This window comes from Phyllostomus discolor, chromosome 14 (assembly GCF_004126475.2).
Source record: "Phyllostomus discolor isolate MPI-MPIP mPhyDis1 chromosome 14, mPhyDis1.pri.v3, whole genome shotgun sequence".
Taxonomy (NCBI): Eukaryota; Metazoa; Chordata; class Mammalia; order Chiroptera; family Phyllostomidae; genus Phyllostomus; species Phyllostomus discolor.
The window spans coordinates 24,621,707-24,682,654 of NC_040916.2; the positions used below are offsets into that span (position 1 = coordinate 24,621,707).

The 60,948-nt window shown below is 60.8% G+C and overlaps 2 protein-coding genes across 2 annotated transcripts; both read right to left on the reverse strand.

The window, feature by feature from the left end:
* Positions 1-20,906: 20,906 nt before the first annotated feature.
* On the reverse strand, positions 20,907-36,148 carry TBX19 (T-box transcription factor 19). The gene is made up of 8 exons (XM_028530851.2): positions 35,937-36,148; positions 28,551-28,815; positions 27,159-27,293; positions 26,159-26,220; positions 24,734-24,795; positions 23,724-23,912; positions 23,153-23,288; positions 20,907-21,464 (listed from the first exon to the last, which is right to left on the reverse strand). Exons 1-8 carry the CDS (start codon positions 36,131-36,133, stop codon positions 21,179-21,181), a joined length of 1,332 nt encoding a protein of 443 aa, XP_028386652.1. The 5' UTR covers positions 36,134-36,148; the 3' UTR covers positions 20,907-21,178.
* Positions 36,149-48,131: 11,983 nt separating this feature from the next.
* Positions 48,132-60,506, reverse strand: SFT2D2 (SFT2 domain containing 2). The gene is made up of 8 exons (XM_028530991.2): positions 60,351-60,506; positions 55,888-55,974; positions 55,586-55,671; positions 53,529-53,610; positions 52,128-52,163; positions 51,983-52,041; positions 50,112-50,141; positions 48,132-48,466 (listed from the first exon to the last, which is right to left on the reverse strand). Exons 1-8 carry the CDS (start codon positions 60,411-60,413, stop codon positions 48,427-48,429), a joined length of 483 nt encoding a protein of 160 aa, XP_028386792.1. The 5' UTR covers positions 60,414-60,506; the 3' UTR covers positions 48,132-48,426.
* Between the last annotated feature and the right edge of the window lie 442 nt (positions 60,507-60,948).

Sequence of the window (60,948 nt, forward strand, 5' to 3'; positions counted from 1 at the left end):
ATGGCAGCTACATCTGCGCATGTTCACTCAAAAAGGACTATTTATTTTTACATAACTTCACACTAGGCTTTGAGACTGCAATTTTTGCTCCTCAGCAGATGGCGTTCCTGAGAAAGATTAAATTAAATAATGATTCCCCTCACCAAAAAAAAAAATGAGGAGGAAGTGGAGGGTAGGCGACGTGTGGAGGGGAGGGGGAGGAGAGGGGCAGGGAGGGCAGTCGCTGTGCCCGCCTGGGCTGCACTGAGTCCCCTGGTGCCCCCACTACACCCTGGTGTCCTGGAAGCCACACTCTCTCGGCCTCAGCCCCGAGGGCCACTGTGCTGCCCGAGTCCCCCCACGCTGGACACTCAAGCCACACTGGCCTCCTCCCACGCCACGCCCTTCCCACCACGGGGTGCTGCGGTCCCAGGCATCCTCTTCCTTCTGTCCCCAGTGTGGTTCCCTCCCGCCCCGCCATGCCCTGGGCTCTTGGCCTCTGCGTCCCTGCACTTCCGTGGCCTCGCCCCAGCCCGGGCCAGAGTCCCCTGCCTATGGCCGCCTGGCTGTCCCCCCTGTCACTGAGCACGGTGGTGTCTGTCTGTCTGGTGACGCCGCCTCCCCAGGCAATAAGCTCCCTGCCGGGAGGACGACTCCAATGTCAAACATGCGTCCGGCACAGCAGCCACCGTGACCAAGTAAAGGGACTGCTCGAGAAAGGGATACACTGATGAACAACGCCATCTGCTCAGAAATGAAAAGGGTGCCCTGTGAGACACGTGGCCCCCGGTCGGGGACAGTCACCAGAGGGACCCCGGCAGCCGTGCCTGCACCGCCGGGCAGCCGGCACGTGCGCCGAGTTGGCCTCTCCCGTCCGGGGAGACTGTGTTCCTCCGAGGACCAGTCCGAGAGCAGGGAGGGCGGCCGGCCGGGTGTTCTCTGACCGACCAGGAGCCCGAGGCCAGAGCAGGAGCAGGGCTGAGCAGGTCTGCACCCTGGGGGACTCTGCAGGCCGGTGGCCCGAGGAGGAGGGACAGGAAGATCTCAGGGGCCCCGAGCCCGGTGAGCCAAGGACAAAGGCGAGTCCCTGCAGGCCCAAGGGCAGCCACAGCCGCACCCCCTCCCCCAGAAGCTGCGTTCACCCGGCTGCTCCCCTCGTGACCACGGGCTGTTTCCAGAACACGTGGACCCCCACCCACTGCCCCTACCACGCCTGCACAGAGTAGGCGCCTAATGTGAACCCAGGGAATGAGAGTGAGTAGAGCGGCCTTCATCACTGGGGGTGAGGCAGTGGGGCGGGGAGGGGGGGTGTTTCCCATCAGCTGCTGCTGCTCAAGGTGGAGTGCATGGGTGTGTATCCGTGTGCATGTGTGTGCACGGGCACCATGCGAGTGCAGTGCGTGTGCAGGAATGGGGGTGGGGTACGGCACTGAGAAACCGCCCTGCACCCAACCTTAAAAACACTGTAAGTCTGCAGTCCGCAGGAACGTGGGTGCAGAGAAGACCCTCCCACTGACGCAGCCCACCCCCCAAAGCCCCTGCCCCGCCCACACCTGAATGGCCTGGGGCTGTTCTCCTTGGGGCCCGAAAAATGTCGTCTCTGACAGCCCCTTGTGAAGATGGGGTGCCTCTGGAGGGGAACTGGGCCAAGCTTCCATTACTTGGCACTTTAGGGAGGACTGTGTTAGATGATTGAGACAGTTCTGGAACACGTGACCCCAGACTGTGAGCAGGGAAAGGACGGGCAAGGGCCAGCAGGCCCAGAGGCCACCAGAGGTGAGCTGGGCCACCTCTAGACCCGCCAGGGCACCCTTTGGCTCGGGAGGTCCGGGACAGAACCACTCTCCTCAGCACCAGCCCTGCAGATAGATCTCCGGGCGAGTGGGGAGCTCGGGCCGGCCTGGGGTGAGGCAGGTGTGCAAGGCTCACTGAGGTTTCTCCTGGGGGCCGGGGGGGCGTCAGGGCTGGCACAGCCCGGCCACTTCCTGGTTGCAGGGACAGGAAGCAGCAGCAGACTCAGCCACAAAGTACCAGTGGGATGGAGCCCTTGACCCTGCTCCGGAGAGCTTGGCCCCCGGCCGGCCCCGCAGGGAGCCTGCAGGGTGCAGGGCCAAGGGCTGGGAGGAGCCAGGCAGGTGGGTGTAGAGACAGAAATGCAGGGTGGAGAGCAGGGAACAAAGGAAGGGGGGGTGGGGGGACAGGCTAAGCATCTGGAAAATTACCGCAGTCTCATGGCTTCTACTGCTCCAAAGCCGGGCGTGAGTCATCCACTGGTTGCCTAGGCAACAGCTATTTTCCTCCCACGGCTGATCAATTTCATCTGCACAAATGTCCCGAGAAACTGTGAGCTGTGAAGATAACGCACCCAGCCACCAAACACCCTGCCCAACGGGGTCCGCATTTCCAGAGCTCCGAGCCAGACCTCGGGTGCGCCAGCCTACCGCCTGCACGGACCCCCAGACCTGCCCCAACAATCTCACGCACGGACACCAGACAGACACGCAGACACACGGCGATGGGCTGAGACAGACGGGCACGGGCAGGAGGACAGCGTGGCCTCTGCCTCCTGCTCCTCATCACCGAGGGGTGGTAAACCGCCACCCCAGTGTCTCCCCTTACACACGGGTGTGCCCCGAATCCTCCCTTGGGCATCACTGTCCCCTCCCCCAGCACTGGTCACACTACACGCCACCACGTGCCAACTGCGCGACTTTTTCCACCCCCCCACCCCCAGCACCGGCTCCCCGAGGGCCGGGATTCCGTCCGCCCGGCCCGCCCTCATCGCCCCGCACGCGGCATGAGTGCCCGGGGCGTCTGCTGAATGAACAAACAAACGGACCAACCAACAACAGCAGTCAGGTTCTTGGACCGCCTCACAGACAAGGCCGCTCTAAAAAAATACCCCACCGGCGTGACCAGAGGCCCTCTGCCAAAGAGATGAATCCCTCGAGACCTCCGGGCCAGACGCCACCGACCGGAGGACCGGTGAGGACACTGGCGCGGTGGAACCCCGACTGGGTGGACACGAAGTCCAACCTTAATCAGAGGTTAGCCTTGCATGAGAGCGTGTGTCTGCAGGCAGGCGGCCCTACCATGAGGGAAAGGCGGGGGGGGGGGGGGGCTCCGGCTACAACTCGGCTTCCCCGCTGCCCTTTCCTGCCTTCGGGACACCCGCCACCCCACGCCAACACCACCTCTGCCTCGCCGCGCCCGCCCCTCTCTCCCGGGCACAGCGCTCTCAGGTGGATGCTGGGTGCTTTCAGCCCAGTTCCTTAACCTCTCTGAGCCCCCATGTGCCAGGCACCCGCCGGGACTGTCGGAGCAGCTCAATGAGGCCACGGACGGAAGGTGCCCGTCACAGGGCCCGGCGCTGCACCATCCTCCTCCAGAGACAGTGGCTGTCACCATGGCTGTCACTGAGCTCTGTGTGGCTGTCACCCCTCCCTGTGACGATGCCACTTTTCACTGGGGCGTCTGCAACCTGAGAGGAGACCGAGAGCCTGTAAGTCCAAACGACGCGGTTCCCAGCGGTGGGACCTCGGGCGAAGAGAAAAGGAGAGGGCGGGGCCCTCCACAGCACCCTCAGTCTCCTCCGGGAGGGGCACCCGCCTGGGGCTCACAGAGCCGCCTGCCCGATGCCACAGCATGCCTCCTGCTCTGTGCTGAGGCCGAGGCACTGGGGCTCAGGAGCCCAGGCTGCCCTCAGGCGCCTCAGAGCGCAGCCCACCGGGGACAAGGGTGCCTGCCCTCCACCTGGAGGGCCCCTCCGGCTGGCTCTGCCTGGCCCCCAGAGGCCCAAGGTCAAGCACCCAGGGCCCCATCTGAGTGTTCGAATGAGGCCAGCAGAGCAGACAGCTGCGATGAGTCAGCACAAAACTGCTTTCCCCTCTGGCTCCCGGCAGGCCGCCGTGACTCAGCGTCCCGCCCGCCTCCCGGCCAACCCCTCTGCCCCTGCTCGCCTGCACTCCAGCCGCTGCCTCAGCCAGGGCTGGGCTCCTCTCCCCCACCAGGGCGAACTACCGACAACGACCACCTACTAAGTGCTTGTTCCGTGCCAGGCAACATGCACGCAAGTCTCTGCATGTCATTTCTCGTCGACCCTCAGGATAACCCCATGAGACAGAAACCATTTCCCCACGGCACAGACACGGAAAAGGGAGGCTGCTGGGAGAAATGACCTTGGCCGCACGCTGGCCCTCCTCCCCACCTGCGGCCTCCTTGCCGCTGCCCTCTCCCCAGGCCTGTGGCTCTCCACAGCTCGCCGGGGTCCCTGCCCGGAGCGCGGCTCCTGAAACACGCACCTGCCCGTGTCACCCATGGGCTGGAATTCCAACCCGAGACTCCCCTTTACCCCAGATCAAGTCGAGGCCCCTGCACTGGCATGTGCACCGTCCCGACCTTTTCCGACCTCACCCCGCCCCTCCCACACATCTGGCTCCTTGAAGTCGCCCCCCCAGTCCTCAAGCTCTGCGTTCACCCCTCCATCGCCCCCATCCACAGGGGTCCTCAATCCTCAGGGGGAGCGGCTCGCCCTGCTTAAAGACCCAGCTCGAAGGTCACGTCCCTGTGCAACTCTGTCCGCCTCTCTGGGGCCCCCAGCCCCACCCTCTCGTTTCAGCAACCTGTCCCCCCGCCCCGGGAGTTGTAACCACGTGCTGGGGGGCAGCTGCCCTGAACAGACCGGAGCTGTGCCCGGCAGTGACCCGCGTTTTCACGTTTAGTTCTGGTCCCTTCCACGGGGAGCGTTATTGAACTTCATTGCACAGATGGAGATATCATTTATTTATGCAAGCAGACAGTTACCTAATTGTCAGCCGTGGGCCAGGCGCCTCGCTGGGGCTCCTGGGAGACAGAGATGGAGAAAAGAACCCCCAGGGGGGCGCGCCCAGCTTTGGTGCGGTGCTTCTGTCACTGAGGGCCTTTACGGCTCTCTCCTTGACTCCCTCCCCAGAACACAAACTGAACTGCAGGCCCCGCAGCGTGCCCCCTGAGCCCACCCTGTTTAACCCAACTCAGGAGAGACTACGTTCAGATAACCGCTGCCAGGCAGCCGTACGCTGCCTGAGAAGCCAGCGGGGGAAGGCCAGTGTCATGAAGACACACACAGGTGACCATGAACACACCGTCCACTGCCTTCAGTTTCCCTCTTGGAAACTTTTTACACAATACTCCAAAGCGATCCAGTTGAAAGGGGTGCTTGTCGCGATACCCACCCGGCTGGAATCTGGCCTTGACATTGTTGTGTACCCTCACGAAGTGTGAAAAGGTGTTTTCTGACTTTGAAAAAAACTAAGGGGGGGCGGGGACTAGCTCAGGGATGAACCAGCTGAACAGCTGAGCCCTCGCCCCCCAGGCTCACCGCACGGCCTTCCTGCCTCGCGGGGCCTCGGCCTCCCCCCCCCCCCGCAGGGACGGGCCGGGCCACCACGCTCTCCGAGGACTCTGCCGACTGAAACTGCCTGGGTCTTCCCCACTGCTGACCACGGCCCGGCTCCAGCCACGGCACCGCTCCGCGGCAAACGTCGTCAGTGGCTCCCCTGCGCCCTTGGAATCCAGCACCCACGTGACGCCGGCCCGTGGGAGGGGTGCTCTCGCTTCTGCCTGCTCCCACCTCTTCTCCGTCAGAGGGAACCCTCCCCTTTCCCAGTGGCACGCTCCCCGCTCCTCCTCTCGGGCTCAGCTCCTGCCCGAGGAGCTCCTGCTCTTCCCAAGAACCAACCCAAACCCCGGCTCTTGCTCCCAACTTTCCCAGCCCAGCCCCCCCCACACACACACACACGGGGGCCGGGCGCCCCCCAGGCCCCCAGTGACAGTCTGCACACACGGCAGAGCTCCGCCTGCAGGGCCCCGGGCTTCAGGGTGCTCGGGCCACTTTTCAGGAACTCGCAGGCTCGCCCCCGCAGAGCCATCTTCGTGTAAGGCGGCGAGGCTCCAAAACCACCTGCGAAAATGCACTTCCACCCAGACGCAGCGGAAGCAGTGCACATTGCAGACAGAAACGTGTTTGGTGCAGGGCCCGGGAGGGTGACACGTGAGTCAGGACCAGAAAACGACTCCCACTAGTGAGTAAAACTGGACCGTGCGTTCCACGAGGGCACGGCCGTGTCTTCTCTCCTCACTGTCTGCCCTCTGGGTCTCAGCTCACGGCCCGCCGCCGAACGCCAGAGCCAGAGAAGGCAGCGTGGAAGGAGAGGCTGCTGGCGAGGGCTGTGCCCAGCCACGGGGCGCAGGACCCCAGCCACCGGGGGAGGGCGGTCCCCCCACACCTGGAGCTCGTCGGGAACACCTGCATGTAGCAGCGGGGACGGGGGACATTTGCCACACTGTGCGGGAACCAGCCCACTTCCTCCTTGGGAGAATGTCCTTTTCTGTGAGTCTCCACAGGGGACGGTCCATCCCATTCACTCAGCAGAAGCCAGCTGTCCAGGTCCCCCAGGATGTGACTGCCACCTGCACTCCTGTCCCATGTCCCACCAGCCAGCTGGGTCCCCACCTGCACGTCAGGCCTGCCTCTCCAGCTGCCCAGGGAGCTGCGAGCCCGAGTCTGTTCCTGTCACGCACACGGAAATGGTCCTCGCCGGTCAGTGCATCCCGGAGATCCCACTTTGCTCACGGAGGCCGAGTTCCGGGCGGTGACACCAGTGACAGCAGAGAACAGTCACCGAGTGCACAGGCAGGCAGGCAGTTACGCAGGCTTCTCGCTCATTTACGGCCACACCCGTGTCCCCAACCCTGTCCGACGTGGGTACGATTATCACCCCCCATTTTACAGACCAGCGGGCAGCGCTCAGAGGGCCCAACGAGCATGCCCCAACTTACACGCCAGGAAGGAAGCAGGGCCAGGACTTGAACCTGGGGGTGTCGGGCACCCCAAGCCACGCTGCCTCTCAAAGACTCCCTGGACACAAGCACACGCGGCTGTTCGTTGCTGACTGTGCTGTGCGGGAAACACCATCGGGAACAGGGCACAGAGGGCGGGGGCAGCGGGCTGACACTTCCGTAGGACGCTCGGGGAGGCTGGGAGGGGCAGGTGCCGGGATGACTCCGGCCTTCGATCCCCGGACCGGGTCGTTTCCACTTCTAGAAAAATCTCTGACCTGAACGTGACCCCCACGCCCCCCTTACTCTCCCTGCTCTCCCAAGAAACTCCCCCATTCCGTGAGTCCTGCTGGCGGAGCCCGGCTCCCACCGCACTGGTGACCCCTGTCGTCCTGAGACAGCAGGTCCGCAGGGGAACGTCCCCCTCATCACCCAGACCCTGCACATGCGCCCTGGACCGCGCTGTCCCCCCCCATCCCCCGCTGTCTCTGATGGCCCCCAGGCCTTTCCCAGGCACGGCGCCCGAGCTATATTGGGACAACCGATTTTTTTTTAAATCTGTGACGTTTTAACTTCATTGTGTTCGTTTCAGCCTGTTATCCCAACTCTAAATTACTAAAATACTAAATTTACTTTCAAATCTCTGCCTGCCATCGTGGCTACTCGGTTCCTCTGAGCTTTGTCTCACCTGCTGGATGATAAAATGCTTCCTTCAGTCGAGCTGGGAGGAACGTTCTTCACCAGGACAAAGCCAAGGTCAAGGAGAGAGAGACCATCCCACAGACGGAGAAAGGGTCCTGTTTGCTCCAGCGGGACTGGGTACGTGTGACCACAGCGTCCAGACGAAGGCTCTACACTCTCCACCGGACGGCACGGAACGCACTTCCTGGCCATGGGGCCGAGACAGCAACACCCTGTGCCCACGGCGCCCCCTGGCCGTGCCCGGTAACCGCCCTTCCCGAAACAGCAGAACGATGCCCATTTCTCACACTCTCTTCCCGTAGGAAGTGACTGCGGCAGCCATTTCAAAACACTCGGAAGCCCTAAGAAGCGGGGTCCCTGCCCCCAGCTGCCTGTGTCTCTGGCCTTTTCTGCAAAGGCTCTGAAGTCACCGCTGCGCATTTCCCCAGCAGAGCTCCACGCGGTCTGGCCCTCCACGCGTCTCCACGCTCCCCCTGGGGAAAAGGAAACCGGCACCAGACCCTTTCGAACCACACTGGGGAAGAAATAACTGTGAATAAATACAATAAGAGACCCGCACAGGAAGATTAATCTTTTAACCTGGAATCAACTTCTCTCCGGAGTAAGGATTTCTGGGTCCAAACGAGATGTCAAAACCTTTTCTAGTACGGTCGGCAGTTTTTGGAAGCCTGCCCGCCCCTCCCCAGACCTTCCCCGGACCACGCTTTCCCTAGGTCTCAGGTGTAGCCTTCTTCCTCTCTGGAGCAGCGCCCCCTGCAGGCAGCGCCCCCTGCAGACAGCTCGGTGAGTGGGTGGGCCGTGAAGAGCGCGCACACCGGGTGCCAGGCCCCGCCTCTCCCTGAGCTGGCCCAGGGGTCTCGAGTCACTCTCCAGCTGCACGCCCTGCACCAGCGCACCCCGCCCTCCCTTCGCGTGGTCTGTCTTCCAGGAACTCGTCGGAGGTGGTAAAGCAAAGAAATGATATGAATCTTAACCGATGACTGAAAAATTTCCCCCCAGACTAGGGGGGGCGGGGAAGATACCTCCAGCATGGAAGGAATAAAAGTGCAGTTCCCTGATTAAGACCCCACCCCGGTCCCCCACTCTGATAATAATCATGTAAGCACAGCCTGAGAGCTGGTGACCAACCCTGGTTTCTCCCAAGCCACTTGAGAGTTTTGTGGGAAATGAAATGATGCCTTTGGGGAGGGGAAAAAAACAGTAAAAAATGATAACACAACGCTAGTGGGCGTGTGGCAGAATGAACACACTCATTTATGTTTCCTAACACCACAGACCAGTACGCTCATTCTGGATGGTTAATGCACAGCCAGGGTCGATAAGAAACGCAATTTTGGGTCCGATCATGCACTCCTTGGAAGTGACCCTGAAGAAACATTAGGAGCAGAAAAAAGACGGGGGGGGGGGCGGGTAGCCGGTCACCGCAGCAGGAAGGTCAGGGCCGTGCGCCCCTGTCCCAGGCACTTGTCGCGCGTTCAGAACAGCTACCCAAAGCTCAATAAGCCCACCAGCCTGGTAACGGCTTAACACATTCTGGTACATGCACAAGATGAAATTTCACACAGAAATTAAAATTAGAACACTCCCTAAAAAGATGGGGAACATTGCCCGGTATAAAATTCAATAAATATACTCCATTTCACGATCTTCAAATTGCCTGCAGCAGCCCCGTGCACAGAGGTAAGGAAACTAAAAGACGGAAATGCAACGTGACGCTCAGGGAGAGGCCTGAACGCGGTGTTTCTAACTCGAGCCCGTTCCCTGGGACCCTGCTGCACTTTGCCTCTTCAGAAGGACAACTTCCTTCCGAGGCGAGGAAGTGTCAAGACCTGTGGGGCGGGGTGTAAACGAGCAGGTTAAAAGCCACTTCGGTGGCTCTGCGAGGGCTAACTGGCCCGCGGAGGGCAGGGGCTGCCCACCAGGGGGACGCGTAAGCATCACGGAGAACTGCCGGGACTACATTCCTCCTTCTCAAAGCTTAGAGCTGCAGGAGCTGGCCTGCGCGTAAGAATGGGTGCTGAGCAGCTGCTTTGCTCCTGGCTTATCGTTCTGTCTTGGAAAATGCATTCGCACTCTTTTCCTAACACTGTCACCTGCCTTCCTGGGTTCGTTTTGCAAGTGCTTAGCAGGACACCTCTCCCCTCCAGGTCGCAGGAAGGTGAGTCCCTGTCCCACACCTCGCCGAGGCAGAGCAAGGGGCTGGGCGGGAAGCCTGCCATCACGTGTCTCTTGGGAGTATGGAGCTGCACCAACTAATCTATGGAGGCCGCGATGCCTTCTTCTTCTTTTCCCCAAAATACAAGCAAAAAAAAATATTTTTAAACAGGCAACAACCAGGCTTAAGTTAAACGTGGAGGGTGGCAGCTCCAGGGGCGCAGGGGTGGGCAGGAGATAAATACAGACCTCGGAGCTCAGGAAGAGTGTGGAAGGGGGAAGGGACTTCTTCCCAGCTCGGCCCAGCGCTGCTGCGGGGACCAGTAAGGCGGTGACTGCGCGTCCGTGAGCCGCGGGTAGAAGAGGAAGCCCCTTCTCCTGCCCAAGCACTGAGGCACTCCGGCTGAAGGCAGCAGCGAGTCACCCCGCAGGGCCAGTCAACTGTATCAAATCCTAGCAACTCCTCTGACATCAGCGGGAGACTGGGCCCACCCGTTCCGGTTTGAACCCCGCTGCCTGCAAAGTGCCGAGCATGTGACAGCGCCATCTCCCTGTGACCCGCAGCAGCCCTGCACATTAAGTATCATTATCCACCCGCCTCTGCAGACAGGGAGGGAAGGCTGGCAGCCAACTTTAAAAATCCCGCACGTTGCTCGTCACAGCCACAGAGGGCCAAAGGCTCAAACTCGGTGTTCCCAGCTCCTGCTATGGGGGGGTGCCTTTTGCAACAGGAACCCCCCCGCCCTTCACAACAAGATCCAGCAGCAGGAACAACGGGTGGAGGAAGACTTGGGTCCTCCGCAGCACCCAGCCATTTGTTCAGAGTCCCAGAAATAAAAACCACGCCCCCCGCTTGTGCTCAAATCGAATTTCCCCGACTTCCCGGTCACTTTCACTGTGTCCTCTGATGGTAGACACCATTTGTACGGCTTTCCATAAATCAGCTTCCCCTTCCTCTACAACGAGCATGCTACGTTTGGTATTCAGAGGGGGGGAAATTACTAAAACTACGTTTCAAAGTCAGGGAGCAGAGGAGACAGGGAAAATATGAGGGCAGTTAACCAACACGCACCCAATCCCGAACTTGGTTTCCATCTGTCTTAACAGAGCTCACCGCCTCCCGATCGACAAGCGCCATGCATGTGTCACCTCCAGGACCTCAGCGTGTTCACCTCGAACGGTTTACACCAGCCAGCCCTGGCTCGGACTCCGGCGCCCAAGCACCCGAGATCCGCCCCCCTGCCAGGGCTTGCTGCGGCCCTCACCGGGTTCCAGAGCGCAGGCTCCCATCCACTGGGCGGTATGCGTGGGCAGTGTGCCCCCGTCCCACCACCTGGCTTTGGGGTGGGCCCACCAAAAACCACCTGCAAGGCCTGCAGAGAGGGGGACGCCCATCGCCCACCCCCCATGGCTCTGAGGCAGCAGCTGCAAACTGGCCACAGCCAGACCCCGTCCGAAGCTGATGCTTCTCCAGAACCAAGGTGTCTATTAAGTGAGGGTTCACCTGCAGGCCCCCCAGACCCCTGTAGGCCAACCCTCCGGGAAGTAAGCGCCCCTGAGGAGGTGAGGTTGCAATTTGGAGATGCCGGAGTTCACCCAAGAGCCCGCCCCAAAGGCCGGGCCTCTGCAGACCGTGACCAGCTCCACCCGGACCCGCAGCGACCCCAACTGGGCAGCATGAGCAAGTGCAGTACTCACCCGGCCCGCGGGCCTGTGGAGCAGGCAGGAGCCTCGTCCCCAAACCGCCTCAGTCCCCGCGACGGAGGCAGCCCACGCCTGCGTGTGGCTCCGAGGCGGCAGCTGCAGACCGGAACAGTGGGCTCCAACAACAACTTGAGGCCTGAGAGGGGCTCCCAGCTGCCCAGGACACCCCACCGGGGTCCCTGTCCGGGCTGGCAAGGCGATGCGTTCTCCCCCCGACGCCTCTGTGAGCACATGGGGTGGGTCCAGGCTGGGCATTGGTTGCTGCCTGGTCCCCTGAGAGCCACTCCTGTGACCCCCGCTGCTGTGACCGCATTTCTCTCACGCGGCGGACCCCAGCCTCCTGGCTGCCGCCTGCCAACGCGCCTGCGCACTGCGCCGCATGCGCACGCGCCCTGTGCGTGCCACGGGCCTCCAGGTCCTACGGCCCGGGCGCACGCGGAGCCCTGCCAGGCCACGCGGAGGAGGAAGCCCCACCCCCTAAGGCCTCGCCCTCAGAGGCTGTGAGTGGGCCACCACGGGCCGCCACGTGGCCTTGATAGGCGATGGGCCCGGGGTTTCTCTAGCAACCAGGCCCCCAGGTGCCTCCTATCGAAGCTGCTCAGACCAGCCCACGTGGTGTCCCCCGCGGCAGCCCTGCCTTCAGTGGCCGCATGTACCTTTGGGTAGGTTAGGGCTCGGACTTCAGCGGAGCCCTTGTTCCCCCCAAGAGCCCGAAACCGTGACCTACACTCCCACGACCCTTAGCACGTCCAGTCCCGGCCACCCTAAACTGCACGGAACCCACCGGTGGGCCTTGGGCAGCTGGAGGCCCCGGGCCTGGGGAGCTGGGTCCGGGTGACCACCCGCACAGCGTCCAGCGTGCAGGGGCTCAGCTCCACGCCCTCCTCTGGCCGACAGAACCTGGGACACCGCTCGGCAATTCTCGAAACATGGGGGAAGTGCCAACAATGAGCGAAGCTACACAAATTTACCAGGAAGTCCTTCCCGTAGAAGCCGAGAAGTTAATTTTGCTGAGGAAATGTGTGCAAATAGAGCTGCAGGATTCGAGCAGGGGCGTCATTGCCAGCCCACTCTCGTTTGTTCATCAAGGAGGGCGTCCTGGAAAAGGGGGGATCTCGGGCAACATATATACAAATATCAGAAAGATGAGCCTAAAATGCACTCGTGTGGGTTAAGGGGTCCACTGACCCAGGACGGCGAGTAGATGAATCTCACACCAACGCCCCGGCTCCTAAGAGAAGACACGGGGCACGTGTGCCTCGTCCCCATTTCACGGAAGTCACAGCCACACAGACGGCAGAGTCGGGATTTCTTACTCCTTGTAAACTTAAGGCTCTCAACTGCCCTTGAAATTCAGGGCTGTGGAGATGCCCGTGACGGAGAAAGAAAAACAAGAGGTGTCTGACAGGGCCCCCCCCAACCCCCAACCCAGATTCTGGCCTCCTCTCGGTGGCCTTCATCAACTCCTGGTCCTCCTCGCCATCTCCAGAGCCACATACGCAGCTTTCAAGCAAGCTGAAAACCGGCCTCCAGCAAGGTGATTGCTTTTGCAAGTGTAACAGCTTCAGCTGAAACAGGCTGGCTTCTTAAAGGGCTCGGACAGCGCTCTCACGTGTTGACGAGCGGAGTACGCCAGCAGGAGTAGGGAGCGGGGCGGTGGGATGGGCTTGCTGAGACCCGGGTGGTCCTGGGGAGGCCCTACTGGGGTGTGCTGGACCCCAGCCGAGCGCTGTTGCTTTCACGGCCTCCCCTGTGTCCCACGGGCCCTTTCCCTGCCCCTGCGATGCAGCGTGCACACCTCCGACATCGAACCGTCGGCTCGGAAGCATCAGGACCAAATGGCACTGCGTCCTCAGAGGTGTTTCATAAGCCGTGGCTCGCCTGGGGTGGGGGTTGTGTGTGTGTTTTGTTTGCCTGTTCTATCCAGCAGGCAGCTTCCGTCCTGGTGACGTCTCAGTTATAGCCATGGCTGTCATGAGAGCTGCCAGGCTTGCATGGCTGTAGCTCTTTCTGCAAAAGAAAAATCTGCAGAATCACTTACTTCTTTTTTTAAGTTCTGCGTCAGAAGATGTCCTGCCAGGATGCAGTGGGCAGGTGGGTGAACCGGCGCTTTGCTGCCATCTAGCGTCCGCCTGGGGGATTGACGCGGCCGAGAGGCCCACTTTCCCAGTGGGTGGCCCATAGAGGCAGACTAGCAGGCTCTGAGCTGGGGACAGACCCGGGGTCACACGGTGGGCTCTGAACCTTCAGCCCCTAGGCCCGGCACACACATCCACAGGCCGGCGCCTGCCCTCACTCCCTCCCACCTCCAGGCCTTTCCAGTGTGATTTTCTCCAGGCTCTTCAATCCCCCTTGTCCCCCCGGAGTGCTGAGCGCTGATGCCACGACTTCTGAGAGAGGAACAGGGATTCCAAATCCATGCACTGAACTCCCCAGGGGATGCAAACCATCCAGGTGTGGCCTGCACGACTTTCCACAAGGCAGGGCTGGGCCACCCTGCGAAGCACATGCTCTGGAAGAATGCTGAAGCGCATTGATCTAAAACCAGGGCTCACAGTGGTGGTTTTGCGGCCCCGGGGCCCGTTCAAAGCCCCGGCAGCAGCTGGTGTGCATGCTGTGCCTGCGCCCCAGGCTGGGAACACGCCCAGGAGACTCCTTCAAACCTTCGGCAATGAGGCCGTGAACTTGTTCGTCGGAAGGGGTCAGGGGCTGGAATGTTGAGTTGGATTTTCTAGTTCACAGAGACGGCGTGGAGGAACTTGTCTGTCTTACCCAGGGACGTGGTTTCTGGTCACTACAGGGGGACAGGGGGCAGGCAGGCTAGAGAGCACGCTGGGCTCCGTTCCGGAATGTTTTAAACTGCAGGCTGAGGAACTCGGCCCTTATATTCTCGTGGGCAACAGTGAGCCACTGGAGGTGTCCGAGCAGAGGGGTGACGCACTGCAGACGGGACTCCTGGGAGGTGGTGCTGACAAGTGGGGGTGGCCCGGGGCGCAGGGAGGTAGTCACAGGTGCCCGACCCAGAGCCGTGGATGGGGTGAGACTGCTCCGTGGGGCCCTCACATGTTGGTGTTTGAGACAACACGAGAACGTGCTGTCAAGTCCCCAGCACAAAACAGGCACCAGTCCTGAGTCTTAGCACTGTTAGCAGGAGTCAGGAAGAAGGCGGGGGAAGGAATGTCGGCTACCCAGTGTTTGCTGTTTAATCAAGCGGCGCACCAAGAAGCTGGATGGATAGGGGCTGGGGTGGGTGTTTCAACTAATGGCTGAAGTGAGGTTTGGGAATTGATGTCTAAAATTCTCCCATTCCCCCCTTTCTCGTGGGAAATCCACTCATCCTCAGGAGAACCCACGGGAAACATGTTGAGGGGTGGAGAGACCCACAGACAGGGACACGATGCCAAGCAGGAGACTCTCCCATAAACAATGGTGAGTCTATCCTTAGGGGCCATCAAGTTCTACATTAACTGCACTTTCTGTGTTGCCCGTTCCTCCTGACTTCGTTTGGCCCCCGCTCTTGACCTTGGAGAGCCTCGGGCTGCATCCCACAGTGACCCGCAGCTCGGTTGAAGTAGTAAGAGACAGCGCTCCGCCAGCATTGAGGGGAAGGGTGCTGAACCCCTAAACCCAGCACATGATGGAGGCCACACCTTTCAAAAGGACTTTCAGGGTCCATACGGGGTAAACTGGAGGCAGCGGGGAGGGAATTTTATTTGCTCTCGTGTTTGGGTAGAAACAAGCACGGAAGCGTCCCCCAAAGCGGGCTCAGGACCAAGGAGCATTTTCCCATCCTGCACCATCCCGAGTGCATTGTGCTGAAATATTTATGCTCGGTGCCTTCGGAAAACCCAGAATCAGATACATGCTAACCCCTAGCATTATTAATTTATCTAGTTCGATGGCCACCTACCTCCAGGGATCCCCAGGGGGCTTTAAACAATGCATAACTTTTTAAAAATATGTATCAAGATAAACTAAGTCAGCAGGAATGAAAGGACACAGGAATGAAAGGAGGTCAAACTAGAGGGAAAAGAATTCAGACACGATCGAGCAGCCTCCCCTACGTCACAGGCATTTGTGCCAGTTGCTGGGGAGACAGAAATGGAGGCAAGGCAGCCACATTTCTGAGGAGCTCGGGGAGGGAGGAGAAGGCCCGAGGAAACAAAACAGAGGTGGTTACAGAAACCACAGGCTTCAAAAGGCTGCACTGTCAATCAAAAAGGAACTTGGGAAAGCTCCCCACCCCCCCCCCACGCCCCCACCCTGCACAGGAGGAGTTACCCGGGGAGGTTCTCCATCTTTGTCTGGGGGGAGAAGACTTATCTTTTAGTAGAAGTTTTAGTTTGAATTGGGATGCATGATCATTTAGGGTTGGTTGAAATGTGGGGAACAAGAGGACCCCACATTGAGCAGTTAGCATTGAAATTGGACCTGGACTGACATGGCAGATGGGGTTTTTTCTCACCTCCAAAAAAATGGCTACAAGAGCATTGCCCCTCTTCCGACGTGACTTCGGCACGCTGTTCTCCAAGACAAAGCCTGCGTGCTGCACACCTGCGGGCGCCAGCCAGCAGCGCTGGCCCTCCCTGCCCGGCCAAGCCTCTGAAGGGGCCCCACATCTCCAACAACCTGCTAGAGTAACAGGGTGCAGCCAAGAGGGGGGACCCCAGATAGGGATTTGGAATGAGGTTCAGGACTCAGGGTGTCCAGGAAATATTAAGATGTCCTCACCTTCCCCAACAGGTGTGGATTGGGGGAAGGGACACATGGATCAGGGCCATTGAGAACTGTTTTGAACAGCAACAGCTTTGCAGCTAACCTCTGGGGCGGTCATTTAACACATCTATAGCCTTTAACTGGTTGCATAGATATGTTAAATAGCTGTGGCCATGCTCTGAACCAGGGGAATGGAAGTAACTTCCCTCCCAAGACGTAACTGGGGGGCAGGTCCCCCAAGTTACAGTGCCTGCGTTGGAGCTTGGAGATGACTGGCTCCATGACATGGGGCCACACCTGCCCAGACTCACAATGGCAGCCCAGTGAAGCTGGAAGGATATGGGAGTGCTGGCAGGTGTAGCCAATTGTGGGAGGAGTCGGAAATGGGGCTGCAGAGGAAGATTGGTGCGGGGATTTAAACCCAGATACAGCAGCCACTGGGGGGAGAACCACGTGGCTTTGGCTGAGTGGGGACTCCCGTGGCCCTTGTGCAGAGAGGACCACGTGGTTGGGGCAGTGGAGAGAGACCCCCATATCTTCAGAAGGGGGAACCACCACCCGGCTCTAGCAGAGATCCCGGCGACACAGCCGATGGTGCCGGGAAGCGAGGGAGGCCTACCAGCTGAGATAGATTACTGGGAGGAACCAGGGGCTGCCTGAGCCACAGAATTCTATTTCTTCTTCTGAGATACAGTACCCCAGACTGGGCAAAGGGGGGAAGGAAGGACTGTTGTGTTTGTGGGTGTTTTAGGGACTTTGGGATTTTGATGAAGACATTAGGTCACTACTTTAAGTTTGTATAGCATTAATAAACATTTCCTTTTCTTTTCACGAATCTCTGGCATTGAGAGATGTCTTTCCTATAAGGCGGTGGACACAACGAACCTGGGGGATTCCTTTCATTAATAGTATATCACCCTGGCTGGCGTAGCTCAGTGGACTGAGCACGGGCTGCGAACCAAAGTGCCACAGGTTCGATTCCCAGCCAGGGTACATGCCCGGGTTGCAGGCCATGACCCCCAGCAACCGCACATTGATGTTTCTCACTCTCTATCTCCCTCCCTTTCCTCCCAATAAATAAAATAAAATCTAAAAAAAAAAGATCTTTATTAAAAAAATAGTATATCGCCCTTGGCCACCCCAGGCCCCCCTGTGTTCTGTAACACTAGTACCTAATGGGTCCTGGGCGACTTCCTTGCCACCAGGCTCGGCCTGGAGTGTGAGCTGGGGCTGAAGCCTACGTCTGCCCGTGGGAGTGCTCTGAGCCCACGGGACTCCCGGCTCCGGCCCTGGGTCCCTGCTGGAGAAGAAAACCTGAAGCTCACAGGCAGTGTCTCCAGGTCTCAGACCGCATCAAGCCCTTGGCTGGGAGACGTTCGACAGAGCTGGACAGATGGACAAGGTTGTCTGTCAGGACACAAGCAGCTGCTTTAAACTGCACCCAACGCTACTGGCAGCTCCAAGCTGCCGTTGCCTTCTGCACGGCATTTTGCTAAGCCACAGAGCCCCCTACAGGATGCTGGGAGGAGTGCAGCCGTGGGAAGTCAAGCCACCCAGGACCGTGGGTGGGGCTGAGCCTTCCCTCCTCTGCGCCCCCCCGGCCAGCAAACCAGCAGGACCCCGAGCTCCTGCACCCCCTCAGCCCACAGCAGGGGTTCCTCCCTGGGTGCCGGCTGACCAGCTCATCCCGGGCAAACCCTTGCAGGCTGACTCCAGGTTGGGACTCCCACGGCCCAGGAAGCCCCTCCATCCCAGGCGAGCCGCTGAGGTCACCGTGGGCACTTGCCACTTCTGGATCCCAGGGACCCACCGAACCCTCTGGGGCAAGAGGTGTGGGCACAGGGGCAAACACCCACCAGGCTTCGAATATGTTTTACTGAGATTACTGTCTCAATAACTGCAGTGTTCCCTCTCTCTTCGGATTACCGCCTCCCACCCTTCCCCCCCCACCCCCCCCCACCCCCCCGGTTCCAGAGGTGCCGTCAGCAGCATCCTGGGAGCACCTGGCTTCGGCCTGGGGGGCAAAGGTGTTTGAGCCCCACGGAGGGGAGGGCTGGGGAGGCTTCCCGCTGGGCCAGGCCTCGGGGAGAGGGGAAGCCTGCTCCGCCTGCCTGAAGGGAGCGAGTCCGCTCCCTCTGTGCAGGCCGGATTGATTTAAGTTTCTCTCGGATTCCATGCAGCGGGCCTGGGCCCCCCCGGCGTGGCACCGGTCCTGTTTTACTGCCCTGAGCTGGGTAACGAAGAGGCTGCAGCGTTTCTCTGGAATCTCAGGGACTCTGTCTTTTTTAAAAACCAGCTTAAGTGTGTGCCTCCCAGACGAGCCCCGGACTCTGGAGGAAACCCTGGAAAGCACTCGGCTGCCTCTGGCTGCGTGGCTCACGCCAGGGACCCTCCACGCAGAGCGGCTGTCACTCTGTGTCACCTGCGTCATCGCAGGTTCCCAGCCGAGCATCCTGTGAGACTGAGGAGACACACGCACCCCCGCCCCCCAGCCCCCCTAAGGCTGCACCACCCTCTGTGGAGGACCCCATCCCCCTGAACGAGAGAGGTGAAGAAGGGATGGGGGTACCGGCTTCCTCTGCTCCGTGCCTCGGGCGTCTTCTGTCGGCTCCGGGCTGGCGGAGGTGCAGGAAGGGCGAGAGTAAACAGGCGTGCACAGGCCAGGCTGCACAGGCCAGGCTGCGTTTGCTGCGCACTCTGGTGCTCCACCCCGTCGCAGGGACAAGCCTGGCCTGCCCGGGCAACGGGAGGCCGCGACAGTCTCCACTTCTAACTGAACGAGAAACGGCCACTTCTGACAAGCTACCAAAATAGCCCCTTGCAGGGAGGCCACTACAGCAGTGCCTTAATGGCCACTAATGGCACCGCAGAGGGACCGGGGAACCGGGGGCCCTGTCTGGGGCGCACTGAGCAGGCAGCTTCGCAGAGAGCGGTGGGGTGAGCGCGTCGTGACCCTGTCCCTCACACACGGGGGACCCGAGCTCCGGCCAGGTAGCCCTGAGTGCGCTCACCGGGTGGCTGGGTGGGTGCCCTCATTTCCAGAGATCTGAGCCCCGAAACGGGCACGGCCTGCTAAAGGGCCCTCTTCTGCAGACGGAGCGAGGACTCGTTAGGGCCAAGTTGCACACACGGAGTGAGGCTCGGGGCCGGGCGGGCTGGAGTGGACTCCATGTGGGAGACACAGTGGGGGCGGCTGACGGATGCCAGGCTCCAAGTGGAAACTGGGACCCCCCTCTGTGAGGCCCTGAGGGATGGCTCCGTCAGTGCGGGGTGACATCGGTGCTGGGGGAGCCCCTCACCACCCAGGTCCGGACACCTCACTCCCAGGGCTATCAGCACACTGGGTAGTGGGGTAGTGGAGACAAAGGGGAACCGATGGAACAGTGGTTTTGCTCACTGGCTACAGCAGTGACCTTGGCTGGGGCATGGGCTATCCCAGTGACCTTGGCCAGGGCACAGGCTACACCAATGACCTTGGCTGGGGCACGGGCTACCCCAGTGACCTTGGCCAGGGCACAGGCTATACCAATGACTTTGGCTGGGGCATGGGCTACAGCAGTGACCTTGGCCAAGGCACAGGCTACACTGATGACCTTGGTTGGGGCATGGGCTACAGCAGTGACCTTGGCCAAGGCACAGGCTACACCAATTACCTTGGCCAGGGCATGGGCTACAGCAGTGACCTTGGTCGGGGCAGAGGTTGACACTTTTCTCTGAAACTGGGTTCCTGGAGTATTTATCATTCTATTTCCCAATTCTAAGCAAGTGTTCTCCAGACTTGACTCCGTGGCCATTACCTGGAGTTCTTGTTTGACATGCAAATTCCTGGATTCTGGCCCCTGAGATGTGGGTCCCATTGGTGTGGTGTGCAACCAGGGATCTGTATTTCTAGCAGGCGCCCCGAGTGCTCCCAGCGCAGGGGAGCCAAGGACCAGCGCCTGGGAGTAGCCGCTCTGGCCGGCACCTTCTCCATGTGTCGGCAACCCTGAGAGCGGGCTGCCCCAGCGTGTTCCCGGGCCCCCACACCACAAGCCACCCCAACCCCGACAGGTGTCTCCTAGCTGAGCCTGCACTGCTCCCCATCAGCAAACACGGCGATGCTTCACACCAGTTCAGCTCAGCCAGTGTTTATTGGGCACCTACAACAGGCAAGGCACAGACCAGGGCGTGGGCACAAGGGCAGGGTGAGGCCTCGCCCAGAGGGGCTTGCGGTCTGTGGGGGAGGGGCACACCCGCAGGCAAGAAGAGCTCAGGCAGGATGGGGCGCTCTCCCTGACACAGGCAAGGCAGCAGGGGGCGCAGGGAGAGCCCAAGTGCGCCTGGCTGGGGGGCGGGGGGCATCCACAGCAGCGCTGACCCGGGAGAGGGGTGCCAGTGGCATCCGCACAGTGGGGCCGGGCAGGGGGCGGCCCAGGCACAGGAGAAGTTACGGGGGCGTGAAAGCCCACCGAACACACAGGCGACGGAGACAGACCGTCTCCCTCGACCGAAATGCAGGGTGCTGCCGGGTCATGGGGAAGCTGCGGGGCGGGATGGTCGAGGAGCTCCTGGGGGTGAGGGGGTGTGGCTCCAGCCAGCAGCCACGGGCGAGCCGCGGGAGGTTCCTGAGCAAGGGGGCCACTCGGTCTCGAGGCCCCAGCCCCGCGCCCCCTGCTGGACGCCACGGTTCGCTCTGTCTCTGCGAACTTCACTCTGAGCCGCGGCCTCTCTCGTGCTCAGGGCAGGAGCCCCGTAGCGCCACACCCCTTCTAGGGCTGCGCGAAGCTGCCAAGTGGCGTGGCCTTGGGTGGGCCGACCTGGGGCTCGCTCAGCAGCTTCGCGAGACAAGAAGGAGGTGCTCATCGTCCCGCCACTGCCGAAGCACAGCGCGGACACGCTGCGGAGGGAATGAGAACGCGGGGGAACGGGGCAGAAAGACCCAAGGACATAATTGGCATCATCCACACTGAACGATCGGCTAGTGGGCTGACCGGAGAACCCACCCCACCCTGCAGCTCGCTGGGGAGGGGGAGGGCCTGCCGCCTCGCTCACTGGGATCGGTGGGCGGGGTTTCTAAGTGCCCAATGCTAGAAGGTCCTCCGCAGACCCCGCCCTCAGGCCCCGCCTAGCTGTCCAGTGAGGAGGGAGAATGGCGCCCGCCCCCGCCCGTGCCACCCCAGCCCGAGAGTGAGTGCGAGGCCACTGCGGTCCAGGTGGACACGGCGATGCTGGTCAGCGAGGGCTCCCCCAGAACCTCCACACCCGCCGAGGCAGGTGTCTGGGTGGAGAGGGGCGCGGTCACCGCGGGGCTGCCCAGAAGAAATGCTCCCGGTGACCCGGCATGCACCTCTGGGCCCGAGCCGGCGGGGCCCCCGCCACCGTTGCTGATGGTCCACAGGCACGGGTAGGGGCTGCGGAGACAGAGAAAGGGGGAGGCGGGCGTGGGTGGCATTCCAGGGAGCAGTCGCCCCTGACGAGCACACGGCGTTCAGAGGGCCGCGGGCCTAGGAGGGGTGTCCTGGCCACCACCTGATTTCCAGCTCGGGCGCCGACAGACCCTGTTTCTGCAGAGAGGCCAAGGGCGCGGCCAGATGTAGCTGGGTAAGCCTACGGTCAGCGCCCCCAAAACCTGAGCTTTGAGGCTGCTGGCCCTGCCGCTGGCAAGCTGCTTGCTTGTGACCAGAGCATCCTCACGTCTCCGCGCCTCGCTCCTCGGGCCTGTGCGGAGGGCCGGCGGTGTGAAAGGGGCATTTGGACGGTCTGACCTGTGAGCGAGACGCCTCACTGGCCAGGAGAGGCCGTGCAGCGTCGTCACCGGACACGCTGGGGCCGGAGAGCCTGGGACAGAACCCCACCTCTCCCACCATCAGCTCTGTGACCCTGCCAAAGCACTGAACATCTCTGAGCCTCCGTGTCCCCATCTCCCAGACTGGGGTGATGATTACGCGTACACGTCCGGATACGGCTGTGAGGGCTGGACAAGATGCGAAGGCGGGGCCCAGCCCACGGCGCTCAGGGCAGGGTCACCATCAGCGAGTTCTCCCACCGGCCCGAGGCCGGCTCTGGCCCCCGGCAGGAAGGCCGGCGGCTGCACCACTTTCGGGACCTCTCTCGTCAACAGGCCTGGCTGCTCCGAGCCCCCCAGAGAGTGTTTGAGAGACAGCTGCCGGGGTCCCCCCCGCCGGACTCTGACTTGCCCAGCTGGGCACCGGCCTGGGTACCAGGGTTTTCCAAAGCGCTCCGGCCGGCCGTCAGGCGGGGCCAGTTGTGCACCTTGACACAGAGTCAGGAGGAAAGGACAGCCGCTGGAGCCCACGGCAGGGCCTCCAGGGCTCGGAGCCTCTCGCTCTGACTTGAGAACAGACTCGCTACCTGGTGACGGTTCTGACAGCGTTTCGGTGCATTTTCTCCCGGTCTGTCTCACTGGGGCCCCACGGAGCCGCTCATCTTATCTAGCACAGGCAGGGCAGGGCGGCTGAAGCTCCGGGGGGCTCAGAAAGTTGCCCGAGGTCACCAGGTCAATCCAGGGAGAACCGGCGTTCACACCCACGTCCGTCTGACCTCGGGCCCCCATCCCTCGCCCCCCACACCGGGTTCCAGAGGTCAGAACCGACGCAGGTCTCCAGTAGGAGAGTTCCGTAATGCGCCCCCATGCTGCACTGCGCCCTAATACCTGCATCGTGAGCCAGACACACCCCCTGTCAGGGGGGCAGCATATACAATACGGACAGTGAAAAGTCCTGAGTTCTGGGTGTGAATTTACACCTTCCCCCTTCGGTTCCCCTGTACTCACCATCACCTGCTAGCACCACCATTCACAGTGTTTCTGCCTGGTCTGAGACAAATGATCCCAGGCCACTTCAGAGTAAAATACCAAAGGTCCCCAAAACCTGGCACGGGGCCGAGCAGCTGACCCCCCACCTCCCCTCCTGCCAGAACGAAAGTGCATCCTGTTCGCCCTCAGGGCCCGGAGGCTTAGGGGTCAGGACAGAGGCGCCCACGGCAGCTGGGGAGAAGGATGCCCGTGTGTCCCCGGTGCTGACATACACTGCCCCCCCCTTGCCAGAACCGATGGGCGGGTCTCGGGCGCTGGTCTTACCTGGGCCCTGGGTTCATGGGGCCGCTGGTGTGGGGCACGGACAGGATGCTGGCGTGCGGCGTGGGGGGTATGGAAGTCCAGCTGTCGGCTCCGGAGAAAACTTGCAGATTGTTGCCGGGGCTCTCTACCAGATTCACTTTGGAGAGATAACAACGGTTCAGTGGACGGAGCATGCAGACCTTACAAAGACGGTGACGGGTGACATCATCCTGGGGCCACACACAGCTGTGGCTGCGCTACAGGGGCCAATGAGCAGTCGCCTCTCGCACACGCCCCGTCCAGACTGGACCTGCAACCCAGGCATGTGCCCTGACCGGGAATCGAACTGGGGACCATCAGAGCCATCACGCCCATGAGAACCAGGAAACTTGGTATCTTTTGAAAAAGTTACAGAAACACCAGCAAGGTAGTAACTGCACAGTTGACCATGAGTATGTAAAACAAAACATTACACTGATAACGTACAACAGAACTCTACCTAGGTTAGGAGAAAAGGGCTCGTCTCCAGTTTATCCATCTCTCTCCTCCCCAGCCCGCCCCCAAGGGTGTCACCGGGGGCAGAGCCACACACCTGAGGCAGCGTGGTTTCTGTGCACGTACGCAGAAGGGTAGGGGGTCTGCCGGTGTCCCCGGAGGCCAGGGTGGCGCTCACAGCCTCGGTGGGTGTGGGGCGCGGACAGAGGCAAAGGGGCCGCGTACTGGTAACTGGCATTTCCCGCGGGGCACGCTCCGTCCGGGTTGGAGAAGATCCAGCCTCCCCCTGGAACCGACAAGGGGGAGACACAGAGCCTGACACCCAAAATCGGGGTCCAGGCCACTTGGCATGGCCAAGATCTATGCAAACGACACTGCGTGTCGGCCCTGTGGACAGAGAGACCACCCCCCGGCCACGCCCCTTCCGCTGGTCTCTCTGGAGATGGATGACTGACAGGTCCTACCCAAGTCTGCAACCGGGAACCACAGCCACGTAACAGACTGCTTGAACGTGTAAGTGAAAGGAAACTCGAAGCTTCAGTTGCTTCTGACTTCACTGAATTAAGAGCCTGCCTGAGGAGGAGGAGGAGGCGTCAGCCGTGTGCGCCGCTCACTGACCTACGGCTGCTGTGCGGTGCGGCCCCACACACGGGAGGGGTGAAGGCTGCTGTGTTTCCGCTCCGTGGGGCGGCCCTCCCGGCCCCCGTCACCCCCACGGAGAGGACCCCTGAGCTGAAAGGGAGCTGGCTGGCGCGCCTTCCCTGCAAGGATCCGGCAAGGTACTTTGGAAGGCTGCAGAGTGTTTCATAGAAACTCACTCGTGAAAGTCGCCTCAGTCGAGGCAGACAATGCATCTGACAACATTTACCATGCTTTCGTGACTTAGAAACACACACACAACAGACTAGGAGTAAGAGGAAACTGCCCCTCTGGGAGCTCTTGCAAGTGCAGAGACCTGCCTGGAGCAGAGGAAATAACCCGCCGGGTGTGGATGGAGGATTGGGGTGGGCAGGGAGCAGTCCCACAGGGGAGGGGTCGGATGAGGTGGGAGATGGCCCGGGGCCTCCTGCCTCACGCCCCCCCTCCCCCCACACCGCCCCAACTCACAGCGGGAGCAGGCCGAGTGCTGGCTCTCGGAGACAGCTTCCGGAACGTCCTTCAGGTGGTTCCTGAAAGAGGAGCAAACGCACCATCCAGCTCACCACACCGGTCTCAGCCCCAAAGTCTCTCTGGAGAGCAGCGCCGTCCTTGAAGACCAAACACCCTTTTTTGCTCGAAGCGACTACCTTGCCCCCGCCCCCCTTCCTCCGGGGCACTTTACGGACTCGGACAACTACTCTCTGAACTGCAATCGTGGGGTTCTCGGAGTCGCCGCGTTTGTGACTGTCCCCACTCCGTTACCTGACCGACCTCTGGCCGTCGCTCCCGCCTGACAAAATCCACACGCTAGCGACAGCCGCGGTTTGCAGGGGACTTCAAGGCACAACCGCACCTGCGCTAGGCCAGACCCGCCAACCAGCCTGCGAGGGAAATGTTACTCCACCCACTTTGCAGATTTAAGAAGTGGATCTCAGAGGTACACACGTCGGCCAGACCAGGCGGCCAGGAAATGGCAAAGCTTGGACTCCAGGTCAGAGCCTCGGACTCCAAGTCCTGAATGCTCCTGACTGCACCACGTTACTGCCACTCGCACCTGGGTTCTGTCATCTCACCCATCAGATTTTCTGTAGGCCCTTACTTATCTGAAAAAGTGATAAGTGTGTCTTTTACATCCTTGAGGTTAAGTCAAATATTGCCAGGACAGATCCATGGGGCATTGTTATAAATGGTTGTCCCTGAACCTCGAGCCTTGAAGACGAAAGGGGAAGTTAGACAGTTATAGGAGGTGTCGTAAACAGCCCGGAACTCAGGCAGTAAGATCAGTGGTGATCACATCTGCACCCCACGCCTTGTTGACAGAAGTCAATGAAAAGCTCCCTTATTTTTTCATTTTTTCCTCGAACGGAAAGATGCCGAGGCTGAAGTCACTGGCCCAAAGTGGTAGAATTATCACGCACATCCCAGAGTCCCTAATTCCTCTCGGAGCTGGAAGAGATGAACCTCGTACCTTTATGAATTCCTCACCTTTCGTAGGCAAAATGTAGTTTGTTTTCTTTTTTTTTTTTTTTTTAGTACAACTTATTGAAACCATGAGACATAAGTGGGGAGTGGCAGAGTGAACTAGTTAAAATCTAAACACTTCATCGTTGTTGAGTGCAGTCATGGTGCTTTCAAGGATCCACAGCAAAACAGCTGACCAGGCATCAGCAGCCAGAGATTCCTCTCCCGGGCCTCTTCCATGAGGAACGGATGGTCACGCATGTGCTGGGTCTTACTGACCTTGTTAAACATCGACTTAAATACTAAAAGCCTCTTTCTCTCAAAGGTCAAGCAAGTGCTCCCAGCCCAGCCTGTCCTGGCCGGCCGGCCAGCCACACAGCTCTCATCTGCGGTGGTCAGTGCGCAAGATTCGACGGCAGCGTCTCAACTCACCTTTCCTTGGCGTCCAGGAAGGCCTTGGCAAAGGGGTTGTACTTGATTTTGAGAGCCGTTATCTGCATGCACGAAGACAAGAGGAGTCAGTGCGAGCGGGACACGCGCGAGCAGACAGAACCCGCTGTCCTCTCCCGGGGCGTTGCGCAAAGTCCGAGTCACCCCCTCCCTCTCGCTCTGTCTCCCCCGGCACCCTGCTCTGCTCGCTTCTGCACGGAGCCACTCTGGCGCCGCCTCTGGCAAAGGACCTTTTACTGCGGCCTGTGGCGAACGTGCAGACGAGGCGAGAGTGAGCAGCGGCAGGACAAAGCCTGGGGGAGGACAAAGCCTCCTGCTCGAACCCTAGCTGCCTTTCTCTGACCAATTCATTCGCTGCTTTCAACAATTCCGGAATGCCTACCCCACGCCAGCGGCGCTTCTGGTCGCTGGTGACACAGGGGGAGGCGGGGCAGGGAGACCCGCCTCCCCGAGACAGCCGGCTGGCGTCACCTCCCACATCCTTAACTCATCCCGGGGCCCTGGTGGCTCTCACTCCCACCGTCACTCTGTCGTCCCCCACCCCACCTTAGCCTGCTCCGTTTTTCTTCAGGGCCACCTAACACGTATACATCATGAGTCAGACATGGGACACATGCGACACATTATATTTGGTCTTCGTCTCTCCTCACGGTGCCTGGAAACAGACCACACATCTGTTTTACTCGCTGCTGCATCCCTAGCACACGGGGAGACCCCCAGCTCCGCGCAGGCCGTGGGCGCAGACTTGCGTGGGATCTCTCACAACGCTCCACCTGCCTAGTGCCGCCAGCACTTCCTGTGCCCGCGGGCCTCCGGCACACGGACAAGGGGGAGCAGCCAGCTGAGTGCACCTGACCCCCGGGGAGCCTACCCGGCAGCCCAGGTCGCAGCCCAGGTCGGTGGTGGCAAGGAAAGCACCCCGCCCCCCCCACCCAGCTCTCCCGGGCCGCACGCATGCGCGCGCGCGCGCGTACCCCCTCACCTCCTCGTTCTGATAGGCTGTCACCGCGATGAACTGCGTTTCCGGGAAGGAGCAGTTCATGACCATGCGGTGGGCGCCGCCCACGCGCACGATGTGCACCTGGGGCTCGTACTTGTGCAGCGAGTTCAGCATTATCTGTGGAGAAGCGAGAGGAGGAGGAAGACAGGACAGGCGAAGCCCCGGCTCTCCCGGGGGTGACGGGCTGCTCCCTGCGGTCGCCCCGGCCCCGCACCCCCCAGCCAGGGCCGCCCACTGGGAATCCTCAGCCCCTGAGGCGGCGCCACGCCTGCCTGCGACATGAAGGGGGGATTTTCCCAGAAGCTTGCAGGACCATCATGTTGGTGCTTATGGCGGGGGTGGGGGGGCAGGTATGCCAGGGCGCTCTTCTAAAGAATATTCAGTTTTCTGCTGAAACCCCGACTCCCCTCCTTTCCTGTCCCTATTTTCAGCAGAACCCTGCGATTTTGACCGATTAAAACACAGGGGTTCCCTTCACTGGCCGGAGGACTCCGGCAACCGAACCCCGGACCAGGGCTCCTACCCAAAGAGAAGCGCCCCCTGACCCCACTGGTGACGGAAAACCCACCCCATGCCTCCAGATCGGGTGAGAGTCTCCTGTGGTGAAATCTGGGAGGCAACACAGTTTACTTTTCAATTTCCTGCTTTCATAAAGATCTAGAACCTTCCAAAAATGGCAACGACTTGGGTGGGTTACCTTCCCCTCCGGGCTGAGACCTGGGGAGGGCGAACAGGCTGGCCGGGGGAAATGTGGGGAGAACAGACCTTTCCCTGCAGTCCCCCCAAACTCTACAGGTTATAAAGCGAAGAACAACCCTACACCGTACACGAGCCTCCGTCATCCTACCGGAGAAAACAAGAGCGAGCAAAAGCCCCCAAATCTTGTCCGCTCTAATTGAAGACCTTAAGTAAACCCTTCCTAATTTGAGGTTTGTTTGTCCCTGTGTTCTGCAAACCCCAAGCTGATTCCATATTCTATTGATAATTATCCTGATGCCCAAGTGGAGGTAGCAATTATTTCATTAGGAGCAGCTTTCCATGAAGGCCTTTGTCCACTGCCAGCACGCCACTCTCGCCAAAAAAGAGGGAGAGGGAATAACAAAACCTCCCACCCGCCCCTCCCTGCCTGGCTGGAAGAACCGTGAAAGGGCCCGTGATTTTAAGTAAGCTCTCTCCCCGCATCAGGGAGTCCATTAAAAACTGAAAGCACCAATTAAGAGCTGTTTATTCCTGTTTACATTTGGACTCAGGGGAATAATTGGCTCCCTGGGGAGAAGAGGCCCCTGAGGACCCCTCTAATTGACTAAATGCACACTCGTTTTTCTTGGTTGGTGTTGGGGGGCGGCCGGCGGCCAGGCCGGCCAAGGATCGTACCTGCCCGCCTCCGTTGAGCTTGTTGGTGAGCTTGACTTTGCTGAAGGAGATGGGTGCCTTCATCCAGTGAGCCCCGAAGTTGGGCGAGTCCGGGTGGATGTAGACGCAGCTGTGGCCGGGGGCCTCGGGCTTGCCCGCGGGCACCCATTCCCCGTTAACGTACTTCCAGCGGTGGCCGTCGGTGGGGACGAAGTCCAGCAGCAGGGAGTACATGGCGCTGGGGTCCAGCCCCGTGACGCTGACCTTCAGGACGGGGAACATCCGTCTGGAAGGGAAGGCAGGGCTGAGCCACAGGAGGGGCGTTCCCGTGTCAGGGACACCGGCCCCCTCGTCTGGCCGTCTGTCCACCCTGAGCTCTGCCGCGGCGGGCCTCGGGAGTGCACAGAACGCCCGTGGGGAGGCCACGGAAAGGGGGGCTGAGCCGGCAGCCCCAATTCCACCAGAGGCTCTGTTCACAGGCGCATTTCATACTGCGGTTTCCCTCTAAACCGCTACATTCCACGTTCAAGTCTGCAAGCCACCGATCTAGCCACCTGACAGAGGAACCTGAAGCTGGAGGTCAGGGGTGGGACTCCCACACCCACACCCACGCCCCAGGGCTGTCCTTCCCAGCCTCACAAGAACACGATCTCGATCTCCGAACAACAGTCAGAGCCCCGAGGGCGGAATCGTGGTTTCGGGGGCAAGTGAGAGAGGGCAGCTCCTGGCTGGACAAAGCCGGGCCAGCGCCCTTCCTGCAGGACCCTCGGGGCCTTCACCGCCCTGCAGAGCCCCACAGACCTGTGAGGGGCAGGCACCGGCCAGTGCACGCTCTGAACTTGAGTGACAGCGAAGCCAACTTCTCGTGCTTCTTGCGGGATGCGCTCCGGCCTGGACTCACGGGTCTTTCCTCCACCCCCAGAACACGCAGCAAGTTTGCTCACCGGAACTCGGCAGAAGCCCCCTCGCCGCCTGGCTGCCAACTCCCCGTGAGTCACTTCTCCGTCACCAACCATCCGCAGCGGCTCCAGCTGGTCCTCTGAGTCCTGGCTTCCAGGCATACCTCCCTCCCACCCGGTGGCCCCGATGCTGTCTGATTGGCCAACGCCGATTTTACATCTGCATCCCCTGACGGAGCAGCTCATCCCCTGGGGTCCAGACGCTTGCTGCCCAAAGGGGTCCCCAAGCCAGCGCATCCGTGTAGCGGAAGCTTGCGGAAACGCAGACCCCCCACAGACCTCGCTCCACACTACTCAGTCCGACCTGCTTTCCCGAACCCCCAGGCGAGCCAGGAACACGAGACCCTCAGGTTGCTGGCCCAGAGCATCCTGGGCTTTAAGACAGTCACAAAGGAGATGTGCAAGGGAGTGGTGCGAGCACTGGCGCTGCTGATGCGCCGGGAGAAGGAACAGGGAGAAGGAATGGACCCACTGCCAGGAGAAGGGGTCCAAGGAGGTGGGGGTGGACACGGGTGAGGGTGTGAGGGTCCCCGAGCACATCCGACTATGCAGCGCTGCCCAGCTTTGAGACGAGGTGGAAAGGGAATTGTCACCTGTGGGTGGAAGAGGAAGGAAATGACGGACAGATGAGAGGGCGGGTCTAGGAAGGACTCGGGCCCTCGAGGCTCCAGGCTCCCGCGTGCCCAGTGCCTGGGCTCCCGGAGCTCACTGGACGCCGACAGAACTTGTCCCCTTGGCTCGCCCACCTCAGTGACCTTTCCTTCCCAACTCCTGTGCGGGCCCCCCTCCCAGCCCCGTCCTGCAGCGGTGGCTGTGCAGCGGGGGCCCGGGTTCTCGCTGCCCTGCCTCGGGGCCACGTCTGAGCTCCTCTCGGCAGAATGCAGAGCCTGGGCACTTCACCCGCCACACCGACCGCGGTCCACGTCTCTGCCCGACACTGAGCCAGCGGTCAGCCGCCAGGACCGGCCACGTGAAGAATGAGTCCGAGTGTCGGTTCTGGTTCCGTCTGCCGGGCCCCCGCCCCCGCCCTTGCTGAACGTAGGGCCCTAAGCGGCCTCTCTGAACCCGCCCGGACTTCATCGCTCACTCGCCCAGACTCGCACGGAGCTGCTCAGCCGTGTAGCCCCGCAGTGGTTCCACGCTGAGCCCGGAGCTCAGACCGACGTCGCGAGAGGTGCGGGTGCCAGAAACGAGTGACGGAAACGTGCCCTCGCACAGAGGAGCCGAGACCAGCGCCTCGAGGTCCGAACAAGCCTGGGCGGTGGAGGCAGGACAAGGCCGGAGTGGCTCGGGCAGAGGGAGGACAACACTCCATTCTCGCCTGTGCCACTGCCACCAGGCTGGAGGGCCCTCCCCCTCCCCCTCTCCCCCTCCCCCCCCATCGTGCCAGGCCTCCCAGCGCATGGAGCAGGGCCTTTCACACAGGGGAAGGTGCAGTGCCGGCTCTGCTTCTCTCATGCCCGCCCCCGTCGGCAGCTCTGCCTGTCATTCCAGGGAAATCGGGACCACGGGGAAAGGTGTCAGCGTCCCTGGCCAGTGGGGAGGTGCAAACGGGAGGTGCAAGTGGTGAGGCGTCACTCTCTGTTCACGGGGATGGACGGCAACAAGTGTGGGGAGGACTCGGGGAGATGGGCGCCCCCACGCACTGCCCGTGGGAGTGGAAGGGGGCCCCCCGCCTCAGAGAACAGCCCGGCAGTCCCTCCACCGGTCAAGTGCAGAAACGCCCCACGACCCAACAGTTCCGTCCCTGGGGGCACATGCAAGAGAAAGGAAACCACGCGTGCACATGAAGACACGCGTGCTCCTAGCGGCATTGGCCAAAAGGGGAACAACATGGATGATGAATGGTTGGACAAAGCGGGGTCTGTTCACACAGAGGAATGTTAGTCGGCAGTAAAAATGCAGCAACACCCTGAACCCTGAAGATTCTGGGCTCCGGGAACAGTCAGTCCCAGAGGACCAGGAACTGCCCCACCCCACCCCCGTTCCCTCCCAGCCTCGTCAGCCTGCAGTGCCCAAGGCGGGCAATTCCTCACAGAGAGAGAGAAAGCAGATGAGGCTGGGAGGGCCGGGGGTGGCAGCTAAGGATGTGGGGCTTCTTCAGGGCTCGGTGAGACGGCTCTACAATTATTTCTGGGACTGCGTGCGCCCTTCTGTGAGTATGCCAGCACCCTTGACTCTTACCCGTTAACTGGGTGAACCGCATGGCGTGTGACGCTGACGAAGCTACTAAGGTAGCAAAGAAGGGGCCGCCATGTCCTGGCTCTGGGAGGGACGCTGGAAATGCGATGGCTTATTGCTTTGTAATTATTTTTTGTCACTGCACAAAGGAACTTCAGGGACACTGTGTCTTTTTTCATCTCCATGATGCAAAGAGGATGAAATGTCAGTCAGTCCTCTGGCCACAAATCTTGTGCTGGGAACTGGAGCTCGCCCCGTGGCAGAGCCACATTGGGCTCCTCCCGCCTCGTGGGGCCAGGACGCGACCTGTGTCCAGCTGCCGGCAGCGCCCACGGCCACCACGCTTGTTTCCAGGGGTGAGCTACCCTTCTCCTTGGGCTGATTTGTCCGCCTCTTCTTCCCATGGTGCAGCTCACCACAGAGACGCCCAAGAGTCTCCGAGGAGCTGAGAAACACGTTGGTCAGTCCCCCGCTTAGGGAGCAGGAGCGGGAGGGGGCGGACAGACAGACAGGGTGGCAGGTGAACAAGTGCTCCCCAAATCTCGCTGGAGGAGCCGCGGGCGGTGGGGCTACCCATGAACTCTGTTGCTCGGGGGTGAGGCTGGGTTTCATTTCATCTCCCCAACGGGGGCCCTCGGAGGCAGCAGGGCGGAAGGAAGCGTGAGGAGGGAGAACCGAGTCTGCAGAGGCACGCGGAGGGGGGCGCTGTGGGCGGCGGAGCAGCAGAGGGGAGCAAAGGCCCCACTCAGGGGGCGTGGCTTGGAAACGCCTTCCTCCGCCCCCCCCCCCCCCCCAAACTGTAATGTCCGTGCAACCGCCATCACTCTGGTGCACGGGAGCATGAGTGTGTGTGTGTGAGTGTGTGTGTGTTAGGGACGGATCGCACAGGTACATGTACTCCTCACAAACCACGACGGCGCACTTCGGGGAGGCAGGTCTGTGGCGCAGGGGCACACGGACACTGATTAGCCCGGTGAGCAGCCTGGGCTTCCTCCGCTCCTGCAGGGGGCCCCCTGGGAACCGGGAGCGAGCCTGGGCTGCCTGCGCCCACCGCCCGTCACCGTGGGCGAATTCCGTCCGGGATCCCCGACTCTCACTTGACGACAGCAGATGGGCGTGCCTGCCCAGGCCACCTGAGTCAGAGTTCGGTCGCAGTCGATTAGCGGGGCGGGAACACACGCGCAGGGCAGCACCTCCCCCCGGGGAGGGGGGGGAGTTGCAGCGAGGAGAACCGGAGGTACAAGGGGTTTCATGCATTTGCCTCTGAAACCTGAAATGCGTCTCTTTTTCCTGCAGCTGAAGGAGAGTCCCGAGCTGGGAGGATGCAGAGGAGACGCCGAGAGCGGACACACCGGAGATGGCTCAAGTGCGCCCCGGGAGGCAGAGCCGCGAGCTCTGGAAGACGGGCGACGAGTGCAAAAGAGGGTGCAGGACGCACATGGGAGAGGGGGGGGTGAAGTAGCACAGAGGGAGGGAGGGAGGGAGGAGTGAAGGGCGTCGGACCCCAGGTCCGGGGGACAGTTCGGGGTTTTCCGGGAAAACCCTCTCTCCTTACCACTTTTCATCCGTGTCAGACGTGAGCCTCCAGTTTATGCGGATAAACGGCTCTCCCCTTGAAAACCAGGCTTTTCCTTCTCTCATCACTCCATCCTGTGCTGTCCCAAAACTCGCCACGACTCAGCCCAATAAGAGCCCCCCTGCCCGGCTACCCAGGAGCGGAGGACCCCACCGGAGGCTTCGAGGAACGTCACACCCTCCACTGCCGACAGGGGGCGCATGTGAGCGAAAGGTCCAGGCTGGGGGCTGCATGCCAGGGAGGTGGTTCTCCACGGGCAAGGGCCACAAGCCCACCCGCCTCGGGCTCGGGAGTTGGTGTGGGAGATGCGGGGGCAGGGCATTTGGAGGGGACGAGGTCCGAGGACGTGGGCACAAAGGACACCCTGAGACGGGAGTTTGAAGAGAAGGGACAAACGGAGACGAAGCAGGCGGGAAAAGAGGGGGCAGAGCCAGACTGGCGTGTCTATGCCAGGGGCGGCAGCAGCAAGGCGGCGCCAACCGTGGGGTCCGGGGAACTGGGAGGCCCCGCCCCTGTGGAGGAAGCCGGTTCCCATCGCCCACACCGACCCCGCAGAGGCTGTGTCCCAGCTCCATCTGAGGAAGGCGCGTGCAGGTCTCCCGGCAGAGTTTGGACCCAGAGAGGGTCAGAGACCCTGAGAGGACCTCAGGAAAGACTCGGATCACGGGAGGGGGAGGAGCAGCAGGACTGCCCCGAGAGGAAGAAAACCGAGCTGAGCGCAGTCGGACTTTTTCCTGCACCAAAGAGTTCACGTCGGATGACCTGGACCACGGGAAGGATTCTCAGTGTCAAACATGGAGGAAAACTTGTGTGGGTAAAAAAGGCAGGAGAAAGTCCGGGCCAACGTGACCCACATTAACAACATTTTAACTGAATTTTATAACAGCGTCAGAACCTTTCCTTTAGTCCTTATTGAAAGAGATGAAATGTATTTTTTACTGGGTGACTGTGCTCACTGTGTGTTTCCAAATGGTCGCTCTGACCGCCAGACAGACAGACAGACAGGGCAAGGTGCCAGCGTGCCCACCACCCTGTGCACTCGGGGAGTGAGCGGAGAGCCCACCCGGGATTGGACATCACGTTTTTACGATCGCACCACTGCTCACGCTTGCCCAGAAAGCAAATCCTACCAGGGATCTGGGGTGACGCCTTCAAATGAAAAACCCATTTCTATCTCTTCCTACCCGAAACAAGGTGTAGCTATGGATCGAGACTTGGAACAGTTATGGACGTTAAAAGAAATACCTGCTGCCCTGGCTGGCGTAGCTCAGTGGACTGAGAGCGAGCTGCGAACCAAAGTGTCACAGGTTCAATTCCCAGTCAGGGCACATGCCTGGGTTGCAGGCCACAGCTCCCAGCAACCGCACATTGATGTTTCTCTCTTTCTCCCTCCCTTCCCTCTCTAGAAATAAATAGATAAAATCTTTAAAAAAAAAAAAAAGAAAGAAATGCCTGATACACAGGAAAGAAGTGGGGACCGCTGAAAGCAGGAACACACGGATACCGAACGAGTCCGCTGTTCCTGGCCCCGGGGGGAGGCAATCACAGCAGACCACGGCGGCACCCTCGTGTCGGCCCGCCCGCCCGCCCCGACAAAGCACTCCAGCACCACGTGACAGCACGCAGGCTCCAGAGTTCTCCTGGATCGGCCGGGCACGGTTCGCTGTGTACCCTGCGCATTTTATTTCCACAGAACGGGACAGTGTGGCCTCAGGAGTGGAGACACTTCGCACAGGGACAAAAGCCTTCCAGAAGTTCAGGGGCCTCGGCTCCTCTCCGCTGGAGAGCGGGGCGCCCCTCTGGGGGTGACCGAGACAGCCCTGCCCGCCCTCACCCGCTGCGTGAGCCGAGGAAGGGGAGTGGACGGCGGCTGGACGCCGGCAGCCTGTGCGGCCAGGCAGGGAGCAGCACAGTCCTCTTGCAAAACAGTCGTGTCTCTTCTCCTAAGCGAAAGCTTCTAAAATTACCTCGACAGCCCCTCAGCGGACGAGATTTAATAGAATCCAAGAAATGCCAACAGACACCAGTTCCGTTAATCCCTCGCCTGTCGAAATGAGAAAAAAGAGACCCCTTCCCCTCTCTCAAGAGGCACATTTTTTCGTTACCTTTGACCACAACAGCTCACGTCTCCCCCCTTCCCTCTCTCTCTCTCTCTCTCACACACACACACACACACACACACACACTCAGCCAGGCACACGCCACACACAGGCCCGGGAAGCAGGGGTAGTGACAGGCAGCGATGAAAATGTGCCTGTTGGCTCGCCATGTCTACCAGTCAGAAACCTCTGGCAAGTTTGTTGCACTCGAGCAGAAACCGCCCGGCTCCCACATAAACTTGGCTTTCGCCTTGTCTGCACCACGCGAGGGCTCAGGTCTGCCCCGGGACACCGTCCACCCACACCTGCCCCCGCTTTCTGACAGGTGAGCGCATCTCCCCGACCCCGTGGGCATGCCCCCTTCAGAGCGGTTCCCCAGACTCTCCCCGCTGCAAATGCACGCCAGACGGGTGGCTTCGCCCTCCACTTCTCCGATGACCTCGGACAAATTAATTACGTTGGCGGGAGCAGCGTGTGAGACGGCTCTCAGGGGTGTGTTTCACCAGACTCCACGGCAACCTCCACACTACCCCGGGGCTCCCACCGCCCGCCCGAGCCCAGGCAGCCCCCGCGGGGCGGCAGACCGAGTCACCTGCCGTTCTTGGTCACGATCATCTCATTGGTGACCTCCTTGAACCTCTGCCAGAGAGGGGCGTCCTCCAGGATGATCTGAAGCTGCTTCTCCGTGGGGTCGCCTTTCTCCCGGCCGGCCTGCAGCTCGCTCTCCACCACGGTGAGCAGGCGGGAGACGGAGCCGTCGCCGGCCTTCTGCGCGCCCGGCTCGCTCATGGCCACGGGACGCTCTCGGACAGAGAACTCGGGCTGAGCGGTGTGCCCTGGGCCCTGCCCGCTGCCACCTCCCGCCGCCTGCCCTCTCCGTCCGCTGTGAGAGGCCAGGGCCTGGGGAGCCGGGGAGAAGACGCCTGGCTCTTGCCTAAGCTCCTAGCATGACACCCCTTAAAGTCTCCAAATTATACACCAACCTGTTAAGCCTCAGTTGGGGGGGGGGCAGTCCAGGGAGGGGAGGGGGGGAGAAAAAGCCCTCTCTTAATTACTCATTGGATCAGGTGGAGGCGAGCCCAGCGCTGCCATTGGCTGCCGAGCACAGAGGAACCGTTTAAGAAGAGTACTCCATCCAAATTACCAGGCTTTTATCTTGTTGTACCTGAAGAGGTCTAATCAGTGTATTGAGGACCATTTTCCCATTAATTAAAATCGTTCCAGGCCCAGACTGCCACAATCAGGCGAATCCCGTGTGTGTACAAACCACGGCATGTGGCACCCACAGGAACGGACACACTCGAGGCCGCCCCGGGCCCGGGGGACGAGGGCACAGGTGGAGGCGGAAGGCACCGCGCCAGGGAGTGTGACCACGGCACCAGGGGGCGAAGGCGGGCTGCATGCGGTGGCTCGGGGTTGGAGGTCAGAGGTCAGAGATCAGGACAAAAGAGCGGAGGACCCCTTGCCCCCAGGCGTCCCCGACAGGTCACCTCTCTCCTGAGGGACCCTACACACACTCGCACCCTGCTCACCTCCCACAGACGGACGCGCTCTGAACCTCGTCCTTCCGCCCCGGGACCCAGAGCCCTGGCCCGCGGGAGGAAGCCCTCCCCCACTCCCTCCCCAGCACCACCTTCATCTCCCCGAGGGAGCAGCGCTCTGCCTCCAGCCGGTGAAAAGAAGCCTCTGGCATTGCCCTGCACAGCAGCTCTGGTCCCGGGTCCAGGGAGGCGCTCCGGCCTTTTCCTCAGAGCAGGGGAGTCAGACTCCTGTTCACCGGGGGCCACATCGGCCTCTCGGTCGCCTTCCGAGGGCCGGAATAGGTTCAGGACTGGATAAGTGCGACTGCTCCTTCGCTGCTAAGGAGCTGGAATTACCTTCGGCCCTTCGAAGGCAGCCGCGAGGCTGATGTGGTCCCCGGTGAACACCAGTTTGACACCTGTGCCTCAGACCGTCCGTGGCACTCGGGGTTGGGGGACCCCACATCCCCGGGGAAGGTGCTAGCGGCAGCGCTCCTTTCTCGCCCCGGACACCCGACACCACCCACCGGCAGGCAGAGCCCACACTTCCTCCTCCACCCTGAGTGGGCCCTAGGGGTGTGGGTTCTTCTTGCTACAGCAGAGAGTTGGGGGTCAAAACCGAAGGAAAATAAAAGCAAAAACAGATGATCAAGTCAGGGTGAGGACGATACACAGAATACATCCAGTGCCTGCTAGGTGCCGAGGCCTGGTGACGCGTCACGCCCCGTGACGGATGGAACGGCGGTGGCCGCACCTCCCAGGGGAGAGAGGTGAACCATGCAGAGGAACAAACCGGGTCACTGAGGCTGCGGGAGAGGGGGAGGAGGGGGAGGGACATGGGTGCCAGGAGGGTGGGGAGGACCGAAGGAGAGGGGGCCGTAGGGAAAGGCTTCTCTGGGGAGGACACAGCTCAGCTAAGACCGTCAAGGAGCCGTCAAGGAGCCGTGCACTCGGCCAGGGAAGGTCTGGGGGAGGGGGCCGGCAGGGGCACCACACTGGAGAAGCGAGGCTGGGCCAGTGAGAAGACACAGTGTGAGGGGACAGCTGGGGGAGGCTGCTTCGGCGGGGGCCTGATCACCTGCCATAAGGACCCGGGCTTTAGTCATCCTGGGACATGGGACATCAGAGAGGGCTACACCGGAAAACGGCATGACTTGCTCTGTGTGTTTAAAAAGCTGGCTGCTGTGGGGACAACAGGCAGTGAAAGGCAAGCGCTGAAGTAGACACAGACGAGGAGGCTGGTGTCACGGTGCAGGCGAAAATGGTGGCATCTCAGCCTGGCGTGGTGGCCGTGGCACAAAGACATGTGATTGGACTCCAGATCTGTCTCAGATGTAGCTACGAGAGAATGACACGAGGGACTTGGCGTGGAGGCAACGGGGAGTTGGAGGGTGGCAGGGCCATCTACTGGGATGGGGAGGCTGCGGGGGGTTTGTTCCGGAAGCAACAAGAAATTGACATACACACCAGGAGATATCTAAGTGGGGATTTCAAAAAGGCTGAGAACCAGGACACAAGTGTGGCTCTGAGCTTCCCAGCAGCCAAGGCAAAAAGGGCAACACAATCTGGCATACATTAGTCTGTGTTCCTACAATAAAAACAAGCCGTTTTCCTGAGAGAAACTGCTCCCGTGAATCTTTATAACAAAAACACCGTGATCCAGTGAACAAGGTTTCCCAGAACAGTCCATAACCACCAGCAGGATGTGGATCCCGGCCTTTAAACAGTTTCACAATCTAGGAGAGCGAAAAAGGCATGTGCCCGGAGAATTCCAATATAGAGACGCGTCAAGTGTTTCGGAGAAAAGAAGGAAACACCATTTCTCTTAGTCATATCCGGAACAGTGTGCTCCCGGAAACCCGGCAAGCTCCCAAGCCTCTTCAGCAGGCGGGCCGGGGAGATGGGCTCCGGGAGAGTGGCACCCAGCGGCTGTGGGGAACCCTCGCAGCAGGCATGGCTCACACCTTGTGACCTTGAGCCCATTCTGTCTAGCCAACAGCTCCCCTTGCCAGGCTGTGTCACCTCTGAGGTCTGTGTCATGTTAGTTTATCTTTTAATTTACTAATTTTTAGAGAGAGAGAAACGTCGATTTGTCATTCCACTTACTGACGCATTCATTGGTTGATTCTTGTGTGTGCCCTGACCAGGGATCGAACCTACAACCTTGGCACATCGGGACGATGCTCTGACCAACGGAGCTACTCAGCCAGGGCAATACAGTAGATATTTTAGATTGAACCATATGGAATTGGTGATGTTCAACCTTTGTTTTCCCTGGGGAAGAAAAAAACAATTTTATAGGTTCAGTGCCTGAGTGTGACACTGTCATGTCACAGAATGACACGCCGATGATTTTGTAATAAAAGAGGGGCGTTATTTGTGCTGGACCCTGTATAATCAATATAATCACGGTATACTGGACTTCAGCTACAAATACAATAGTGAAACTATAAGCACTGATTTTCGGAAAACTTACGGGACTCAGATGATGAGAGACGGGAAGCCTGCACTGTGGGGCAAGTGGCACGCTACATCCCCACCTCTGACGGGAGGAAGGTGGCAAGTCACGCCAAACACTGGAAAACTAACACAGAGCAGCACCCGCGCAGCGTCTGGGAGACTGGAGGGAAACAGCAGGTTCACTGCACGAGGAGAGAACAGAAGAGGCAGACAAGTGTAACAGAGCAACAATAAAGCAACTCACCAGAGAGAGAGAGAGAGAGAGAGAGAGAGAGAGAGAGGGAGAGAGAGAGGGAGAGAGAGGGAGAGGGAGAGAGAGAGGGAGAGAGAGGGAGAGAGAGAGAGAGAGGGAGAGAGAGAGAGAGAGAGAGAGAGAGAGAGGGAGAGAGAGGAGAGAGTCTGCCTCCGGGGAGAGGGAGGGACAGGTGAGTCAGGTGTTTTCCCGTAAGTCTTCAACCGTATGAGTAAAGGGAACACTAATAAGATTTATTAACTTGTAGTCTAATTCTTTAATAACAATCTTTAAAGGTAATCTTCCCGTGTTACCACATAACGTTCTACATGGCTACTTTAATGTTTCTGAATTATTCCCTCTTATGAATGGGTCCTGTTTCACTTACCCGATCTTCTATCTTTTACTCGTATGTTGACCGTTGCTCTGATTTTTGTCACTGTAGCAATTCCGCACAGTAAGCGCGCGGGAATGGCCACGATTGTGTTCCTACACTGCGTCTGTATGAGCAGCGCTAACTGACAAGCACAGCACATGCCAAGCTCTTCAGTGCACTCTCGCACTCGGTCCTCACAACAACGCTATGTATGGGGCAGGAGCTGTGACCGCATCCATGCGCTAGGGGAGAAAGGGGAAGCTCAGAAGGTTGGTGAAGTAACCAGACCATGGGCATCGAGCCACTGAGTAGGAAGGACAGCCACGGAAACCCCTGTCCCGGACAGTGATCTTCACAGTTCCTCTCGGTTCATGCGCCAGGAGGCGCCGGGGTCTCTGAGCTCTCCCAGTGTCCCCCGATGTCGTGAACGGGACTCGTGCGTGGAGGATGGGTGTGCCTCCCTGGCACCAGCTCCTGCCCGTGCCTCACCCACATCACAGAGCTCCACTCGGGCTGCACGTCACCCTCGGGAGGGAGAAGATGGACGGGTCAGCTGCACGGCAGTTTGGGAGTGCAGTCGCTTGAGGAGGCCCGGAACCGGACAGCCAGGGACGCCGTCGCGGAACAGGGGACAACGCTGGGGTTTGAAGGGGCAGGAGGAGCGTGCCTTGGGCAGAAGGCGAACTGCACTGGAGGAGAGAGTGTTCCAAGAAAAGGCATAAAAACACCGAGTGCTGAACAGCACACAGGAGTGCAGCCCGCATGGGGCGTCATGGGACGGGAGGAAGTCGAACGGGGACTGGGCGTTCGGTTTATTCCCCACAAGCAAGCCCTGCTGAGCGGCACAGGGACCAACACCGTGACGGTACATTTACACCCGAGAAATGCAGCTCCCATGGGAAACCTGTGTCTCCCAGGACGGAAGGTCTTAGGACAAGGAAAAAGCACAACTAGAGAAATATTTGAGTTTGAGTGCGAGTAAAGCATAGTGAAGTGTGAACACACAGCTGGTGCAACCAGGACTGGCGCTTGGCCCCGGCCGCTGTGAGTGGTCGGAGCGACCGCGTCACGGAAGCAAGGAGCAGCCCTGACGGGACAGGTGTTCTAGGAGCAGGGCAGCCTGGCGAGGCCGGCGAGGCTGGTGCCGCGAGGAGGCAGGGAGCGCAGCAGCAGCGAGAGCTCTCCCGAAGGCAGGACCCAGGGGGACAGGCTGCGCCTGGCCGTGGCTGTGAGGGGAGGAGGCCTGTCCATGATGCTCCAGGGTCCGCTGCAGACTGGGCGGCCCCTCCAGGATGGAGGGGACACAGAGGGGCGTCGGGTGGAAGGGCCTGCACGCTCACCATGAGCAGGGACACGAATTCCCAGCTCACAGGCTGCGAAACCCCTGCTCACCGCCCTGAACATTCACAACTTGGGAGGATCAACGCCCAGCTCCGTGACCCTGGCCTTGACCGCTGCTGCAGCCACGAGGGGACTCAATGTTCCTCTGCCTGGCGACAGGTCCACCCTACAGGTCCAGCAGCTGCCCTGCTGCTATCGACCTGGGGGCTGGTGAGGGGGGTATTAATTAAGGCGGATCTCAGACACAAGGGGCAGAAATTGGAAGCCACGCAACCTGAGCTCCCGGCCCACGCCCACGCCGGGCACAGAACCCATGTCTGCACATCGAGTCCCCGCGGTGGCAACCCGACACCTGTCCCCCCACCTCCAGGGCCGCCAGGAAATTAGCAATCACCCCGGGACCTGGTCGTAATTAAACTGAACAAAAAGACAGCTGCTCGGCCTTTCTGGTCTAATCACCGACCTGCAGCCCGGGGATTACTAGCTCCGGGGCGATTTGGGGAGGATTACTCTTTCATTAGCGTCTGGGGGGTCAGGTCCAGCACACGGTGGCAAGAGCCATGTCAGACACCTCCCATGCGGACAGCCCAGCCCACCCAGTGTCCGAAAGTTTGGCCACTGGCAGCCACTGGCCTGACCCCCATCAACTGCAACTATTCCCTAGGCGTGTCACCCAATGAATTCCGCCTTGAGTTCCCAGGTGTCTGTGAGAATGTCATTCCAAATCTCCAGGTCAGTCTCCGGCGGCGACCAGAAGGACCAGCACCTGGGGAGGAACAGGACTGGGGCTGTCCACCAGGGTGACAAGGTTAAATGACTCTTGACCGCCGCACGGCTACGCACTGCACACACACCCCCAACACCCTCACGCAGCTGAACCAGGACACGAACACGCTGACCCGGGCCTGGAGGTGGGGCGCTCAGAGGCTAGAGAAATGAAACAGTGAACTAGCGTGGGGACCCACGAAACCCACTGGCGGCCGCGGTCAGCCTGCCTGCTAGTGTCCTCAGTTCCTCTGTCACTCATGCAGCAACTGTCTCCGATGCCCCCTCTCCTTCAGGTGGGGCGCCGAGTGCGGGGCGGGGCGGGCAGCACACACAGACACAGCCCCGGTGGGACCTGGGGTCTGCTGAGGGCAGCCCAGAGGGAGGGAGGTGTGGGGGAGGGCTCCCCGAGGAAGCAAGTGGAGGCTCACCCCGAAATCTGAAGGGAAATCAGGAGACAGCAGAGCAGAGGAGACAGCGCGCAAAGGCCACGGGGCAGGAGCGCGTGGGGCGGGAAGGAAGGCGAGAGACGGCAGACCGGAGATGCAGAGGCAGGCAGAGGCCAGGCCGCACAAGACCACACAGGGTCTCTGGGTCCGAGTGGGAAGCCCCGCCCCTCCTCAGAGCAACGGGACGCACACTCGGGAAAGACCATGCTGGTCCCCACGCAGAGGCCGCACGGGAAGGGGCCGGCACAGACGTGCAGGGAATCACCGGACACTGGCATCGCCCCGGCAGGCGACGGTGATCCCTCGGACTGCTGCAGGGCCTCGCGGGGCCCGAAATGGAGCCCCCCCTGCTGCTGCTCGGGAACCAGCATTTGCTCCAGTGCCCAGGCACAACAACGGGAGCGGGGGGAGCCCCCAACCTGGTTTGCTCTCTCATCACACCCCTGTCACACCAGTGTTCATTCCCAGCCCATTAGCCAGCTCCGTTTCCCATCCCGACGACCTCACGGCTCTCCCTCCCGACCCTGCTCAGGAGCCCTGGGCAGCTGTGGACCATTTCCAGCTCTGCCACAGCTTCCTCATCACGGGGGCGGGGGGGGGGGGGAACGGACGGACATTTGTTCAAGTCTAGATGACATGACAGGTGTTAACGAAGCATCACGGTAATCCTTTTGCAACAAATGCTAAGTCATCACACCGCACACCTTCCACCTATATGGGGCTGTGTGTCAATTCACTCTCGGCATGACGAAGAAGGAAGTTCCGAAGAAAGCCCAGGCAGTGACACCGGACAGCGCAGATGGCAGTGACCCCTGTGAAGGGGGCACAGGAAGTGACCGCGGGGCGGGAGTGGAGCGCCAGGAACGGCGCGACGTGGGCAGTGCTCCGCCTCACGCCCGGGGGCCTCGCTGGGCTGCGCCTCTGCTATTGTTCTGTCTTTGATTGTATCTCTGCATGTGTTTCGTGGCCCACAACGTTAAAACAGATTTAAGAAAAACTGATTGAATGAAAAAGATAATGAAATCTAAATTATAAATAACACCTCTCTGCCCCAACAATTTATAGAAGTTGACAGAATCAGGTTAGGACGTGAACTCTCAAGACAGTGGACCCAACTGGCGTTCACAGAACTCTCCACCCGCCGAACCCGCACTCTTTGCAAATGCACGGGGAACCCCCGCCAAGTCAGTGTGCACGCTGGGCCAGTGAACAAGGCCCGATGCATTTTAAAGGGTCCCAGTCGTCAGAGGGCGCCCTCTACCGGCAGCAGAAGGAAAATGCCAACCACGGATACACATCTGGAAAACCCCCAGGTGTCTGAAACTTAAACTCACTTCCAAGCATCAACGGGCCCAAGAAGCAATCACACGGAAATAAGAACATTTGAAACCGAATTACAATGAAGACACAACATATCGAAATTTGTGAGAAGCAGCTAAGGCAGTGCTTAGAGGAAAACTCATAGCACGATACTAGAAAACATGAAGATCTACAAACAATTAAGCTCCCACCCTTAGAAAACTAGCGTTAAATTAATCCCAAAGTGTAAAAAAATAAACAATAAAGGCAATAAGATAAAAAGTTAAATAATGAACAACCAATAATTAAAATAGATGACACCAAAGTGGGGATTTTTATTACAAAATAGCCCATCACAAAAGTACGTGCAGCACAAAAAGCACGCGGCACGAGGATTTATCAGAGTGGACACCCATAAATGTCACTAGATGGAGAAACGGGGCGTGGCCGGCACCCAGAGCCCTCGGGCACACCCTGTCCCTTCCCAACCTCCAGCCTCTCCTGCCCTCCCCACGTCAGCCCTGTCCTAACTTTTATGCAAATAACTTGCAGGTCATTACAATTTTACCGCCTAAGCCTGTACCTTTGAGTGCAGAACGGAGTTTTACCTGGTTTTAATCTTCACACGGCCGCAGTATTAGACGTGTCCGCTGGCCATTCACGCATCTTCCTTTGCTAAGTATCCGTTCGAATCTCTAACTGAGTACTCTTTGCAACGTTCCACAAACGGCATGGACCTCAAGCTAGACTGATCAAAATCAAGAGAACAGACCCAAAGAGCCAGTATCTGCAATAAAGGGAGGAATGCAACTACGAATCCTACAGACATGAAAAGTATTTTTAAAAAATTATCAACTTGATGCTAATTAACCCGACACTCCTAGTTGACACCATGTGGCCAAACGAGCCAGGTGTGCAGGGGTGTCCCAAGATAAACACCTGAAATTTCTCCCCTTTCACTCACCCCTAAATCAGGGGTGTCAGACTCTTTTTCCCCAGGGGCCACATCAGCCTTGTAGTTGATTTGAAGGGCCAAGATAATTTCAGGACTGTATAAATGTGACGACTCCGTAACGGCTAAGGAGTTGAAATTACAGTTGGCCCTTTAAAGGCAACCGCGAGGCTGCTGTGGCCCCGGGGAACGTGAGCCTGACAGCCGGCCCGAAGTCGTCCGAAAGAGCCGACTACACGTGGACGCAGCTCAGAACCCCCCCCCCCCCCCCCCCCCGCCGTGAGCGCCCCCCGGGGACACCGCCCGCCCAGGACTCACACGGAAGACGCAGGCTTCCCTCACGGCCACACACCGTGCCTTTGGCGTGGCGGCCCCCCGACAGACAGACACGAGTCAGAGACGACACGGGCTTTTATTAAAGATCGTAATGCAGTCATTTATTAAAGGGGAAAAGCAAAGCCAAAAAAAAAAAAAGTGTTTTGTGATGTTTCAGGGGAAATAGCATCATTATCGGCAATATTCTTTCTCTTTGAAATGAGCTAGTGAAAAGCACAATCTGTTGTATGAAATAGTCTCAAGGTAGGCAAAGTAGCACAAAGATATTTTTGGATAGAAAAAATTCAGTTACGCAATCAGCAGCATTCAAAATTGTTGACTGTGCACAATTATAAAAATTGACTCATGTTGTAACAAAGTGTTTTAAAACCTCACCGGGGTAGAACAGGCACAGTGTTCTGAAGGCATCCAAGTCCCCCGGGGGCTCCCGAGCGTCCCGCCCCCAGCTCCCCAGTCAGAACTCCGGGGTCCCCGTCCTCGTCCGGAGCGGCCGAGTCCGCACACTCACTGAGCCACGCACACAGACGTCCACCTGGAACCCCGGCTGGAGGTGTGTGAGCTCTGCACAACACGCTACCTGCCAAGAACTACTGCGCATCTTAAACATGGAAAATCTTAGACTTTGAAATAAACTACACCCCCAACCTCGCAGAGCAGCTTTAAGAGCCTGAACACGGACTTCCTGCTGTTGCTGACGTGCTGAGCGCGATGCCTGGGGGCAGGCCGTGCTGTGCAGGCGTCTGTGCCCCGCGGCTGACCCCGGGCGGCGGTCACGAGGGACAGAGGCGGCCCTGGCCCAGGCTGCACCCCGCCCCCGCCCCCCACAGGGACCCCCAGCCGCAGGGCTGGGACTGGCTCATTCCACCGAGTCTCATCGCTCACGCAGCAGCCCGAGCCACCAAGCCAGCCCCCCCCCCCCGTCTAAGGTGCAGCCCAGTCCCTCACCGGTTCCCAGTGGAAGTCCCCACAACCCCTTCACTCGGATGCCTCTGTGCCCTCGGTTCTCACTCCCTGCACACGAGGCCTGCGGTGGGAGGTGGGGCACAGGTAAGCACTCCACGGGGTCGCCCCGCCAGCGTGACCGATGGAAGCTCCCCACTCCGCTGGGGACGGTTTTGCCCTGCCCAGAGACGAGGCAGCCGCCCTGGGGAGGGAGACGAGCAGCCGCGGCCAAGACCCCCGGCCAGAGTTACTGCCAACGCTGCGTGAGACCACGCACGGCAGGGCCTGCAGCACCAGGCGTGTAGCGGCAGGGGACTCATTCTGGGTGAATCAATGGCCAGAGATCAAATTCACCGTCACCTTCCACGGTCCCCAGCTATTCCCGGACTGACTGACATCACCTACCACGCACTGAGACGCCACTCACCTGTGCTGGGCCATGCGTGCGCTAACTCCCGGCACGCACCTCCCCTGTGTCCTGCCAACCGCCGGCAGGGCCGACTTGTCCCCGAGTGTTTAACCAGATGAGCAGTCCGAGGACCAGAGGTTAAGTGGCTTGTCCAACATGACACTAGTACGTGACAAGAGCCACAACTCACACCCACCTTTGACATCCAAGCCCACGCTCTCTGCCACTGTGCGGTACACACTGGCGACATCCTAAAAGGCAGCTCGGAGCCCACTGGGGAGTCGCACTATCTTCAAGAGACACTGGCATGGGAAAGAACCCCCAGACGCCAGAGGGAGGGTGGCGTTCCGTTTCCCTCCCTGGCCGAAGGCAGGGCACCCCCAGCAGCCCAGCAAGGGCCTGGCAGGCCGGCCTCTCACGCGGGCCCCATCGGGCCTGCTCACTCCTCCCCAGTCAGAGGGGAAGGCTGGACGGTCTGAGGCTCCGAGCACAGAGGGTCAGTACAGCACGGCGGCCACAGGCAAGGAGACCACCGCTGCCTTCAGTGCGGAGGCTCGCGGAGCAAGAGCCTGGGGGCAGCCGGAGCCGGTGAAGGACGGAAAGGCACCGCAGAGAGACCTCACCCGCAGGGCGATTCTGGGGGTGCTGCAAGCCCAGAGCTCTGGCCATCGAGGCAGGACACTTGGAGGTCGGGCAGCAAGGGCTACGATGGCATGCAGAGAACCATGGGGACGCCACAAGCCTGGGAGACAGGGCAGGAGACTCCACAGGGGCCAGGAGTCGTGGGCCTAGCTGGTGAAAGCAGGGACCCAGCTCCAGCAGGTGCCCCGGAGCCACACCGGGACCCACAGGGCCACGGGAGAGACTGAAGCCGGCACCAGGCTCTGAGCCCGGCTCCGCCACCCACCGTGGCTTCGGGTACATGTGGCGACCTCCCCGAGCCTCAATTTCCTCCAGTGCACAGAGACACAACGCTGCTTCGGCACGAGGCCTGTGAGGACAAGCTTGGGGACACAAAAGCCCTTTGTCTGTGGCTCTGAGGCCCACAGTGTCGTCTCTCCCAGCGTGTCCCCCAGGGGCTCGGGTGCCAACTCGGGGCCTACTGAAAGGTTGAGGGGCAGGGCGCCTGCCTCCTGCTGGCCCCGCAGCAGGCTCCGCCTTCCCTCCCGACACAGCCCACTCCTGAAGAACGGGAAACGTGACCGGCCACTTACAAACAAGGAGGGAAAAAAATACAGCAGAGAACAGCAAACACTGTCACCTCTGGCCGGCTCTTGTCCAAAAGGAAAAGCAGCATTCTCCCTGCCGCCTTGTTCTCTCTCAAGCTGGCTCCCAGAAATCAGGAGGAAATAGGACAGAACACCCGAGAGAGAAAGAACAGGCAGCAAGGGCAGACCCGCAAGGGCCGAGGTGCAGGCTCAACAGCACCTCTCATCACCAAGTGCCCGTTCGGGCCCCCGACGACAGCCGGCTCTGCAGGCTGATGGGGCCGTCGGGAGGGCCGAGTCCCGGTTCCCAGACCCAGGGAACAGCGTGTCCATGCCTCATGGGGTGCGGGCGATGGTCTCCAAGCTGAGGGGCAAGTCTACGAAGTCCCTGGGGGCCCCAAACGCTGTCCCTGGGGTGCTGGGGTGCTGGTGCATCCCTGCCATTCCCGACGGGGCTGCCCGTTACCACCTGATGACCCCTGGCTCCCAAGGCTTGTCTGCTGCTCAATGCGGTTTTTATTTATGAGAATTGGGGGAACCACACCCAACGAGAAAAGGGGGGACGAGGCCGATGCCACGCCAGAGGACGCAGAGCCCGCCCCCCTACTGTGCTACAAGACATCTGGGACTGGGGACCCGCTGCCGCCTCCAGAAGCAAAGGCCCGGGTCACCGGACCCGCCGCGGCCACGGGAAAGGCACAGGTCTGAGCAAAAGGGCCAGAAGGTATTTACAAAAGTGTCCGCCGGCTTCCGTCCATAGCGCCTCCCAAAGCGTCGCAACGTCGGCCACGTGCTAGGTAAGGCACGCGGCGAAACACTTCTTCACAGCGTCCCTAGGAGGAAAACACAAGGGGAAACAGGAGACCGTCACCCCAGGCTCCTGGAGTGGTCGAGACAGAGCCCCCTGCAGATTCCCCGGCACCCAAAGGGGCACGCTGCAGACCAGACGGCACCCCGCCTGTGGGGCTGGTCACCTGTCTCGTCGGAGTGGCCAGTGTCTCACATGTACAAGGGCATGTCCCCGCCCACCCGAAAAGCCAGTGGTGGGGACGAGTGCACGGCACAAAGTAGGTGGTCGCTAGAAGTCAAAGTGGAGACCCCCAGAGACCGGGAAGTGGGCCAGGACGGCGCACTTTCTAGCGACCAGAACCACAGACCGCACAGACCACACTCAATGCGTTAAGTGGAACGGTCGCCTGAGGATTTTCCGTCAGCCAGTGGCCAGCGGCCAGCAGCCAGCAGCCGACATGTGCCGAGGACACCTCCCAGGAGCTCCCGGGCACGGGGACCTTGCTACAGCTCACAGACCCAGGGGCCTGTAGCCCCGCCCAGGCACTTGCTCCCGGGAATCAGCGGGGAGCGGGCACAGGGAGGCTGGGCGCTCTGCGAACCGCTGCTCCCCACAAGCAGCGCGGGGCGGGGCCCTCACCCCGGCTCTGCTGTCCGCTGCCCCGTGCAGAGGGCACGGGGGCCACCCGAGGGGGCCGCAGGCGAATGCACCCGCATGAGCAGGCACTGTGCTTTAACACCAAGGTGATTCTAGAACGTTTCTTCAGGTGCGCTCCACCCCGTGGTCCCTCCCGGGAGGTGTTCTGAGCGGGAGAGGGCTTTACGGCCGCAGGGGATCCCGCTTCAACGCCCACAGCGCCCGTCAGGGGGTCTGAGGGCCACGGCCCATTCGCAAAGCCCCACGGTAGCCAGGAACGCAATGGGCTTTTTCAAGTTCCCGCCCAGCCGATCAGCCCCAGCACCTCCCAACCCTGCCCTCACCCCTCCTCCTCAGCCCTCACACGGTTTCCACACTCTCAACCCCGTTCAGGAAAAGCTTCCACCGAGTTAACGAGAAAGGAAATGAAACGGTGGCGTCAGAGCAGAGTCAGAGGCGAAGATCACCAACGTGCTCACTGCAGGGGACCTGCAGGGTCGGAACCCTGGGGCTGGGGGGGCCGGCCCAGGGCAGCTGTCAGCCTCTGCGCCGGAGGGGCCCGGTGCGCCACCCAACCAAGGTCACCACTCACTGGGAGACCCAGGCCCTGCCTGCTTCCCCTTCATAAACCGTTCCCACCCGAGGGTGCTGCTGGGCAAGCTCGGGCCGGGATCCCTCCACCTCGAGCTCAGTGATGCTGAAGGGAGCGCGCCTCTGAGGAGACCCCCTCCAGGCTGCAGGTTAGAGGAGCGGGAAGGCGCGTCTGAGCACCACAGGCCCTGGCCGAAGGCCGCCGGCAGCAGGACCGTGTGGGCCCGGGTCAGCGCCCGTCACTGGTGTGTGATGGGGCGGGGAGCGGGAAATGGGGGGGTGGAGGAGGTGACCACAGCTTACTGATCAGGTGCATGCCACCTGCCTGCCTGTCTCGAAGGACCGCAGCCAAGGTGAGACAGCGGGCAGTTCTGCAAGCACTGCACACGCACGGGCCCTCAGCAGGCACGGCGCCGTCCCCAAGCGACAGACACCGCAGCCCTACACGCGGTCGGTCTTACCTCGCAAACGGTATGAAGGAAAGGCTGTACCTACAAGGAGAAACACACACAACAGATCAGATTACACGGAGGGCACGGAAGGGCGTGGCGGGACGGGTGTCCGAGCCGCCACAGCGTCTGCAGTGACTTCCGGGGCCCTCGCCCCTTGGGGCAGCACGCGCACACACATGCACACACGTGCACACTGCCACGGGCCCTGGGGAGGGGGAGGGGAGGGTGTCATCCATGGCCGAGGAGGATCACCTAGAACGGGCAGATCGGCGCCGAAGTCGTGCCCAGAGAGCACAGCCAACGGCCCTGGGCCAGCTGTCCTCTGGCATTTACGGTCCTCGGCAGGACGCAGCCTCTCCCCGCAGCCTCTCCCCACTGGGATAAACTGTCTGCTCTGCTCCGGCTCGTTTTTTAAAAACCAAAAACCGTAAAACCCCAGTCCCCACTCTGCGGATGACAGCACAAGCAAGCTCTGACTCTTCAGGAACCCCGGTCCCAAGCTCTCTCGGCGGCCCCGGGGGGAGCTGTGTGGGGAGGAGGCCGCCCACCACCCTCGGGACCAGCCTGGGGCGTCAGGAGGGACGGTTTCAAGCATCCAGGGGTCTTGGATCAGGTCCCTATGGGTGGGGGGACGACCACACAAGCAAAGGCAGGCATGAGTGTGTGGGCACAAACTTCTGCCCCCAGGAAATGAACACACACACACTGACAGCCACACCGGGCTCTGGCACCCCCTGCCACCACGACGTGTGCCACGTTAAACTCGGGCCGGCCCTCTCCTGCCCACCGACACGCGCCAGGCTCACCCGCCCGTGAGCACAGCCTGTCCCCGAAGGCCAACACTGAGAAAGCCCAGCTATTCAACAGTCCCGAACTGCCAACGGGAGGGGGTGCTAAGCCTGCAGTCTCCACATCCATTCCCAGCGGAGGGGTGTAACTGATCCTTGCACACTTAAAAAGTCTACTACTGCGGCTCAGGGGATTGAGTGAGGGCCGTGAACAGGGTCACAGATTGGATTCCCAGCCAGGGCACACGCCTGGGTTGCAGGTCAGACCCCCAGTAGGAGGTGCATGAGAGGGAACCACACACTGATGTTTCCCTCCCTTTCTTCTTCCCTTCCTCTCTGTCTAAAAATAAATATTTTTTTAAAATGTGTTTTTTATTTTAGGGAAAAAACCCAACGGACTTTTTGACCAACCCAGTATTACAGGCAGGGCTCAGAAGCTACAGATTCTGGGGAAGGGGCGGGGGGTGTGCCACCCCACCCTCCCGCTGAAGTTGGACCAGTTTGGAAGGGCTGAGACCCCGCAGCCCCACCCGCAGTGTCAAACAACGAAGCCCTCCACCTCCCTCAGCTCTCGAGCGGCAGGCAGTCCCCTGGTCCTGCCAGCAGGCCTCCGGTGCAGAGGCTGATCCTACACAGCCACGTGGTTTCCGGTCTCCTCGCCTCCTGCCAACAGTGCCCCCTTTGTTCCTCTGGTAGGGGTTCCTCCAGCCCAAATGCACCGCTCTCTTTCCCTGCCCACTCTCCTTCCTCTTGGACGGCCTTCTGGCCCACAGCCTCCTTTCACCTGCCCCCGTACACTTCGTTACCCTTGCTCTTCCTGGACGCGAGTGGTTCAGTAGCACTGGTAACATCTCAGAATCAACCGTGAGCCCGGCGAGAAGGCTGCAGTGGGCCACAGCCGCCGCGGCCCCTTGCGCCACCTACTGGCAGTGGGCCGAGCCGACAGGCTTTGCTCCGCAGCCTGGCTTCGCAGCATCACCGAGAATCCTTCCACTGAACAGCGTCTGGGCTTCCCAACCCCTCCTCGCAGCCCCCCGGGGTTTTACCACCGTCGATGCGGCGGTCAGAGGTCAGGCGGAAAGGGACACTTACCACGTCAGGGCCAAAGACTGCAGAACGCAGAAGACGAGGGCAAGCCCCTTGTTGTGCCACTGGAAGAGAAACGACAGGGCGCCGTGAACGCCGGCGGCCAGCGCGGGAGCCAGCGAGGCGGAGGGCGACCCGGAGCCCAACTTACCCAGAAGGCAGAACACAGGGTGAGCGCAAAACACAACTGGAGAGAGAAAGGAGACATCGCTGAGCGAACACAGTGACGACGGCAGCGCGGGAAGACCCGTGAGGACTTATCGCTGCTGGCGAACTTACACCAACGCTTATCGAGCCGCAGGAAGCGGACCCCGTGGCAGCCGCGGCTGCCAAAGGCTCCCCCGTGCCACAGCATCTCGCCCACCTGAGCGAGCGCCCGTGTTTGGCAGGAGAGTTAAGGTCGCAGTGAAACTGAACGGGCCAACAAGAACTCGAGTAGGGTTAAAAGAGAAGAATCCTCTTCTACTTGCAAATTTTCCCAAAATCTCTACCCAGCGAACAAAGTCCCCTTTCCGGCCCACCCCGGGCACCGGTCTTTCTGCCTGAACACAGTCTAACTCGGGTTTCACACGTGCCTGTGCCCTAACCCCCGACTCCTGCCCAGCACCGGGCTTCCGGGTGGGAGGAGCCGCAGGAGGACAGAGGCGCACATGAGACGCCACTCTCACACCCCGCGGGGGGGGGGGGATCGGTTTCCCTGTCACCCAACACCTTCCCTAGGTCCTTTCTTAGAGTCCTTTCTACACGGCACCGTGCAGGCCGCGCCCTCGCGCGACGGACCAAGAGCAGCAGGCTCTCGGGCGTCCGTCAGGCCCGTCGTCTCCACCCGCCCCGGACAGCACCTTCGCCAGAAACGTGTCCTAAGTATTTCCTCCGAGCTCGGCTCTGAGCACGAGGTTCTCAAGGACACAAGGTGAACGGCACACGTGGACAGGGCTTGGAAAGCTCACCTGTTCGACCACGTGAGAGGTACACCACGTCCCAAATGCTGCAACACCGATAATTAAGTAAAAGGCTGGAGAATGTGGTGGGGAAAGCCTCTGATGGTCACGTGGAAGTGAACGGCCCAGAGGAAGGACAGGCATTCAGGGTCAGCGGATGGGGAGGTGGGATAAGACAGAAGGCACGATCGCCAGAGCAGGGCAGGGGGCAGTGGGCCACGAGGAAGACCGGAGAGAACAGGTGTGACCCCAAAGTCACAGGATGGAGAGGTGCGAGAGTCCCCCTTCAGAGAACGAGCCCGGTGCCTCTGTGTTATTGCCTCTGCGTGTGTCCACGTGGCTCCGCCCACCACCTGGAGGGCGTCCAGCTGACTCACTGCCCCATCACTGTGGCTGATTAGACAAGCAGCGCCCTCTGGAGGTGCTTTACAGAACTGGCAGTACCTTACCCCCAGTGGAAACCCAGCGTGGGGGGGTCACTGTTAGAAGCCCACTCCCTCCCAGGGCTTCGGGCACGCGTCAAGATGAAAGGAACCAGGTCTGAGAAGCAGCAACGCCCTAGAGCGGCCCCAGAAGTCCCGCCCCTGGAGCGCCGCCGCAGGCAGACTCACCAGCACCATGATGGTGGCGACCAGACGCGTGGGCTCGAACATCCGCTTCAGCTGCTTCATGGGCCCCATGAGGAAGACCGTGCTGCAGGGAGACACGCACCAGCCATGAGGCCGGACAGGCCACTCGGGGCGCAAGCTGCCCTGCACCCCCTGCGTGACCGGCTCACGGCTGACTCTCACTCTGCCGGGAGCTGCGCTGAAGGCCCTGGTGCGTCGTTCTCGCTTCCCCCGTCAACACGCCCGGGGTCGGCCGCAGGAGCACGCACCACCCGCGTCTCACGGACGGAGAGACCGCAGCCCAGAGGGCGGGCTGCCGTCCAGGCCGCCCGACTAGCAGGCGGTGGCGCGAGGCTGCACGTGCGTCGGGTCTGGTCCTAGGGCTACATTGGTCACCTTCTCCGGAGGTGCCACCTTCCTCCCTCCCCATGGAAACCAACCCACCAACCAACCAACCAGCCAACCAACCAGACTCGGGCGACTCAAAAAAGAAAACCACACCTCACAGGCTTAGGTCGTTTATGTTAAAAAGCTGAGCACCTCGTTTCCCTTCATCCTCTCCACGGGATGCTTCTAGTCATGGTAACATCTGCTCGGAACTGCTGGGAGCATGCTCAACGCCACAGACGTGACCTCATTTCGCCCCTCCACTACTCTGTGAGGCGGCTGCTATGACACTTATTTTGCAGATGAAAAAGTGAGGCCGAGACAGCTGACGTATCCAGGACCACGCAGCGGGGAGCTTAAGCAGCTGGCACGCAAACCCGCAACTGCAAGGTTCCAAGGCTCCGAAAGCCCTCCCCGGGGCGCCTGCTGTGTGAATGGGACCTGAGCAGGGGCAGGGGAGACAGAGCGGGCCTCATGCCCACTGCACCAGGGCCAGGGCCAGGGCCAGCCCCTGGCGTTTCCTGACTCGTCACAGAAGGGCTCACGCAGACTCAGCTGAGAAGCTGCCTCTTATAACCAGGGTCTAATACAAGCCAACCAGCAGGTGACGCTGGGGTCGCGTTCCACACGAGAATGAGGCCTGGGCAGAGGCACAAGGGTGTCTGAGCAGGCAGAGGGTTCAGCACTCGGGGCTGGGGACGGGTGGGAGGGGCAAAGGCAGATCTCAAGGGCCTGGGCTCAGACTCCACCTGCAGGGAGGGACCAGGAGCCCCTAATAGGCAGCTCAGCAGGAACAGTAAGGAACGGCCAGTAGGGAGCAGTGCAGGAGGCAAAGGAGGTGGCCGTGGACCTGGGCAGCAGTTCCCACGAGCGACACCATCGGCCGAGCTGAGAGCAGCTCCCACGCTGCCCACTTTAGGGAGCCCCCCCCCCCCCCCCCCCCCGGTCCCAGGCCGGGTGGGACCAGGCCAGCTGCCCCTCCCTGTGCACCTCTCCCTCCTTCCACATCCTGCTCTGCCGTCAGGTTGCGCCCGCCTGCCTGGCTGCCCGTGAGCTCTCTGGTGGCAGGAACCCGACCGCACTGGTCTCTGAATGCCCAGAGCCCAGCAGGGTAGGATCAGGGCTCCTCTCGGGAGGGACACCACCAGGCAACACCAGGCCTCGGGACCGGCGGCGTCAGCACGCAGGCGTGGCCGAAGGGTCGGAGTGCATGAGCTCGGCCTGGGACGTCTGTGCCGCCAGCAGCCCAGGGGGCGGGCAGGCGGGCGGGCGGGCTGGCGCCCTGCCCCGGGGACCAGGTCTGCCGCGATCTCGTGCTGAATAATGACGGGTTTTGCCTGCAGCCGCCGGCCCGGTGAGGCTCCTGAAAGCCTGGGCTCAGCCTCCGGCAGCGGGAGGAGCAGAGCAGAGAGAGGGCTGTGCCACTCCACTGCTCTGGGCCTCCGTGCCCTCCTGTGGACCCCGCAGGGGTGGGACGCCGCCCGCCGTCTCCTGGGGTGTTTCGGGTATAAACACATCGTGAGGTGACAGGACGGGGACGGGATGCGTTCTGACTGCCCTTTTCTCTCCAAAGCCTTAAAGCTACAGAGGCCCCTCCTTCCCACCCCCCACCACAGTCCACTTCCACCCCCCCCGCCCCGTAATAACGGGCCAAGGGCGGACTGAACTGTCACCTCCCGATCGATGCGATGTTGCCGAAGGTGTAGAACACTGCGAACAGGTACAGCCCCTTCCGCGGCACCCAGAGCAGGAAAGTGCCCTGCGAGAGAGGGCAGACGGTGTCCTCCCCGCCACCCCACCAGGGACGCGCGCACAGGCGCCCGTTCCACTCCCCCACCCCCCTCCTCTCCTGCTCCCCCCACCCCCCTCCTCTCCTGCTCCCCCGCCTCCCCATTCCCCCTTTGACCCACGAAGAGCGACAGAGGGGAGGAGGCGGGTGACAGGGGAAAGACAGAGGGGGGGAGGGAAGCCTTACCAGCAGCGAGCAGAGAATCCCCGTGACGAAACACGCCGCGAAGCCTTTGATTCTGGTGTCCCAGCTCAAGGAAGACGTGTCAGTCACCTGGAAGTGGGGAACACGGGTTGCAGACCTCCCCCGGGACGAAGGGCGCACAGGGCTGTGGTCAGGGGGTCGGGAGCAGCGTGTGACTGTTCTGAGGAGGGCGGAGCACAGAGTCCCGCACGCTCGGAGCTCTGAGAGCCCCCTGGAGTCACGCACGGCGCCCAGTGCCTCCTGCACCCGCAGGGCTCCTGTCCTGCACCGCTAACACCTCCCGCAGTGGCCACCCTGCCTCAGGTCCACCCACTCCACAGACCGCAAGCAGCCACGCCTCACAGCAGCCCAAGCCCGGACCGGACCAGGCCCACCACGGGCAAGGCGTGAGCTCCGCCCGGCAGGGGCTCCGCAAATGGGGCTGTGTCCCCTGGGCACAGTCCCCTATGCCCACTGGCCACGCTTCAGCAGCTGCTGCTGTCTGAGACCTGGGGCGGGGGTGGGGGAGGCTCGGGCTCTGGCCCTCCTCAGGTCACGCGTGCAGCCATTCCCTGTCGTAGCGCTGCTCTTCGGGGCGGGCGGCAGCCAGACCACGTGAGTGTGAGGCAGGCCCCAGTTAATGAGTTACCGCCCTACTCATCCCCATGCTCTGCCACCAAGACTACCCTCTCCCAAGGGCAAAGTTCAGAGGCCGCCACGTTTCCAGAAAAACTCTGCTGGGACAGGAGAGCCTGTGAGTAGCCCCCACGGCTTCTCCCCACGTCGAAGACTGCACCCAAGTGTGTGCGCCAGAGACCCGCCCGGTCCGTCCCCGAGGCAAGGAGCCACGGCTGCTCAGCTGGGCACAGGCGGCTGCCGCCGAGACCGAGGGCCTCCCCGCACAGCCGAGGCGGGCGGCCAGACCGGGTCCCTTCACACAGGGGCACGCACGCGGCCACCTGGCGATGCGGTGAACACCATGGAGCACGTTGCCAGCAGCTGATGGAGGACGGCAGGTGGTGGCGGAGGCTGCTGGGGTCACCAGACCGGCAACTCCCTCAGCCCCGAGGGCTCCCAGCTCAAGACTTGTTTTCCAAGGAGGACCTGTCCCTAGACACCCTGTCAAACCAGAAGCTCCAAGGGAAGGACCAGGGGCTCCCCCAGGGATGGCAGGCGTTGCTACAGGATGGCTTCGCCTCCACCCAGGAGAAAGGCATTTCGCAGGTTATCAAACGGGGTTCTCCCCACCCCCCATACATTCACATGTATTGAAAGTGGGCTCATGACACTGCAATACGCCCCCCGACACACACACACACACACACACACAGCACCCGCAAGATCATGTGGCAACACAGGACCCTGCCCGGAAAGGCACACCCGGGGCTGGTGACATGCAGTGGGGACCGGGCGTTAGCACCAGCGACACAGGCCACCGGGGCCATGGCAGGAAACCTCGCCTCCAAAGTGAGCCGGCGAGGCTCTGTCATCGGCTGCCTGGCACCCACCCAACCAGGCCGTGCCCCCGCTGCCAGGCCTGTTCGGCCTCCCACCAAGAACAGAGCCAAACCAAAAGCCACAGCTCCTCCTACTCACACGAGGACCAGGGGGCTTACCTTGCCGAGGTGGAAGAACACACCGGGCTGCGTGCAGGGAGAAACACGGTACGGGGTTGGGCAGGATCTGCTACCTGAGCACCTCTGGGCGCCAACAGGGACATTTTTAAAGATTCAACCTTTTTAAATTTTCCTTCAAGAGCATAAACCACAAGGCAAAATATCAAACTCGAACTGACGATGGCCTTGAGGGGGCCACACAGTCCCAACAGCAGGACGGTGAGATTCCAGCCCTCGCAAAGATCAAACTCGCCGGCCACGGGAAGCGGTCTGCTTTCTGCCTTCAGAGGGAGAGTGACGTGTTGGCCCTGCAAGCCTCTCAGGCTGCATTCCACCCCGGTGTCGCCCTGGACAGCCAAACGGGGGAGGGGGGGCTGACTTTTCACCGTTGTTGTTCCACTCCGCGGTGGTTGCCAGTTCTTGGCCGCAGGCAGGGGAAGCTGCTGTTCCCCTTCTTCTAACCGGACTCAGGGGAAACCAAACACGTGTCACACGTTCTGGAAACCAGAGTCGCTGGAACAGTATCCGGGCAGAACCTGGAGGTGACGTGCTCACACGCCGTCTGACCGGCAGTGGCGCACAAAGGTCCCTTTGACTCCGGCTGTGGGCAGGAGAGGGGCTCTTGCCAAAAAAAAGGAAAGCTAAGAACTGTTTGGGGAGCAGCAGGTAACGACGAGAAGCTGAGAAGGGAATACTGCCCCCTTCCGGCGCTGCCGAACCAGGGACCATCCGGACCTTCCTCCTCCCGGCAGGCCTCTGTAAACACGGAAAACCCGCCCTTGCAGAAAGAAGTCCTCGGACCCTGCAGACCGAAGGGGCAGTGGTGAAGATGAAGGACCGGAAAACTCGTCGTGAGGCTACCTGCGATTACCCACGGCCACGGAATTTTTATCATCACCTGGTTGGTTCCCCACGCAGGAGAAACAGAACCACTCATCCTTCCGCTGTTTGCATTAAACGGAGGACAGTATTAAAAGTACTCGCTTCTGGTGACTTCTGACAGCTTACAGGGCACTGAATTCACCGACACTGTAAAGCCACCTGTCCAACGAGCCACGTCAGACAGAAACTCCCCCGCCCCCCCGCCCCAGATTCCCGCAGTTCCACCAGCCATAAAACCTCAGGGAGCAGGAAGCGTCAGCCCACCGAGCAGGACCCGCATTTCACAGCTGGCCCTGACCTAACACTAACACGTAAGAATGAAGCCAAATATAACCCCGACGAGGAATTCTGCCGGTTCAGAGCTGCGTCCCAGGAGCTCGGACTCGGGACCTGCGGGTCAGTGACCGTGTGAACAGGTCTGCGCGCTGGGAGAGAGGAACCCGGGAGCGGAGTTTCAGAACAAGAGGGGAGCACCTCCTCTTTTCAGGCCGGACTTCGCACACGCCTGGACTCCCGACGGCCTGAAGCTCTGCACCGTGTCCACCGCAGCAGCACCGCTCAGGCAGAAACATACTCCGTGTCGTCCCCTCCGGGTCTGCCCACCGCTTCAGGGTCACTTGTGAACATGTAGCATCGGCATCACCCGCCATCAGCGTTCCCCCGCAAGCGTCTTTGGGGACAGAAGATGTCCCACTAGGGACGCCTGATGCCCATAAAAGCCCGCTGACGGTGTGCAGGGCGCAGAGCTCTGGATGGGCAGGACTGTCGCCGCCTGAGTTTTCTTCACCCCCATCTGAGGTTTCACTTGAGGGTTCCCAACGGGAGTCGGAAAGGCAGGACACAGACCTCGGGCAAGTACCACTGAGCCCTGACCAACTAATGAAAGCAAAAAGTGGAAAAGAACCCATAGAGGTGTTCCGAAATGGCAATAAAATACAAAAATTAAGTTAAAGTTAAATAAAATACATAAAACAAGGCAAATCTCAATTCCTACCACACCTGATTCCTGCAGTGCTACTTCCAGGTGAGGGTGGCAGGCTGAGACTGCAGATGGGTGGAGGAACCCGCATCACATAAAACTCAGTGACGTCAGCAACCCCAAGGTGGGTGACAGGAGCGTGGGAGAAAACCACGGGGGACGCTGACCAAACTGAGAGCAATAGTAGGTTTTCAGTTGAAAGATGGGGAAACTGAGGCGCACGAGATACACGCCAAGAGTAAAGAGATGTTGTTCATTTGTTATGCAGAAAGGGAAACAAAAGCCAAAGCAAAAAGCGCCCAAAGAGGAAGCGGACGTTCTGTGGGGCTCTACACCCTGGGGCATCAGTGCCCAGGTTTCCACGCGACCCAACACCTGTCTAATCCAACAGCAGGCGGACAGCCCGGGGAGTCCGCGGGGCTCTCGAGCACGCACGCCGAGAAACCGGATGCGGCCCCGCCCTCCGGCGGCCAGGGTTTCGCGGAGGCACCTTACACAACACCGAGAGGAGCTGGGGCCGGGTGTGAGTCTCACACCCACAACCTCCACCCGGCGGGAAGGCGGCCCGGAGCCCCGGGCGCGGCCCCGGACGGCCGCGCGGACCTCGAAAGACGCCGGGCCCGGGCCAGCGAGGCCGCCCCTCCCCCGGATGCGTCCTCCCCCTGCCGGGTTTCTGGGTTTCGCCTCGGCGCGGCCCTTCCCCGAGCGGGGGTGGGGGGATGGGGCACGGGACTGAAGTAAACAGACGCCGACAGCCGGAGCCTGGAGCCCAGATCCCAGGCGGCCCCGGGGGAGCGCCGGCAAAGAGGGGAGCGGGGGCACTCCGCGCGGGGGCGCGGCCGGGGATGGGAAATGGTGGTGGGGGTAGGGGGAAAGAGCAGAGCTGCTTCCCAGGAAATCCTGGAAGTCCTGCTCCTTCCCACAGCCAGCAGCCCCGCGCCCGCCAGGCCCCCGCGAGCCCGCGCCACGGCCGCGCGGGGGGCACTCACCTCGGCCAGGCCGCCCCGGTCCTCGGTGTCCTGGCCGCTCAGCACCTTCTTCAGCTTGTCCATCCCGGGCCGGTGCGCGCCGCCGCCGCAGCCCCTCGCCGGCCGCCGCCTGTTGCGCCGCTCCGCCCGCGGCCCTTCCGGGTGCGCGCCCCGCCCAGGTGCCCGCCCACCTGGCGGCGGCCAGCGCAGGCGCCCACCCCCGCCCCGCCCCCCTGACCGGCCGGTTTGGGACGAGGGCGCCCGGACGGGCTGGGAGAGTGGCGCCGCCGCCCCGGGGCCCGCCCACGCTCCGGCGGCGGGCTGGGACCACGCTGCCGGGAATCCGGAGGCCACCTGGAGGCGGCGCCGTCTACCCGAGCTTGGTGGCAGGCAACGTGAGCAGGAGAGGCGCTGCTTCCCGCGGACGCGCACCGAGAGCGTGATCTGGACAAAACCTTGGGGACCGGGTGGGACTTGGGTGGGGGGCTGGGGAAGGGATGCTGGGTGGCGGGTTCCTTTCCCCGACGCCGCACTGGACCCCAGCGCTGATGAGGCCGTCCCAGAGGACCCCTAGAAAACCGCTCAGAAAAACAAACCCACGGACAGCTTCCCCGGAGCG

Bases quoted from the DNA above. Each gene is read 5' to 3' on its own strand.
- TBX19 (XM_028530851.2), bottom strand. From the start codon at position 36,133: ATGAGCGAGCCGGGCGCGCAGAAGGCCGGCGACGGCTCCGTCTCCCGC. The intron at 26,221-27,158 runs GTGAGGGGGTAC...TCGTGCATGCAG, and splicing joins CAGCCTATCAGAACGAGGAG to ATAACGGCTCTCAAAATCAA. The intron at 21,465-23,152 runs GTAAGACCAGCG...CTGTCTCCGCAG, and splicing joins CCCATGAACCCAGGGCCCAG to CCCCTACCCGTGCCTGTGGA.
- SFT2D2 (XM_028530991.2), bottom strand. From the start codon at position 60,413: ATGGACAAGCTGAAGAAGGTGCTGAGCGGCCAGGACACCGAGGACCGG. The intron at 52,042-52,127 runs GTAAGTTGGGCT...TTTCTCTTCCAG, and splicing joins CCCTGTGTTCTGCCTTCTGG to TGGCACAACAAGGGGCTTGC. The intron at 50,142-51,982 runs GTAAGTGTCCCT...TTCTCCTTGTAG, and splicing joins CAGTCTTTGGCCCTGACGTG to GTACAGCCTTTCCTTCATAC.